Source organism: Chenopodium quinoa, unplaced genomic scaffold (genome assembly GCF_001683475.1).
Source record: "Chenopodium quinoa cultivar QQ74 unplaced genomic scaffold, ASM168347v1, whole genome shotgun sequence".
NCBI lineage: Eukaryota > Viridiplantae > Streptophyta > Magnoliopsida > Caryophyllales > Amaranthaceae > Chenopodium > Chenopodium quinoa.
Genome location: NW_018745566.1, coordinates 209,140 through 281,228, shown reverse-complemented (window position 1 = coordinate 281,228; position 72,089 = coordinate 209,140). Strand labels below are relative to the sequence as shown.

At 41.1% G+C, this 72,089-nt stretch overlaps 2 protein-coding genes across 3 annotated transcripts; one reads left to right on the top strand and one right to left on the bottom strand.

Annotated features, from left to right (window-relative positions):
• Positions 1-19,007: 19,007 nt before the first annotated feature.
• LOC110716209 (probable serine/threonine-protein kinase SIS8) lies at positions 19,008-50,617 on the bottom strand. Of its 2 annotated transcripts, none has more exons than XM_021894829.1 (13): positions 49,526-50,617; positions 43,299-43,736; positions 41,917-42,020; positions 39,377-40,698; positions 39,246-39,286; positions 37,533-37,601; positions 35,988-36,088; positions 34,947-35,025; positions 34,760-34,858; positions 34,589-34,657; positions 21,070-21,119; positions 20,614-20,790; positions 19,008-19,479 (listed from the first exon to the last, which is right to left on the bottom strand). In XM_021894829.1, exons 1-13 carry the CDS (start codon positions 50,042-50,044, stop codon positions 19,368-19,370), a joined length of 3,180 nt encoding a protein of 1,059 aa, XP_021750521.1. In that variant the 5' UTR covers positions 50,045-50,617; the 3' UTR covers positions 19,008-19,367. The 2 variants fall into 2 exon arrangements, with proteins under 2 accessions (XP_021750521.1, XP_021750522.1); XM_021894830.1 differs by having other exon boundaries at positions 19,194-19,479; positions 43,299-43,755; positions 49,526-49,604.
• A 4,414-nt stretch (positions 50,618-55,031) lies between these two features.
• Positions 55,032-55,877, top strand: LOC110716211. The gene has a single exon (XM_021894832.1). It carries the CDS (start codon positions 55,032-55,034, stop codon positions 55,875-55,877), a length of 846 nt encoding a protein of 281 aa, XP_021750524.1.
• Positions 55,878-72,089: the final 16,212 nt, after the last annotated feature.

Below are 72,089 nucleotides of genomic sequence, written 5' to 3'. Positions count from 1 at the left end.
AAATACTTCAAAAATAATGTTTTAAATTAATATATGTATAAAAATACAAGGTATTACAGTACTACTCCTAACTTAATATTTTTTTTAAAGTGAAATTCGATTGTCATTTGGGAAAAAGTCTTAAATTATATTGATTAATTATAAAAATAATATCAAATAAAATAAAATTTTAAAATATAGTTTTTGGTTTAAATAAATTTCAAACAAAATTCTTCCGCTACAATCATGACCCAGCCCGTGACTAACGCATCGATCCCGTTACCATGATACCGCGGTTGTTTCCGCGATCGCGACCTACGAACCTCGTATATAGGCCTCTATAAGAGCTAGATACATTGCCTTCTTCTTTTCCGACCTTTTTTAGGAGAAGCAATGTCATGAGCCTCTCGTACTCGGGCAAAGGGCGCACCTCCTTTAGCAACGCTATGCTTTGTTGCAACCACCTTTAAAAAAATATATCTTATTTTGAAAATAAGATTTTATTTTAGAATAATGAAGCAATTCTTAAAAAAATAAAATGGGACATTTTCGGATGTGTTGTCTTAATTAAGAATATTCTATATTTTAGTTTTAGGCGAGCATATTACGTGATTTATTTTTTGGCAATTTCAATAATATATGATGTTATAATATACGATCTGTGCATCGTGATATATTTTTGTAATCTAAATACGGTCTGCGTGCTGTCAAGTAAATATGTGTTTCCGAGTTTTTTAGAAGCACCTGAACAAGGGGTGTGTATTCCCTCGGGAAGGCTACAACTCTGAATATGCACTCGCTTGGTGTCATACCTACAAAACAACAAACCTTTGATTTCCCGGAGATTTGCCTCCGACGATCAAGTCAGTTTTTGAAAACGAAATTTTTTAGAGAGAAAGTAGAGAGAACTGAAAACATTTTTGGGCATTGTGCCTTGCATAATCATGAGAGAATATACTTCCTTTTCATCATAGGATTATCGGGGTATTTATAAAATTTGGGATGATCATACTCCTAGGGCTTCGCAACCTAGCTAGATAGGTGTGCCCTTATTGCATGGTTTCCCTATACGTGGTTGGCACATGTTAGGGTTGCCTCATTTATACAAAATTGTTTTGCCTTGATGGGATTTTGAGCCTCTTTTATCTGATATCTCTCTTTATGCCATGTGGTATGCTCAGATTGGCTATGTATAGATACCGCATGTTGTCTTTTGACTTGGTCACTTGTAGACTCGTTATTCGTCTACTAAATAGGCATAAAAATACATATAGACTTGTATGTCCATAATGGGGGGTTAAATATTCCAAAACATATGCCCCTCGAAAGGGGTGAATTCTTGTCACAAGAGGGATTACACCTTTCGAAAACGACTTGAAATTTGTAACCTTAGAACTTTTCCATGGTTGGTCGATATCATGTCTAGTTCAATTAAAAAGTTTGATTAACTTGGAAAATTTTACATACCTTACACGGTATGACATTTTCTAAGTTAATATCATAATAACGATTGTCCTTAATCTAGACTTGATGTCATATCTCATTCCATAAATCCCATTTTAAAATAGTCTTACGACTTAAAATGGATGATATCATACAGACAATAGAAGATATAAAAGCAAGACAAAACATTAAAATGACATATCATAAGTGCAGGGAATTAGGTATTATATTGCGGAATTTCACGAATCATATCCGTTCGCACCTAATCAGGATCTACATGCATAACACATAAATAATCAAATAAATCATACCTTTGCTTTGATGCGTGAATTCCACGAAAGATTGACTTTAATGAAAGGAGAATAAGAGCCCCAAGTGTTGCTCCTCTAATCAAACCATGGATTAGGATTGAACCTCCACTAATGCTAGTTAGTCGGGCACGAACCCTTCAAACCACCTTCTATGGAGAGGAGGAGGAAACTGGCCACCACACGTCACACGCTCACCAAGGGAGAGGAGAGAGGAGAGAGAGATATTATGGTTAGGGTTTTGGTTGCTTGGTAAGTTGATCAAATAATTAATTAACCTAGGCAACTCTAATTATATATCATATATATAAGTAGAGTCCAAAACCAAGCCCAAACCTCTCCTCTAAGCCTTATATGGTCGACCACCTATAGAAGGGTCCCAATTATTAATAGTTGGTCTCATGACCAGCCATTATAATGTATATGGTCTCGCTACAAAATGCATCGTTTTATAATAGTAAATGAAAACTCAGAAACAGACGATGACATCACCTGTCTACCCACTCCAGTATAAATACTGCATTTAAAACACTAATTTATTTATTTTATTCATTTTAAAAAATTCTTAATACCATTTTCTCTCTCTAAAACTCTCCTAGCTCTCTGTATTTTCTCCAAAAACCTCCATTATCAAAGCTTAAAAACTGCAAACAAAAAAAAGGATATCAGAGATGAAATTCAAGGTACACTCAAAGAATTTGAAACACAACCTCTATCAAAAAAGGTAATTTTACAATGGAAACGTTTTTCGTGAGTTCGGACTCACCGTGAGTCCAATATGTCTGACAATAATATTCGAATATCTGACAATGATATTCTAATATCTGACAATAATAATCTAATACCTATAATAATAATCTAATACCTTACAATAATATTCTAATATCTGACAATGATATTCTAATATCTGACAATAGTAATCTAATACCAAACAATAATAATATAATACTTGATCATCAAAAAAACATAACAAAAAATTTAAGAAAATAAAATAACGAAAAATCAACCATAAATCTGGAGAATTACAACAAATTAAAAAACCTTACTAGAATAACGATGAGGCCAATGAAGCTTCACTTCATCGGCAAGAACCGGATCTCCGAGGAATCTACAATCTAACTCCTCATTTTTAACCAATTTCCGGGAATTTTTCCAACCAGAGTTGGTCGGAGATTCAACAATCTCATCAACTCTTGCTTACACCTCTTCATCTACAGGAATGCTAATTAACCACAGAACTCTCAATTTTGACATTGTTAACGATGAAAAGTGGTTTCCAAACCCAAAAAGATACTTCAAATTCGCCGAAAAAACGACACTTCGCCGTATTAACCACCTCTGATGTCATGGTTGTTGCAACAGAAGACGATGATGTTTCAATCAGAGTCGGTTACAAAATTCTCCAAGTTTCACACTGGATCTGGTGGCAATGTAAAAGAAGAGAGGGAAAGAAGTGGAGTAGAAGGAGGCTTGAGCTTGAGAAGGATAACAATGGCGGAGCAGTAGTATTGTTGTTCCTCTGTTTTTTTTTCTATTCTTTGCCTCTTCCTGTATCTGGTATTTGTGTAGACGGACTTACGGTGAGTCCGTTCTATACAAATTTTTTCCTTTTACAATTTGTATATAAACCTCCTACTACTAGTGTAAATTTGTTCAAATACAAACAAGCTTGTATGTAGAAATTTTAATTGATCATATATTCCACTTTTTGCCAACTATATTTGCAATTTTGGTTGATTTATTTGAGATTTTGAACATATTCAACCTTGATTAAATTAATTGCAATTTTGTGCTACATTTTGTTAGAACAAAAATTTCAACATAAACGCCTAAATTAACGACAAGAAATGAAGAAGTTATACAACTGTAAGTAATTTATTACTTATTATTTTGTTTGATCCCAAAAAAGTTTGAAAACCTAACTTTTTTTGTTGAAGGATGCTCAATTCATGGATATCATTTGTTAAATGTTCATAATTCGTGCCATTGGTTGTTCATTTTCATTTAATAGGATGTTCATTCTGATAAATGTTCACTTCCATTTTGATTTTCATAATTATATTCACGTGTTTTAGGATAATCCTTCTTAGTAATTAAATGTTCATTTTCATTTGATAGGATGTCTATTATGATAAAGCTTCACTTTCATTCTAATTTTCATATATAAGTTTGCATGTTATAAGATGTTCATTCTCAAAAATTAAATATTCATTTTCATGCAATAGGATGTTTATTTCATGTAATAGGATGTTCATAACATTGGTTGTTCATGTTCATTTGATAGGATGTTCATTCTGATACATGTTCATTTTCATTTTGGCTTTTCGTATTTGTATTCATTTGTTATAGGATGTTCATTCTCAATAATAAAATGTTCATTTTCATGCTATAGGATGTTCATTCTCAATAATAAAATGTTCATTTTCATGCTATAGGATGTTCATTTTTGTAAAATTAAAATAAAAATTTATGCTTGTAAAAGTTCTTTATTCTTGGTTAACAACAAAATTGATGATGAAAATGTGCCTTTTGCCTTGAGATTTCTTGGAACATAAAACAAGCGGCAAAATTCGAGGCCCACAATAGATCTTAACCTTTTAGATGAAATCAAAAGAGGATATGACCCACTTAACAAGAAGTAAGTTACAATTCCATATTCACTAAATGTTCATTCTCATATAATTAAATGTTCATTTACAAAATAAGATAATATAATTTTCTTATAGGTTAGAATTTGTGAGTTTGCATTTTTGTTCATTTGGTAAATGAATAATGTTCATTTTTGTAAACATCATAAACAACATATCAATACAATCACCAAGTTATAATTATATAACCATTAGCATTCTCTACCAATAAATGTTCATTCTCATGATTTGGTGATCATTTACAAAATAAGCTAATATAATTTTGTTGTTGATTAGATTTTGTATGTGGATTTGCATTTTTGTTCATTTTGTAAATGAGTGATGTATTCTGATCCATAACATGTGTAAGCACCTTTAAATGGGAAATAAATAATCAAGTGTTTATTATTCATGATGTTAGGCGTTCATTTTTATTCGATTGGATAATCATTTTCATAAAATTAAATGTTCACTTTCATTTACCTCATCAAACTATCAGGTTTTCATATTCATGTTATAAGATTATGATTCTCAATATTTAAATGTTTATTTTCATTTTCAAGTAAATGAATTATTGTGTTTGTAAGGAATGTTCACTTTTGTGTTAAAAGATGTTCATTTTATCCACTTAAGTGAATATTTATTATTGTATACGTATGTTTTTTCTTAAGAGTATTGATTAGGGGATTTTTCCCCACCAATCACCATCTGACAAGTGGACCAATCAAGTTCCGCCATGTGTCCGTCACATGGGCCAATAGGAGCCTGCCACGTGTCAAGAAATGATCCGTCCACTATGGACCAATTACGACACGACACGTGTCCTTCCCATGACACCTGGGATAATCGGTCACCTAGGCCCAACTTCCGAGGGAAGCCCAATCAGCCCAAGGTTAACCTAAACCTAGATTGACACGTTTCCCGAGGTTATAAATACCTCCCTTAATCCTCATTAAGGGAGATTACACACAAAAAACGCAGATTACACACATTAAACACTCTCACCTAGAGAGACCCAATCACTTTAATTTCCGCATTAATTACTCCTTAATCAAGTACTAAATTGACCGTCGGAGGCGGATCTCCAATCATCCGGAGCATCCGTTTGTTTTGCAGGTACAGGCGTCCCGTTCCAGTCTCGGAATTGTAACTCTCCCGCAGGACATCAGAAAACCCCGAATTATCTTGGCGCCGTCTGTGGGGAGAGTACTTCTGAGATGGCATCCACGTTTGTACCGGCTCCTGAAGAGAGACGTCCCCTGGACGACCCTCTAGTTCAGTCGGACCACGATACCGAGAATGAATTTGAAGTTGAAGCTCACACAGCTTCAGACGGGACCCTAAGGGCCCGACGTACCCGTCATACCGAAAGGAGGGAACAGGAACATCTTCAAACTGGAAGCGAGCCAGCAGGCGCACCGCCTGTTCGGCAGCAGCCGACTGATGGGTCTGCTCCCATCACAAGGAACGAACTCATGACCTTCATGAGGGAATTCAAGGGAGAAATTCAAGAGTTGATCAACAAGAAGCCGCCTACTCTAGACAAGGAGCAGTCGGCTAAGAAACCCTCCACTTCACGGAAGAGGAAACCAGTTCAAGGGCGAGAGGCGACCCCTCATCCTAAATCTAGGAAGTGGGAGCCACCTGCCCTTGATTTCACAAAATACCGTTTTCCTACTCCAGGAAATAGGAAACCTGTTCGTCATATTCAGGCGGACGGGTCGAGGAAAACATACACAGACGCTCGGCTACTGCTAGAGCAGAAGAAGAGTGACCGATTGTCAGAGTCGGCCTCTACTTCAAACTTCCAAGACAGTCTGCGAAATACCTCGATGAGGCATACTCAGTCGTATCATGAGAGTCAGTCAGGCGGCACCTCCCGTCAGTCCGGCTTTCATAGCGACCAGGCGGTACCAAACTTACCGTTTGTACCGCAACAACAGTATTTTTTACAGCCACCTCCGTTTGGTGGACATGCAGCAAAAAATGTCCAACCTATGGACTGGCAGCTACGGTTGCTTAGACTTGGTGAACAGCCGTCGGCCTTCTCCAAGGAAATTACTGAAGCCGCTCATCCAGCCAAAGTGAAAAATGTATTGGTAGGCGCCTATGACGGCACTACTAACCCAGAAGACCATCTGATGGCATTCACCAACCTGATTTACCTTCAAGGGTTGGATGATCCCACTTGGTGCAAGTGTTTCCCAGCGACTCTCAAAGGAATCGCACAACAATGGTTCGGCAACCTGCCGACTGGTTGTGTAAATAACTTCAGGACGCTTGCTTACTTATTTGCCTCCAACTTCTCTATGAACATCCCTGCGAAGAAAACGACCCTTGATTTGGGAACAATTCAGCAGGGCGAGAAGGAGGGGCTTCGTTCTTACATCAGGCGGTTTAACCTGATGAGAATACAGATTCAAGGGTTACCGGATGAAGTAGCCTATACTGACTTTTTCAGAGGTCTCAAAGACGGGTCGACCTTCAAATTTGATTTGGTCCGAAAGAGGGTGGCGACTCTTCAAGAGGCCTTGATTGAAGCGGAAGCCTATATACAGGCGACTGATCTTTGTAGTACGGTAAAACAGTCAGACGGGAAAAGGTCCGACAAAAGAGAAGGACGACAGAAGCAGTCGTCAAACAAAGACGAGAAGAGAAAAGAGGTATGGGCAACTGATTCCTCTAAACAGCCGTCCCAGAAGAAGAAAAAAGAATTCAAACCATACTCCCCAAAGTATGTGTTTAACAAGGATAGCCAATTTATCCTAAAGGAAATCAAGGGACGGATCTCAATTGAGAAGCCGGTCCCCATGAAGGGTTCTGCAAACAATCGGAACCAAGAAAAATTCTGTGATTATCATGAAGATGTTGGTCATCACACCAATGAATGCATCAGTCTCATGCGGTATCTGGACCGCCTGGCTGAGCAAGGTGATCTTGACACTTATGTCAAGAAATCTACGGGGAACACTTCCTCAAAAAAGCAGTCGACCAAAAAGAATCAAAAGGTCGACAGCTCCGATACAGATGATGCAGTCGTCTACACCATTGCAGGCGGCTTCTCAGGAGGCGCCCCACTATTAGGGGCAACAAAGATAATATCAGACGGTTAGATGTAAATTCCGTTCACCAAGAACGGCCCTCCAAATATTCATTTCCTGAGATTGTCATCACTGAAGAAGATCTAGGAGGGGTAAGAGGGCCGCATGACGACCCTATCGTTATTGAATGTAAAGTGGCCAACCAGAGAGTTGGCCGAATCCTCATAGATACCGGAAGCTCCTCAGATCTCATCAGTAGCAAATGTCTGTCGAAACTAAAATATCAGACTGATTGCATACATCCGGCATCCCACCCTTTAGTAGGGTTTGGAGGAGGAGGAGTCCACCCAGTGGGACGAGTGGATTTACCCATCCTCCTGGGCAAAAAAGGGGAAGGACGACACATGGTAGTCCGGTTCCTGGTAGTAGAAGAACTCTTGGCCTACAACAGTATTCTGGGACAACCAACCCTGAATAATTCCAAGGCTGTTATAATCCCATCTCTTATGTTGCTCAAGTTTGAGAGGGATAATGGAACAGTCGGGTCCCTAAGGGGAGATCAGAGGATGGCCCGAGAGTGCTATCTCTCGGATGTCAAGCCCACTGTTATGGCCACTGGGTCGAGTGGTGGAAAAATAGACCTTGACAATGTCAAGGAGAGTGCGCCTGTTCAAGAAGCAGGCGGCAAGAAGAGAAAGGCATCCCAGACAGGGGCCGCAAGAAAAGACAGAAAATAGCAATCATTAGAAGAGGAGCGGTCGGATGAATTCCGCCCTCAGCCAGCTGGTGAGTATACGGACCTGATGTTAGATGACTCGCGTCCTGACAGAACAATCAAGGTTGGGACGACTTCTCTAAGGGACCTAGGTGACGACTTTCACAAACTATTGAAAGAATACAAGGACATCTTTGCATTCGAAGTCCATGAAATGCCAGGCATTAGTCCTGATCTGGCGGTACATAAACTGGCCGTGGATCCGAAAAAGAAGCCGGTACGGCAGAAGAAGCAGAACCATGGCGAAGAAAGAAGTCAGGCGGCAGCCGCCGAAGTTAAAAAATTACTTAATGCAGGGTTCATTCGGCAATGTTACTTCCCAGACTGGGTTTCAAATGTGGTGCTTGTTAAAAAGCCGAATGGCACCTGGCGAATGTGTGTAGACTACACAGACTTAAACAAGGCGTGCCCCAAAGACAGTTACCCTCTACCTAAAATTGATAACTTGGTCGACTCAACAGCCGGCCATGCTTTGATGAGCTTTATGGACGCCTACTCTGGTTTCCATCAAATTCCTTTATGGAAGAAAGATCAGGAGAAGACGGCCTTCGTCACTAATAAGGGGTTATACTGTTACACGGTCATGCCGTTTGGTCTTAAGAATGCCCCGGCCACTTTCCAGCGAATGATAAACACTGTGTTCTTTGATCAAATTGGGAGAAATGTCGAGGCATATATTGATGATATGATTGTCAAGTCTAAACTTCAGAAAGATCATCTGTCGGACCTCCGAGAAACTTTCGCCACACTCAGGCGGCACCATGTCATGCTCAATCCCAAGAAATGTGTCTTTGGAGTTGAGTTTGGGAAATTTCTCGGATTCCTTATCAATCAGAGAGGAATAGAGGCGAACCCGGAGGAGGTGCAGGCGGTCATTGACATGCAGTCGCCTCGTACCATCCGAGAGGTTCAGAAGTTAACAGGTTGTCTAGCGGCCTTGGGAAGATTTCTAAGCCGATCAGGCGACAAATGCCTATACTTTTTCCAGGCAATTAAGAAAAAGGCAAGGTTTGAATGGGGGCCGGATGCTGAGGCGGCCTTCCAGAAATTGAAAGTTCACTTGCATTCCTTGCCGAGGCTGGTCAGCCCTTTGCCCAAAGAAGTACTCTACATGTACCTGGCCGTCTCTGATCATGTGTTAAGCGTTGTTCTCCTTGCTGAAAGAGACGGCTGTCAGCTCCCGGTCTACTTTGTCAGTCATGTACTGAAAAATGCCGAGTTCAGGTATCCCTTAGTGGAGAAATTTGGTCTTGCACTCTTCATGGCTGTTAAAAAATTGAAGCCCTACTTTTGGCACATGCAGTCGTCGTGTATACAGACCAACCTATCAAGCGGCCACTGACCATCATGGAGTCATCAGGCCGAATGATCAAATGGGCCATAGAAATACAGAGCCTCGAAGTTACTTTCGAGCCTAGAAAAGCAGTGAAGGGGCAAGCCTTTGCTGACTTTATTGTTGAGATGACTCGTCCTCCGGACTCTCAAGTTACAGACCAAGTCTTGAAGGTATATGTGGATGGAAGCTCTACTTCAAATGGTTGTGGAGCAGGAGTCATATGTCAGTCGCCAGAGGGCGACAGGTACGAGTATGCTTTACGCTTCAGTTTTCGGGCCTCAAACAATGAGGCAGAATATGAAGCTTTACTAGCCGGAATCCGCATGTGCAAGGCGGCAGGAGCAAGAAAAATAGACGCCTGTTCCGATTCACAATTGATAGTGAGTCAGTACAATGGCGAATACGAAGCAACTCATCCGACCATGATCAAGTATTTACAGGCGGTCCGATAAGCAGTCGACTCCCTTGAGGATTTCCATCTGACCCAAGTGCCGAGATCAGAAAACAACCAGGCGGATGCTCTTTCAAAATTAGCATCATCCGCCTCCTGTGATACTCCTCGAACTGTTTTTTGGGAAGTAATGGAGAAGAGAAGCATTGAGGAAGAACCTATTGGAATCTTAGACAGAAGCTCAACCTGGATGGATCCAATCAGGGCATATCTGACAAATGGTACCCTGCCGGATGATCATCAACAGGCGGCAGCACTGAAAAAACGAGCAACCAGTTTTGAAATAATAAAGGGAGAACTTCACAAAAGGGTGTACCTTCAACCCTTCTTAAAGTGTGTTACTCCAGAAAAGGGGCAAGAGATACTGGACGATCTTCACTCTGGTTACTGTGCTTCCCATATAGGCGGTAGGACGCTTGCTCAACGGGCAAGGCGGCAGGGCTACTTTTGGCCTACTTTAGAAGCAGATGCGATGGTGATGGTGAAAAAATGTGACAAGTGCCAAAGGTTTGGCAAACTAATTCACCGTCCGGCTACTGACCTCACTACCATTCATAGCCCACTATCGTTTGCTAAGTGGGGCATGGATATTCTGGGTCCATATACGCCTGCTACAGGCGGAAGGAGGTACATACTTGTTGCCGTCGACTACTTCACTAAATGGGTAGAGGCGGAGGCTGTAAAAGGAATCAAGACGAAGGATGTAATTTCATTCATTTGGAAAAATGTCATCACTCGGTTCGGGGTTCCCATGTCTATGGTTTTTGATAATGGTCCCCAATTTGAGACGTCTGTTCTCAAAAGCTGGTTGGGTGACGAAGGAATTGCACACTACTTTGCATCTGTCGGCCGTCCACAAGCAAACGGCCAGGTAGAAGCCTTTAATAAAATCATCTCAGACGGTCTCAAGAAAAATATTGAACGAGCAGGCGGCCTATGGGCGGATGAATTACCACATGTTCTCTGGGCCATTAGGACGACTGAAAAAGGGGTGACTGGAGAAACTCCATTCCTCCTAACTTATGGTGCGGAAGCTGTTCTTCCAATAGAACACTACGAGCCGACTCTTCGAGTAATGCTATATGACGAAGAGGCAAACTGGGAAGCCATGCGCCTGACATTAGACTCACTTCCTGAAAGGAGGGGCAATGCTGTCTTGCGCCATGAAATTTACCGCCTGAGAATGACTAGATCATACAACAAAAAAGTACACAGGCGTCCACTCAAAGTGGGGGACTTTGTACTTAGAAAAATGGAAGCAGTTGGTAGGGCTAATGAGTCTGGCAAACTAACTCCCAACTGGGAAGGACCCTACCGAATCTGTGAAGAGGTCAGGGACGGTACCTACCGTCTGGGAACACCAGACGGACAACCGTTGCCTCGAACTTGGAATGTAGATAATCTTAAGAAATATGTCTTTTGAATGATGTAAATAGTCAAGGGCTACTTAATAAAAGTTTGCATACTTAATATTCAATTTTGTACTAAGAGGGGCATGCCTGCTGACAAACAGTCGGCTACTCTCCATGTTTAATTTTTATTCTTACGTAAGAGGGGCAGGCCGCCTATACATTTACAGTCGGCTACTCTCCATTGAGTATTTTACTCTCTTCAGAGGGGCATGCCGTCTGTACCTTTACAGTCGGCTACTCTCCATTGAGTATTTTACTCTATCTTCAGAGGGGCATGCCGCCTGTACCTTTACAGTCGGCTACTCTCCATTGAATATTTTACTCTATCACCATAGGGGCATGCCGTCTGGACATATAGTCGGCTACTCTCCATAGAAGAGGGCCGACTGGTTCCAAACACACAGCCACCCCCCTTATACTTAACTAAAAATGATCAGGGCCTGGCCGACCCTGTGCCTAAACAGGCGGCTACCCTCCTTTTACTTAGCACCTACGTTCACCAAGAACTAACCAAGGCCACAGGCCGAATGATCAGACCAGGCGCCAAGCCAACTGATCCAATCTTCAAAAATAATACGACGTGTCCCAACATCATAGCAGGCGTCCGGCGGCATCCCTCCGGATGAAATTCGTCGCAGAGAGCAGCTCCCTTTTGGGTGGAACATTGCTCTATAAACTAATTACACGGCACCTATACGACTGTACCCAAGGGCAACCACGTAGCCGTTTTTGAGACAAGGATAACTCTATCACTAACAAAACCAGTGGTAGCAGTTGACATCTGAGTCAGATGACCGCCTGTATTACTTGGGATAAATGCAGGGGGTACCTCTTGAGTTAATAGCCAACAAACATTAGCGAATCAAAAGGTTCAGCCGGCCTCCGCCGCCTGGTACCTTTACTACTCAAGCAGGAATGACGGCGACTGAGTAACACCAAAGTTAACTCATAGTCACTCTCTCAAACTTAGTATGGAGCCTAAAAGGTATGAGTCGTCCGCCTGTTTTTAGCAAACAGGGGCTCTCAACCACTACTCCTGCTAGGTTAACAACCTATGAGTTAAAAGCCAACAAACATTGGCGAATAAAGGGGAACAACCGGTACCCACCGCTTGATACCTCTACTACTCAGTTACTTGGCGACTAGGTAACAATCATGTTTACTTGGTCACTCCTTAAAAATTTAGTATGAAACTAAAAGGGTGTTCATACAGCACCGGCTCACACTAGATTAAATATGGCGGGGAACAGTCGGCCTAGACGGCCTAAAGTCTCTAGCCTAAAAACATGACAAGTAGGAAACCACTTTCCTACTTGGTTAATTTTATATGACAGAACCGCCTGCCTAAAGAAAATCCAGTCTTTAAAATGGTTCGAATACCGATTGGATAAATGGCCGACTGATCGTCTAGCCTGGAAACAGACGACCAGTCGTCCAGGGGCATAGGCGGCGTGACTAACTATCTGTACCTGTCTGCAACTATCGGCCATGTAAAATAGTCGGTATAGTGTACAATAGGATATCAGAATATTCAATACTTGAACAAGTTTGAAGCAAAACAAAAATATTCATTAAAAGGAAGCCGGTCATTAAAGACCGGCAAAATATTCAGAGCCCCGGCCCCCTGGCCGGGTAAATACAAACAAACGGCACGCAGGCCGTGGGAAGAAGACATAAAGCTTAAGAAGGGGGCAGATCTTCAATATCAGCAGCTGCCGCCTGGTCAGCACTCTTCTTGCTGGACTCGGCTTTAGCTGCATCCTTCTTTGATGCATTACCCCCAAGCGGCACAAGCGTCACTACCGGCTGCTCCTCCTCCTCCAACGCCTCTTCCTCAGCAGCCGCCAGGATCTCTTGATTATATCTATCAGAACACTGGCGGTATGTTTTTTCCCATGAGGCAAAGTCGGCATTGGGGAAGAGGCGGCCCCAAGTCATGCGCTGGATTTGAGCAGAGTCTTCCATCATCTCCTGGACCAGCTTTTTCTTTTCTTGCTCGGCCTTTTCCGAGAGCTCCTGAGTAAGACTCTTCTCCTGGGTCACCAGGCGTTCCTTTACGCTCGCCAAGGATTTCTCCAAGGTTTCGTATGAGGACATCTTTTGGCGAAGGGGTCTCAGCTCGGCCTTGAGGTTGTTGATGGTCGCCTCCAGCTCGCTATTCCTCTTCTGGGCCGCCTCTAACTGAGCCCGGATAGCGGCGGTAGCCTGCGCCTGATAATAAAGAATATCAATGGTCAGAACTTCATTTTGGGCAATTTGAAACATTGCCTTATCACAGTCAGAGGCGGCCATAGCTTTTGCAGCCTTTACCTCTTTGTTCTTCCGGTCAAGCGGCTTGCGAAGGCCGTTCACTCGGAGCAGGGCCTAAGTAAAAAGGGGAACAGGCGTCAGTTTCCAAACAAAAAGAAAACAGGCGTCCTGGAATTCAAATACTCAAAAATATGCTAAGTATACCTCAGCAAGGACCCCTGCAATCCCGTCTAGGTCAAGGGTGCCGACACCCCTGACCGCCTCCCTTTCAGCTGGAGGAACGGCCTTGATCATAGACTTGGCCACCTCGACCAAGTCAGGCTCCTGAGGGCCGGCTGCATCAAGCATAAACAAACGGATTAGACCTAGTAAAGAAGGGAGCAAGTCTAAAATTTACAAGGACAATTTCATACTTCTAGGTGGCCCAGCTGGAGTTTTAGAAGAAGTGGCCGGCTGTTTCTCAGCCGCCGCATGTTTCCTAACAGAACCAGGAGAGCTCGCAACAGTCGTCCTCCGGGCCTTGGGGTCCGGCTGTTGGGAAGAAGAAGCTCTTGGAGCGCCCGTCTAAAAAAGAAGAAAAGAGTCAGTATATGCATAAACACAACTCCAAAAAGAGAGTGAAAGGTTCGAAGCCCACCAAGGGTACCCCCTTGTTGGGGGAGTCGGTTGAAGACTGTTGCATGATGGAGGCCCGCAACATGGCCGCCGCAGTCTTGGAGGCGGTAATTTTGCTCATGGCGTCCGCTGCAAAAACAAATAGCAAAGTTAATAAAAGTCATAACAAGAAATGCACGGAACAGCAGAGTATTCGACAGGCCGGCTACCTCTTGAGCACCGACTGCTGAGGCCACAGGCGGCCAAAAAGTACTCGTCGTAGAGCCATTTGAAGCTCGGGACGCAGTGCAGGGGTACTTGCTCTCGTACCCTTGAAGTAGAGTTCACCTTCGACTCTACTTTGAAGAGTCCTTTATCTAGGATCTCTTTCTTAGCCTTGGGGGGAACAGGCGGCATGCTGCGGCCGCCTGCAAGAAGGGGCGGATTCCTGTTCCACCTGTTGAAGCGCTTGTTCAGCTCTGTGTCTGAACTCTCAATGATGAGGAAGGTGCTCCGCCAGTCCTTCCATTTGTTTGCTTTACCTCTCGTCATGAGGTAGCCCCTGTGGCTCGTCAATTGATACCAGCCGGTACCGCCTGCCTTAGGGGTCCGGCTGAGGTAGTTCATGTGGGCGAAAGCCTCGAAGCTCGGCTCCACCCCGTGCAGTTTGCACCCGGCCACATAGCCGAGTACGTTGACCCAGGAGTTCAGGGCTAACTGCCATAACCCCAACTCATACCCATCCAAGATCCGCTGAACAGCTGGATGTAGTGGGAAGCGCAGCCCAGCCTTGATGGCCGCCTCGTAGCAGTCAAAGCAGGCGCCATCATAACTAGTACCAGCCGGCCATACGACTGTGTCTTCTGGATCCGGCACGAACACTAAAAAGCCGGGGCCCATTGTGTGGTTTGCGATAAAGCTCTCCACTTTCTCTTGCATGGCCGTGATCCGGCCCCGAGGTACCGTGCAGTAGTAGGGGGTATTTTGCTCTCGGTGAGAGGCGGATGGCTCCGCCCAATCGTCCCCCTTCTCAACTGCGTGAGAAAGTCTCGCCTCTTGTAGGCGACTGTTTTTCTCTTCTGTGTCCAGGGAAGCATGGCCAGAAGAGCTAGACTCGGAATCGTCCTCTGACGAGTCCGAAGAGGACGACTCTTCCCCTCTCCCGGAGGGGCCCGCCTCCTCTCCTTTAAAAGGAGCAGGAGAGAATGTAGAATTGTCAACTGTAAAATGGGAAGGGGTCACTTTGACTCCTCCCTCAGAACTGCCGGCTTTCAAGCCGCTTTGTTTCACTTCCACATCTGGCGCCTGGTCAGATGTTTCACTAATCGGCACCCTGTGGGAGGAGCCGTCTGAGTTTGAGATCCTGGCAGTCTTTTTTGTTCTGGCCATCATGCTCTGCATAGACACAGATACAGTCGGACTTTGTATAAAGGGCAAAGATGGGTCCAGAAAAGGGCAGGCGGCACTCCTAGTCCTAGATTCAGCCGTCCCCGGTGACCGGCTGATCACTAACCTAGGTCGTGTCGTGTGCTTCTGTGGTGCCATTTCAAAAAAGAATAAAGTAAAGAGAAAATTAAGAGTAAGAGAACCGACGGTTACCTGAACGAGTGACGATTGATGAAGTTCTGAAAATCCTTTGCAGTCGGCTTGTCAGAGCAGGCGGTAGGCAGAAAGGGTCCAAAATGTCAGAGCAAGTTCAGGGGTCCGAATGTTCTCTCACAAAGTTTTCAAGTGTGAAAATGACCGAAGTCAACACTCCTTTATATAGGCGAAGTGAGAAGGCGAAGGGTCACTTCCAGAATTCAAAATTTTGGCGGGAGAATCTCTCGGCCTCTCGCCGAGTGACACCTGTAGCAGGTCGTCGCCTGTTACAGGGCGATACCTGTCACAGGTAACACCTGACCAGTCACGTGCCACCTGTGAGGGGCAAATGATTAGGGGATTTTTCCCCACCAATCACCATCTGACAAGTGGACCAATCAGGTTCCGCCATGTGTCCGTCACATGGGCCAATAGGAGCCTGCCACGTGTCAAGCAATGATCCGTCCACTATGGACCAATTACGACACGACACGTGTCCTTCCCATGACACCTGGGATAACCGGTCACCTACGCCCAACTTCCGAGGGAAGCCCAATCAGCCCAAGGTTAACCTAAACCTAGATTGACACGTTTCCCGAGGTTATAAATACCTCCCTTAATCCTCATTAAGGGAGATTCCACACAAAAAACGCAGATTACACACATTAAACACTCTCACCTAGAGAGACCCAATCACTTTAATTTCCGCATTAATTACTCCTTAATCAAGTACTAACTTGACCGTCGGAGGCGGATCTTCAATCATCCGGAGCATCCGTTTGTTTTGCAGGTACAGGCGTCCGGTTCCAGTCTCGGAATTGTAACTCTCCCGCAGGACATCAGAAAACCCCGAAACAAGTATTATGCTCATTATTATTTATACACTATTGCTCTTGTAACTACTGTTTAATGGTAATTTGTAGTTTATTTTAATTTATGTTCATAATTTGTAGGTCATATGTTCATTGTAGCTATATATATATATGTGTGTGTATTTTTAATTTTTTTTTCCTTTTTTTTTCTTTTGGGTACAAATCTTAGGTTCATAGCTTAAAGTTAAGATATTTCTCAAAAAACAAAAACTTTATGTTATGATATACTTCATATATAATGAGAACAATTAGTATGTACATGTTCATTATTTTCAATAAGTTGTATGTTCATTTTAGTTCTTTTTTCATATATGTTATTAATTTATAATATGATTTGATCATAAACTATGTATGTTTGTTTATAATAAATATTATGTTCATTATCACTAATATTACATTTACTAATTGTAGTATAATGCGGCTTGCAACAATCATGACGACATTGAATCCTTATACGTCAAATATTGTACTCGAATTAATATAGGAAAAGGAAGATTCAAGGTTGAAGATATAGACAACATGATAAAATGTAATTCACTTTAAATTTTACAAATGCAATGCCTACAAGGCTGTTCTATGTAGAAATATGTCAATTTTTCATTTGATAAATAATTATTGGGAAATTCTCAACGACGACTCCCAACAATTGCTACGTACCAACGGCAACCCCCTTTTTTTGGATTATACAAAATGACACTATTTTTCTTTTTTCTCCTAAAGATGACATTAATGAGGGTATTTTAACATAAAATAGTCAATTAAAATTAACTATGGTTAGTTTTTTTTTTTAAAAGAAAAAAAGAAAAAAAATGAAATCACCCTTTCCCCTTACCCTCCTCCTTCCTAGCTAGCACAGCCCCTTTACCGACAAAGAACCCAGCCCACACCCGCCTCCCACCACCTGCCGGCGGCCCCACTCTCACACACCAGCCCACACAACCACACAATCCCACCTCACCTTGCCACCATTTTGCAACCGCAAACCTCCACCACTCACTCGCTGTCATTCAACAAACGCACCACCTCACAAATCCACGCAGCCAATCACCTCTCTCCCCAAGCACTGCAACACCCTCAACTCACATCGTGGCAGCCGTAAAACAGAGCCACCAGCCCAACACACCCACCCAATCAACAACCACGAAACGTCACCGCGCGCCCAGCCCGACACACCCACGTACCCAGCAACCATGAACCCACAAACCCACTCAAATTTCGCACCATCACCAACCATTCATCATCACCGCTCGATCGTCACCATCACCAACTATTTCGCACCATCTAGGTATTGAATTGGAGCATCAATTGAAGTCCTTGCTGCGATTGGTGACCGAAATTGTAGTAATTGACGGTCGAATTGTGGTTGTTGATGGTAGATTGGAGCAATCGGTTGCTGGCCGAGTGAGGGAGAAATTAATGTTGCTGGCTTGCGGTTTGATTGATGTTGTTGCGGTGCTGCAGGGGCTGAATTGCTTGTTGGTTGCTCGCTGCTGCTTGCGTTGTGAAGAGAGGTTGCGGGCTTCAGTGGTGATGCGCAATTGTTGTGTGTTGTTGGTGAATTGAGAGAGAGCAGGGGAGGCGAGCAGAAGCTGCTAGTATCGGGCTGTTGTTGACAGAATTGGTGGTTGTAGCGGTGGAATGGTGGCTGTAGCGTGTGTGGGTGCGTGGCTGGTGCTATGTTGTTAGTGTGATGGGAGAATTCTCGGCCTTGATGTCGCCGGAGAAGGAGAAGTGGAGGTGGCGATGGGGAGGGGAAGGGGCTCTGATTTTTTTTCTTTTAATTATTAAATTTTTTTTTATAAATAAAATCTGTCAAATAAAAGGGGGCATTTCTGTCATTTCGCTATTTTGGTTAACCATGGTTTAATTTTATGTTAAAACAACATCATTAATGTCATCATTAGGAGAATCAAGATAACTAAGGTCATTTCGTATAATCCAAAAAAAAGGAGGTTACCGTAGGTGCGTAGCAATTGCTGGGGTCGCCGTTGAGAATTTCCCATTATTTATATTATGTAATAAAAATTTTTTTTTACTAATTCTTATTGAAAATAAAACAAATGATGTTAATGAGTTGATCAAAATATATTATTGGACAAATACCATTCGTATAAATAACATTTAGAATCATATATATGCAATATATTCATTTCTAAATATGTAAATGTTCATTTCTAAATCCATAAATGTTCATTTTCAAATCAGTTAATTGACAAAACTTCCTAAACAGGACAAAATGACATCGTTTTGTAGTGAAACCAGCCAGGACTCGGGTCTACCTAAAAATTTGCTATTTAATCTAGTATAGTAACTAAAAATTTATTTTAGGCCCACGAAAGTCATCCCAATTAGCAAATCATTAATATCAACCCTTGAAAATCAAAATCAATTCAATGATTACAATAATATTCAAGAACTTTTAACCGCCAGAGAGAGAGAGAGAGAGGCAGTGAGGAGAGTCACAACAGCAATCAGGATCACATGAGAAGACAACGTACAAAAAATCATATTTATCTAAAGTTTGGGGTATATATCATTCAGGATCTTGATCCAGTCTCATTTGTACAATTTTTTTTCCCAGATTGCTAGGAATTTCCCTCAAACTTTAGGCAACATGCTATTTTGCCACACTCTATTCCATCAGAAAGAGCAATTTCATGAGTGAAAAGCCATTGCTGATCCATGATCACTATTTCTCCTATTCACCACTTCTTGACAAACTTGGTCTTGGCAACTGTGGACCTATAGGCTTCTGAAGCGGCTTCAATGCAGCCATGATCTCAGTAAAAGTAGGTCGCAATTTTGGATCTCTGGAACATTGAGTTCACATAAAATTAGTTTGTATAGCAAAACGAATAAGAAACAAAATTTAATGGCATAACTGGAAGTGAATTTCAGACGCAGCCTGATTAGTGGTTCATGTTAAACCATTTCTTTCTTTTATAGAAGAGCTTCCACAGATCAACTTCAATCGTCATTATTAAGATAACACACTCAAGCGTATCCTAAGTACTGTAAATTATGTTTTTGTTCAAAAATATTTCCAGGGGAAATCTATACCATGAACAAAAAATTCCTTTATACCACTCTCCAACTTTACCAAGGCAGAAAAAGGACACAAAAAGTTTGTATATAACTAAAAAAGCTTCAAGGTGCATTTGACAAAGTATTAGAGCTGAAGCAAAAGCAATGAACCTTGAACATAGGAGAAGCGAATGAGAAATGATCACAAAAAAGATCAACCAAACAGGGTTCAACTCAGCTCATATCAATCCATGGTTGATCAACCAGCAATTTTTTTTTTTTTTTTTTTTTTTTTTTTTTTTTTTTTGCAGTCTTATCGGGTTTAGGGATGCAAAATCATATTCTAAGACACTAATATCAACCTCCTCCACTTCTATCCCAAAAAAAAAAGTGCATTTCTAAATATTATAGCTCCTACACACTCCTAGCCAGGGCCCTATCATTTCAAAAACATCAGAACTAATATCAGTACTACCACCATGTAAATAACTCTCTAGATTAAACATTTATAAAACACACAATATAGCTTTTAAACAACAAATCATGAATCGAAGTCCCTCACTTCATTGTGGAGCATCTATTTGAAGATTCAGTATTAAGTTTTTGTTTGAAAATGATTCCAGGGAGCTAGGGATGCAGTATTAGGTTTTTCAATAAACAAGAGAGGAAATTTAGTGCATCTTTTATCTATTTATTGAAATTCACTTAACATTTTGACACACGTAAGCAAATGAAAGACAGCTAATCAAGTAATCAAATGCAATCAGATAATAGTGGTAATTGGAGCTTTGGAATAACGCAACCAGAATAAGTAGCAAGTAAATCAAAGATAAGCAAAAAAATTATAACTAAATTATAAAACCTCCAAATAAATGAAGAATGCTTCAGTAAAAGCAAAATAATTGCAATCATATACTCACGTTTGCCAACATTTACGAATGATATCAGCAATTGCAGGATCAATATCATCTGGAATGTCCAAACGCCGATGCTGAAAGCCAACGGCACCAACCACCTGCATAGGATTCATGCCTCCCCATGGCTGCTGGAGAGTGCAAAGCTCCCAAAGTATAACTCCAAAGCTATATACATCGCACCTACGAGTATTAAGTCATTAGATGATGGATTAAATCTTATAAGTACTATACCTTCAAAAAATTTGTCAATGTGAAGAGGAAAAAGAAATAAATTAGGGAACATGAATTCTTAAAAATTACGCATATTATTTTCTCAAAAGGTCCAAGTGAGAAAAATTAATACAATTATAAACAGATTAGTAAAATTAAGAATTGAGACTGGGATAGATAAAAAACAATGTGCTAAACTAAAGGTGCATATTAAAGGTTTTCGAATTATTTTTAAGACACAGGACATACTTTTCATCAGACGGTTCATTTCGAAGCACTTCTGGAGCCATCCATTCAGCCTGCAGCAAGTAAATACATTTCAATTAACTCTTTGCATACCAAGTTCACAAGAAATGTGTGAGTGATGCAGCAAATGCATGTGATGAATAAAAGAATACCAAAACAGCAAACATATGAAAGAGAATGACCACGCTGAGAAATATTGAATGATAATATACATTGGCAGGTCCAAAAAACAAGGGTACTGGCCAGGACACATAGCCACACACAAATCATTTCACATGTGTTTTGTCCAAGAACAATGCAATTTCCAAAGAATATTAGGTACGGGCAAGTGCAGCACCTAGGAGGTAGGCCTAAAAACTAACATACACGATTACCTGAATGGAATCAGTCAGCCAACATCTGAACTATAACCAAAACCTGAATTGATACCAGAGGTCCGTGCCTGATTGATAAGCCTTCTTATCATGGGTTGAGAGAAGCATTTTAGGGTGTGTTTTGATGCTTTATATGTACTTTTGTTAGCTTTTGTGAGTTTTGGGCTGTGATCTCACTTATGTGCAAAAGGCGGGATTTATGAGTATAAGTGAGTGAGTGAGCTCGGGAACCAATGAAGAGTTATGTAAGAAGGATGGACCTTGGCTCGTGATTTGAGAGTTGTGATGGAGCATGGAAGAGCAAGGAAGAAAGCTTGAGGAAAAGGTGAAGCAAAGCAAGAAGAAGAAGCAAGGAAAGAAGGCGAAAACAGCAGGAACCGCTGCCAGGGCCGCTGGCAGCTGGCCAGAGCCGCTGGCAGCGGGTATACCAGAGTGAGGGGCTGCCAGAGCAGCTGCCAGCGGGTCCAGAGCAGCTGGCAGCGGCTCTGGCAGAAATTCGGGCTGTTTTGGTTAATTTTCAGCAATTTGGCTTTGTTTTGGCTCGTGTTTTGGATATTATTTTATTATTATTATTGTGTTATGTTATTAAAATATAGAAACATATAAATAGCTTAGTTTTAATTAAGTTTGAAGGGAGAAGAGAGGAGAATTAAGTTTGGAGAAAAAAAGCTTTCTAGGGTTTTCTTGGAATTTTCAGAATTCTTTGTTTTGGAATTAGAATCCATGGAAGCTTAATCTTCCGGATTCTTGGTTAAAGATTGAAGCTTTTAGCTACGAATTGTGAGATCTTTCTTCTCTTAATATCTATTGAATATATATTGTTCCTTGAATTAATTTCATGATTTGCTTTAATCAATTGCTAGGTTAGAATTATTGGATTCGCTTGCATCTAATTAATCTTTCCAAAGTAGCAACTTTAGGTTATTGATGCATGCTTTTGGTTGATAACTTGAAGAGGGAATAATATTATTGAAGAAATTAGACCGCTTGTGTTAATTTATTCAATCCTTGTTGATTTCTCCGTTTATTTTCTTCTTGTGGATAATTTAGAGCGCTTGTATTGAATTGTGCATTGGAAAGGGTTAGAAAGGAGCGCTTTGCTATTTCTAACTATTTATGAGAATTTAGAATCTAGGAATTCTACAACAAGGTGTTCAATAGAGCTTGATTGAGGAGACTTCTATGATCAATTTGTATGTTCATTAGTGGATTTCGCATAACCAAGACCGTTCTTCTCATTGATTACCTATTCATTACGTTCGTTGTTCTTACTTAGTTCATTTATCATCATTGCTCGTGAAAACCCCCCTCGTTACTTAGGTTACTACCATCCTAGAGTATTTCCACTTAGGTTTCCAGTTATTAGTCCCTTTTTCCCTGTGGATTCGAACTCGACTTCCCTAACTACGTTTATTTGCAGTTAGCTTAGTTGTGATATTTTTGGTTGCATACGACTGAGGCACACCAAATTTTGGCGCCGTTGCCGGGGACTTAGGCGTTACCGTTTAATTGTTTATCTTAGTAGAATTTATTTTAGGATTGTTCTTAGCTATTTTTTCTTTGTTTGTTCGCTAGGGTATGATAAGTACCCGTTCTGCTAACAAAGAAGTTTTGCAGTTTGATCCAGAAATTGAAAGAAATATTTCCAGGTTGCGAAGAGAGGCAAGAACAAACCCCAGTGAATCAACATACATCTTCAACATTCAAGAAGAGGAAGTGATGGCAGAAAATCGAACACTGAGAGAGCTAACAGCTCCTAACTTGAACCAACAGCCGTTGTGCATCGCATATCAGCAGTTGGAGGAAGGTGCTAATGTTGAGATCAAATCTGGTCTAATTCATCTATTGCCGGCATTCCATGGCATGAAGGGTGAAGATCCAAATAAACATCTGGCAGAATTTCATGTGGTATGTACTAGCATGAAACCGATTGGGATGACTGATGAGCAAATTCAGTTGAGAGCATTTCCTTTTTCTCTCAAAGATGCAGCGAAGGATTGGTTTTACTATCTTCCCCCAGGGAGCATAACAAATTGGGCAGGTTTGAAGAAGTGTTTCTTAGAGAAGTATTACCCAGCCACTATTTCTGCAAGCCTTAAGAAAGCTATCAGCAATGTGGATCAGAAGGAAGATGAGTCCTTGTATGAGTATTGGGAGAGATTCAAGAGATTGTGTGCTAGTTGTCCGTACCATGGGTATTCCGATCAAGACCTCATCCTATACTTCTATGGAGGTCTAACAGATGATGATTTGAGGATGGTGAATGCAGCAAGTGGTGGAGGGCTAGTGAATAAGACTCCAGGAGATGCAACTAGGCTGATTGCAGAGCTAGCAGAGAATTCTAGGCAGTTCAGTCAGAGAACTCCCACGCGCCGGGTGAATGCAGCAAATTCAAATACAACTGAGTTAGAGAGTCAAGTAGCTGATTTGACTTCTATGATGCGTGAGTTCATGGTGAACTCAAGGAATCCACAGCAACTGAATGCTTGTGGTTTATGCACCTCCACAGGACATCCCACTGATGCATGTCCTCAATTACAAGAGGAACAGAATGAGCAGGCCAATGCAATGGGTTTCCAAGGGCAAGGTCCTCAGAGAAGATATGATCCATATTCGAATACATACAATCCAGGATGGAGGGATCATCCAAATTTGAGATATGGGAATTCCCAGGGGAACCAACAACAACAGCAAAATGCTCAAGGCCAGCAGCAATATCAGCAATATAGGGCACCATTGGCCAAACCTCAAGGCCAAAGCTCAAATTCGAATGATATGTCAACTGATGAAATGATTAGATCACTAACTTCTAATGTTTCTACTATGCAGCAAAACATGGTGCAATTCCAGCAAGAGACCAAATCCAGTATTCAGAATTTGGAAAGTCAAGTGAGTCAAATTTCAAGTGCAGTGAGCAGACTTGAAGCTAAGGATTCGGGAAAACTTCCATCTCAAACGGAGTTGAATCCTAAGCAACAAGCCAACGCTATTACATTGAGAAATGGCAAGGAGCTGAAAGAGACTGAAATTGCAACTAAGAGGGCTGAAGAGTTGATTGGAGCTGAGGAGAAGGAAGTGGAACATGAAGCTGTAGCAAATCCTCCCACTTTTCCATCTTATGAACCCACACCACCTTTTCCCGAAGCTTTGAAAGAAACAAAGAGGTATGAGAAAGACAAAGACATCTATGAAACATTCAGCAAGTGTGAGGTAAACATTCCCCTTTTGAATTTAATAAAAAGTGTTCCTCGATTTGCTAAATTTTTGAAAGAACTGTGTACTATAAAGAGGAAGCACAGGTTAGGAGGGAAGGAAAAAGTGAAAGTGAGTGCTCATGTTTCTGCAGTTTTCCAAAAGAAACTTCCTGAAAAATGTAGTGATCCTGGTATGTTTACTGTTCCAGTTACAATAGGGGACACCACTTTTCATAGAGCTATGTTGGATTTGGGTGCATCAATTAATGTTATTCCATATTCCCTGTTTAAATCTTTAAAACTTGGACCTTTACATGGAACTGGGGTAGTGATTCAGTTAGCGGATAGGTCTAATGTGTATCCTAAGGGGGTGGTGGAAGATGTGTTGGTTAAGGTTGATGGTTTGATTTTTCCTGCTGACTTTTATGTGCTTGACATGGAACATGACAAACAAGCAGTCCCCATCTTGTTAGGAAGACCTTTCTTGAAGACTGCTAAAACAAAAATCGATGTGTCTACCGGTTCCTTGACTATGGAGGTTGATGGGAAAGCAATTGGGTATAACATTTATGATTCCATAAAGTATCCTGTCAACACTCATTCTTTATGTTCTCTTAATGTTGTCGATCCAATGGTGCATGATGTTCCTAACAATCATCGTGGGGATGAGTTCCTCACACCTATAACTAATGTTGTATCTGGTGATTTCTTGGATTTCTCTATGCCTACTAATGTGCAGGTGAAGGTGGGGGAATTGAATGAACATTCCAAGCTTCCACCTATACCACCAGGTTCAACAATCGGCCCGTCTGCAATTCCGGGCAAGAAATTGTCCCATTTATACCACAAAGCAAAGAATAGGTTGTGGCATGACAAGATGATTGCTAGGAAGAAGGTTAAAGTCGGTGAAAAAGTACTCCTATATCAATCCCGACTTAGATTATTTCCGGGAAAACTTCGGTCCCGTTGGGAGGGCCCTTTTCAAGTGGTGAATGTATATCCGCATGGAGCAGTTGAAATTCAAAGCCTCGAGACCGATAAGATTTTCAAAGTCAATGGCCAAAGGCTCAAACCCTACTTCGAGGGTTTCAAAACCGAGAACGTGGAGTGCATCGATCTCTACGAGCCATCAATGGAGTAGCGAAGTGGGATGAGCCGCGTCGAGCCAACGACGTAAAACAAAGGCGCTAATCGGGAGGCAACCCGATCGAAACCTTTTCCCCATTTCTTTTCGTAGTTTGTTTTTTATTTTTTTTATTTTTTTTTTTTTGGTGATGTGAAGTGTTTCTTTTTATTGTTTTTGTGTAGGGGAGGCCTCGGGAGCGATTGTTACGCGCGAAAAGCAGCAAAACCAGCTAAAAAAAACAGACAAAGGGGAGCAAGTGCTGCTGCAACCGCTGGCAGCTGCTCTGCAGCCGCTACCAGCGGCCCTCCCAGCACCCCAGAACCCCTCTGTCTGCCTTAGCCGCTGGCAGCTGCTCCCAAGCCGCTGCCAGCGGGCCCCCCCTCTACGTTTTGTTAATTTCAGCTAAAAAAAAAAAAAAAAAAAAAAAAAAAAAAAAAAAAAAAAAAAAACAAAAAAAAAAAAAAAAAAATCACCAAAATCTGCCAGAGCCGCTGGCAGCGGGCCTCAAGCCGCTACCAGCGGCTCCTACAGCTCTCCCCGATTTTTTTCCCCTTATTTCCCCCAATTTCCATCTTCTTCCTTCATTATTCCCCAATTCACATCAACCCTAAACATTTTCTCCTCCTTCTCTCTACTCTTTCACTCCCACACTCCAATTCCACATCTACCCTAGCAATTCTCCTTCCCCAAATCCTTACCTTCCATCAATTCCCTTCACAAATACAACCTAGGTTTTCCATTTGCTCTTGATTCCAAGGGTGACATTGAGTGGTTGTGAGGTTGTGCAACGTGAACTTCTTGTAATTGAAGGTGAGGGTGAAGATTCAAGCATACAACTAAAGTCATGGGAAGGGACAACAAGAGGTCTAAAGAATCATCTCCATCAAGACCCCCAAGGGGCAAGAAGCAAGGTGCTTCTTCTAGTCATGGTGAGGCACCTCCATTGCCTCGAGGGGATGGATTCATGGGTATGCGGTTGAATTCCAAGGAGAAGGGGATATGGACTAAGCTTCAACAACCACGACGAACGGTGCAATGCACCAAGTTTTTTGACTTAGAAGCTTTGCAAGAGCTAGGCATGGAGGAAGTAGTGCGGCTCTTGCTACGGAAAGTGGGTCTGGAGAATTTCATGACCAAATGCGCCCCCACCTATGTCAGGTATACCTATGAATTCCTTTCAACTCTTACTAAAGGACGTGATCAAATATCCTTTAATTTGAATAATAGGAATTATGTTGTGTCTTATGATGATATGCGAATGGCATTTGGTTGGGATGCACCCCCATTGGTGAACCATTGGGGTGATTATAGCACGTACTCGTCCCGAACATTTTGGAGGGCTATAACTGGTTGTGAAGTTGACCCTCATGGTGATCATAGCTTCAAGATCACTCACCCATGCCTTAGACTCGTTCATAGGTTTATTTCGTCCACCATACTATGTCAAGGAGAAGCTACTAAGGTTCCCAAGGCTACATTATCTTATTTGTGGGCGATGACCCCTGAGGGTGTCGGCACCCCCAATTGGGTCGATATTTTTGTAGATAGCTGTGTGAAAGTGCGGTCAAATTCAAGTGGCCACATTAGCATGGGTGGTATGGTCTCCCTGCTCGCTTGTTATTTAAATGTTCCACCCCCCGCGAATCTTGTGCCAGTAGATTCGACATACTTGACATATAACATCATGACTCTGGTCAAGATCGGTTTATTATCGCGTTCCCCCGTCGCCGGTAGTTATTTCTGGCGATACGGACCGCAGGGTTTGAACTATTTGAGACTTCCTCGTCCCGAGGGACGAGCATTACCTTTTGGCCCTACTGCTGCAGACTTTTTCCTTCCGCCCGACCCGGATGTTGCTCCTTATTTGGGAGATGCTGAAATCATAGTTGAGAACATGGGAGAGGAGAATCCCGATGTTCATATGGGCGGAGAGTTTGTTGATGAGGAAGGGGGTGAGGATGCTGCTGGAGTGCAGCACGATGATTGGCCTCGATGGAGGGCTGATGTGGATGATAGACTAGAGGAGGTGTGCGATGGGATGCACGAGCTGCTTGCATATCAAAGAAGCATGAGTCGGTTTTACACCACTCAGTATCCGCAGTATGAGCCTCCAACTGAGGCGTTCATGGATCATTTGGCATCCCGTGCTTTGCGTCGTTCCGAGAGGCGTGCTTCTCGGGGCGATGCCGGCTCTTCTGGCTCTGGAGGTCCCTCTCATTGAGATGGTAACGATTTTCTTCCTTTTCCCTTACTTTTGGTTTCATTGTAGTTGTTCTTGCATCGAGGACAATGCTTCATTCAAGTAGGGGGGGGAAGAAATTCTTGCATATATTCTTTGAATTTTGTATAGTTATCTCGATTTCATGTTTTGTATAACTATCTTAATTGTGGTTCAATGAAGCAAGCTTGAAAAAAAAAAAAAACAGAAAAAAGTATGAAAAAAAAAGAAAGAAAGAAAAAAGAAAAAGAAACCCGCTAAGTCGAAAACCTGAAAAGGCGGCTTAGGCAAAAATGGGGGCCCGGTTAGGTTGAAAACCCGAAAGGGCGACCTAAGCAAAAAAGTGGCTAATGAGTGGGTGAGAAAGTGAGATTTGGAAAAAGATGAGAGGCTAGGATGAAAACCCGAAAGGGCTCCTAGGCAAAATGAGAGAAAAAAGAGAGAAATGTTCATGAATTTGATTTTTCAAGGAAATTTCGCATCTATTTGCCGGAGTCGGTGTCATAAGGGGAGGAGATATAAGGAGGTGTCGGGGTAGGTTTCATCTTGGTGATTTTGGGAGATAGTTGAGATTTTGGGGGAATTTGTTGATCATCTTAGGAATTTGAGAGCATGAGTTGTTTGTTTTCACTCTTGAATGTGGAAGTGTTTTTATGAGATTTTTGGTTAAGTTGAGTTTTTGTTTGCCCAATTTTATCAAAAATTTCATTTCTTTAGGCGGTTGAGAATATTCATACTCATGGCTATGCGTTTATCGTTCCAAGTTGATTTTGGGGATGAATTGATAAATAAGAAAAAAGGGAGATTCAAAGTGTGAAGTATGGGGGAGTGTGATTGTGATTGGTTGATAAGTACTAGGATGTTTTGTTGAGTTTGAGTGCATAGAGCTAGTTTGATTCCACCATCTTCTGTTTTGAACCTTAGTGAGGAGGATGTGTTTTATTCTCTAAGTTTACTCGAGGGCGAGTAAAGGTTCAAGCATGGGGGAATTTGATAAGCCTTCTTATCATGGGTTGAGAGAAGCATTTTAGGGTGTGTTTTGATGCTTTATATGTACTTTTGTTAGCTTTTGTGAGTTTTGGGCTGTGATCTCACTTATGTGCAAAAGGCGGGATTTATGAGTATAAGTGAGTGAGTGAGCTCGGGAACCAATGAAGAGTTATGTAAGAAGGATGGACCTTGGCTCGTGATTTGAGAGTTGTGATGGAGCATGGAAGAGCAAGGAAGAAAGCTTGAGGAAAAGGTGAAGCAAAGCAAGAAGAAGAAGCAAGGAAAGAAGGCGAAAACAGCAGGAACCGCTGCCAGGGCCGCTGGCAGCTGGCCAGAGCCGCTGGCAGCGGGTATACCAGAGTGAGGGGCTGCCAGAGCAGCTGCCAGCGGGTCCAGAGCAGCTGGCAGCGGCTCTGGCAGAAATTCGGGCTGTTTTGGTTAATTTTCAGCAATTTGGCTTTGTTTTGGCTCGTGTTTTGGATATTATTTTATTATTATTATTGTGTTATGTTATTAAAATATAGAAACATATAAATAGCTTAGTTTTAATTAAGTTTGAAGGGAGAAGAGAGGAGAATTAAGTTTGGAGAAAAAAAGCTTTCTAGGGTTTTCTTGGAATTTTCAGAATTCTTTGTTTTGGAATTAGAATCCATGGAAGCTTAATCTTCCGGATTCTTGGTTAAAGATTGAAGCTTTTAGCTACGAATTGTGAGATCTTTCTTCTCTTAATATCTATTGAATATATATTGTTCCTTGAATTAATTTCATGATTTGCTTTAATCAATTGCTAGGTTAGAATTATTGGATTCGCTTGCATCTAATTAATCTTTCCAAAGTAGCAACTTTAGGTTATTGATGCATGCTTTTGGTTGATAACTTGAAGAGGGAATAATATTATTGAAGAAATTAGACCGCTTGTGTTAATTTATTCAATCCTTGTTGATTTCTCCGTTTATTTTCTTCTTGTGGATAATTTAGAGCGCTTGTATTGAATTGTGCATTGGAAAGGGTTAGAAAGGAGCGCTTTGCTATTTCTAACTATTTATGAGAATTTAGAATCTAGGAATTCTACAACAAGGTGTTCAATAGAGCTTGATTGAGGAGACTTCTATGATCAATTTGTATGTTCATTAGTGGATTTCGCATAACCAAGACCGTTCTTCTCATTGATTACCTATTCATTACGTTCGTTGTTCTTACTTAGTTCATTTATCATCATTGCTCGTGAAAACCCCCCTCGTTACTTAGGTTACTACCATCCTAGAGTATTTCCACTTAGGTTTCCAGTTATTAGTCCCTTTTTCCCTGTGGATTCGAACTCGACTTCCCTAACTACGTTTATTTGCAGTTAGCTTAGTTGTGATATTTTTGGTTGCATACGACTGAGGCACACCACTGATCAGGCAACCTGCCCGATGGGATTGCACCAATTGTGTTTGAAGTATTAATTGATTTCCCCTAGAATTGCATTCGTGCCAAATCAAGCAGACTTCGGGAGAAATTTCGAGAGCCTATTTTTCATAAACTCGCGACTTTTCCAATTTGCCTAAAATTAGGTTGCTTGCAATTTGCAAGGCAGGGTACTGTACCTAAGATTAATAGGTACCCATTTTGTCAAGGATTTGGTCACTATACTTTCCAATGCACTAATTCAACATATATTACTCAAATTCAATGGCTGCAATGGTTTAAAGAGGACATTAGCTACTCAAGGATCATAATAAGAATGTATGTGAATGACAGTTAGTAAATCGTTCTACAAAGATGGAGATTATCCTAGTTGTAATAATTCAACTATTTTGTCTTCAAAAAAAAAAAAAAAAAATTCACCTATTTTTGTACGAGATGCTTGCAATTAAGAAAACTTTGCTGTGGTTCAAGTTAGTGCGAATGCTCACGAGGAGGAAATCAAAGAGGAAAATTCATGTCTTCCTATAGTGGTATTAGATGTGGTGCAAATTGATCTACATGATTCAAATATTAAAACGGATTTAAGTAGTCAGTACACCTTGTCTAGGTCATCAAAAAACAGATGTTCGTCAATGATTTCGATACTATATTCGACCCTACACCTGATTAGTTGATCAATACTTTTGGGATTGACAACTTGACAAGAGTGATATTGTTACTGGGTGTGAAGGTAAAATTGTAATTTAAAATTGTAATGTTGAATCTCCAATTTTTAATCATTTTTGGGGGTTCGTGAATCCTGGTACAAAGTATTGAGGTTTTGATTGATTTTTGCTGTTGAGATTAGGTAAAATTCAAGCAGCAATTTCTTTCAAAGAAGGTGAGAATGATACAAAATCAAAGTGTGTATTAAAGATTAATTATTTAATTAATCTTAACAATTTATGGGCATGATTAATTTTATAAATTAAATTAAATTTGGTCTAACTTTATCCGTCAAACCTAAAATTCAGATACATAACTGCATCATGTTAAAGTGGTTCATCAATTAATTAATTTGCTCAAAGTCATAGTTTTTCCAGGTTTCTAGAACCAACTTGAGAGGGTTTTCAATTTCAGTTTCAGCTTCGTCGCTTGCTTATTTTGCTTATTCTTAATTACAAGAGTAGTTTAACACTATGATCATTTCTTATGGAGCGTTTGGTTCAGGGTATCCAGAGAAGGGTAGGCTGATGTTTCCTTTACCTTCCCCATTCCCCCAAAGTCTACTAGGTTGACTCCCCACCCCCCTCTAGGTACTTGAATTCCCTTTCTTTAGCCAATGCCATACATCTACCTCCATCCTCCAGATCCACCCTCACCATAACCGGCCTCACCAGCACCATCCCACCACCCAACTACATAACCCACCTAAACTCCACAAATCCACCAAACCACCACCATCAACCTCCACGAAATTTACCCAACCACCGCCCATAACCTCACAAAACCGCAATCCAACCCACTTGTAACCCTATTCCAACCCGCCTATAACCCCACGGAACTCTTTCCCTGCCCACTAGAAGACAAGATTTGAAGAAGAGTGAAAAGAAAGATATAAAAAGGGGGATGATGGTGGAAGTCATCTTATAGGTGGTCACCACCTCACCAAAAGGTGGGGTGATGGTGGCCGATGTTAGTTGTTGGTGACCCAAAAAGACTGGGATCAATGATTGTGTTTGAAGTCTTCTTGGTGTGGTAAAGATTGTAATATTGTGGATTGATTGTTGTATTTTTGTTTCCCATTCCCCTACTTAAATCTAAACAAACAACATTAAACAAGTAGGGCTTTTTCTTTCCTTTTCCCAAGTATACCTTTCTTTATCCCTTTCCCTTTCCCTCTAGACAACGAAACAGCCCCCCTTAGTGTCCGGGTATGCTAAGGGTTTAGTCTCAAATAATTAACGTCCAAGAGTGGGTTATTAAATAACGTCCAAGCAGTGGCGGATCTAGGATTTTTGAGATGGTGAGTCATCATCAATTATCGAAAATGAGGTTTCCGTTGCGATATCGGTAACGGTCATGAGTTACAATAACGGAAATGATGCGGTTATCGTAGAATGGGTTGCGGATGTTGTGTCTAAATTTTAATTAGTAATTTGATATTTTTTATATTTTTTAACCATTTTTGTAGTCTATTATTATACTCCCTCCGCCTTTTTTAAGTGCCCCATTGAACATTTTGGCACTATTCATTAAACATACTTTGACTAATGTTTGTGAATTATACATACATAGTAAGAAAAAATATAGTCTTGCGGGTATTTGTTGGAATCGTCTCAATGAGTAGATTATTAATATTCAATTGTTATATTTATCATTCTATATAATTAAAAATATATTTATTTGATCAAAGTTTTGCCTCAACATGTGTGTCATGTCACGATGGGATACTTTAAAAAACAGAAGGAGTATTAGGCAAAACCACCCAAACAGCTTACACGTACTAATTTCTAAGCCAAAAAGAGAAAAAAAAAAAAAAAAAAAAAAAAAAAAAAAAAAAAAAAAGAGGTGTATCGAAAATGTATTTAGTCTCTTAAATGTAAGGACTTTAAAAGCTATTGCCTAGTAAGAAATAACTTTAAATTCTTACTCTACTCCGTATTCGGTACTTTTTCCTATGCTTTCAAATACAGTAAAAAAGTTTTGCATTTTTTAAAGTTATAGTTATTTGAATTAAATATATAGAGGGTAGAGGTCATGGACCTATAAGTCCTAGACAGCTGTCCACCTGTCCTACACCTATTCTAAAACTCAAATATTGCATCATCTTCTACAGTTTTACCCCATACTTCATAGTTTGAAGATCTTAGCCATGGAGCCACTGCAAAAGAAAAAGAAAAATAAAGGGGAAAAAGGCTAAAATTTCATTTCATTTTTTGGGGCTGCAGGTGCACGTGCACCACCGTGCACACATGTAGCTTCGTCAATGCATCCAAGAGCGAGTTAATTATTTGGGGATTTGAATCATAAATTTAAGAGTACATCTGTGAGAAGTAATATCGGTTTGATTGATTCTAAACTTAAAGAAACTAAACTTGTGTTTTTCAAAAACATCATTAGAGGGGTTAGGTAGTACACATCTAGACTTAACACTAATATGTAGAGTTATCTAGTAAATTTTGAAAGCCTAGTAAATTTTTGGTCTAAATGTAACATTGAGCTGAGAAAGTTTTTAAATTCTAGATAGTATGATCATGATTATTGTTATTGATATGTATGTCCTACATTCATAGTGAACCTATGCCATAAGATTAAATTAATTGATTTACCTTTTGTATTTAATCACTTATTAGGTTGTTGCTATAGACATTCATATGGTAGGATCTTGGCTTCCCTATTTGCATAGTAAGTGGTTGCTGGGAATTTTTTATTAGGGGTTCAATTAGCCTTGCGGCATGGTAAAGGAAAGTGTAGGGCGGATGGCTAAATTGATTTATAATATAACATGAAAGGGAATAAGGCAGTTAATTGTGTTCCCCTTTCTTGAAATTCCAAAACAAGCCCCTATTTCAAGCTGTGTGGTTATAAAATTCTGACTTTTTGTGAATTTCAATTTTCTTAGTGAGGCCAAAATCTACATTCACCCTTTAATCTTGGTAATTCAGGAAAATTAATCTAAGTATTTGCGGGGGTGGAAGGGTAGTTTCCGGTCTTTAAATTACTCCCTCTATTTCAAAATGATCTTCTCACTTTGACTGTACACGATTGTCAACGCATTACTTTGACCATGAATATTTTTAATTGCATAATAGTAAAATATATAACAATTGACATTAATAAACTACTCATTGAGACAAATCAAACAATACCCAAAATGACTATGTTCATTTAATAGATTCTTTCATCTTATGAATAGTGTCAAGATTCCAAGTGAAAAAACTTTTTGAAACGGAGGGAGTATTATCTTTATGTGATAATATAGCTCCAAATCCCTTGAATTTAAACTTCACGCAATTTGGTCCTCCAAGATTCAATCATTTCTCAAAGACACATGAGTTATAGATAGTCTGCTTATGGGATTTAGATCAATATTCATATTTCGAAAGCATGACAGTTGATTTACTGAAAAACAAACGCATAAGATGGGTGAACTATCCAAATGAAAGTCAAATATTCTTATGCTGAATTAAATGCAAACTCGATGACAAAAAACTGAATAATAACTTACCGTTCCTGCAGTTGAACGAGAAGAAAGATACGTGCTGTGCTTCATACGAGATAAGCCAAAATCACAGACCTAACAAAAAAGGTGTTAAATAATCAGATAAAAATCCATACATGGAGAACCGAACTATAAGAACCCAATTCAAAATAAAAACACAAAAGAGGTGGACCCAACCTTTACCACCCAATTCTTATCAACAAGAAGATTTGGAGATTTCAAATCACGATGAACAATAACAGGTGAACATGTATGAAGATAATTCATACCCCTCGCCTGAAATGGAACTTCAAATACTGTAATTGAGTGTATTACAATTGGCTGATTAAATTGTACAAACACTAGACGAAGGAAAGACACTTACAGCGTCAAACGCCATCCTTAAACGCCGCCTTTCATCTAATTGATTGTTAGGTCGGTGAAGTAATCTGTACAAACTACCCCTGCAAAAAAGAAAAAGCTGTTATACCATGTATACAGCCACATCTCTGGAATTTGAATTTTTATTTATTAAAAGGTAGTCCTGTCCAAAAATAAAGATCCTTACTACTATAGAGACATCCTAAAATGAAGGTACTTTTTTTCAACTTAAAGGCTTAAACATACATTCATTTTTCTCCCCCCATCACCTTAAACCTTTCTTGTAAATGATACATAAACATATTAGGAAACCAAGTAGGTGTCACTCAGGTCTTATGACAAAACATGGGGGAAAAAAAAAAGAAAAAAAAAAAAAAAAAAAAAAAAAAAAAAAAAACCAAGCCCTACAACTATCATGTAGCAATTCATCCACAATATATAGAAAATTCAAGTGTCTTTCATAGCCTAGTACTGGCTTGCAACCATATAATAATCTCTGAAAAACAAGATCATTTAAGACGTTGATGAGGGAGCCTCCATTACCAGAGTCGGGGGGAAAATAGTTATTCCTTGGAAAAAGTAATTAAAATAAAAAAGCAAAAAATAAAGCTGACCAATAAAACCTGCCATGTGGCATTTAAATCTTTTTATCCGGTTAGGGACTGATTTGGGTAGATACCCTAGTATTTGGGATCTTATCCTACCCCGCTACAAAAAACGAAGACCAAGTGAATATGAATGATATCAGAAAAGTCATGCATCACAAAGATGTCGAAGATGATGCTGAAGCAGATCAAGTAAACAATAGGCTGCAATAGGTAAGTTTTCTACCTAAACCAAAGCATGAAATTCTTCACCATAATGTGCAATTTAATGAAATTTCATTGCTAACAGTTTCAAGTGTTTTATTAGGAAGTACAAATCACGTGTCATATTGAAGTGATACGCTCAAGAACCCCAAGCTTGTACATGCATGCCAAAATTTGGTTCGTGCAGAGTTGAAAAAAGTTACACTTTTAAAGGTCACAATAGAAAGAGAGCATACCTATGAAGGAACTCTGTAACAATGGATAGATTTGGTGGACGAGTAATAGCTCCCATGAACAGAACAACATTTGGATGTCTTAGTCTTTTCATGATACGAACCTAGTCATGAGAAGGTGTATATTATCCACTGACAATGTAGACCCAATAAAAAAAATCATTAAATGACCCTACGTCAGAGGCATTACCCTTGACAGTTTGAACAATTCATCATATAAGGTAGGGTATATCTTAAATGTACGCAGCATTATCCTTGACAGTTTGAACAATTCATAATATATGTTAAACAATACGAATCTATAAAGAGTGTAAAGTTCTCATCTTAAAGGACATGTATAACAGAATCTTAATTTGCAGCCTGAATTTCATCAAATATGATTTGTTAGATCTAGTGAGAAATGCAATAATATTCAAGCTTGATTAAAATTCAACTGCTATTCCAAATATAGCACACTTAGCAGAATTATTGTTCTATTAGGTTCTCTAGGATACTTGGGTCATTTGTTTTGATTAACAGTAAAAAAATGAGATCATGAAATTCAATACTTCCTCCGTTTCTTTTTAGTTGACACGTTTCTTTAGTCACGTTTGCCAATGCACCGTTAATATCTTTAATTACCAATAAGCAAATATTGTAAATAGTTGATATTTAGAAAATATAACTCGTGACGAATCTAACAACACCCACATGACTATTTTTCATTACGTATAAATCACTAAACACAGTCAAAGGGAAGTGTGTGAATAGTGCTAAAGTCAAAACATGTCAACTTACAAAAAAAATGGAGGTAGTATAAATTATGGCATTCGGAAAATACTTGAAACAATTCCACAACGAGAGAAGTTAATGTCAGTATTACTCTGTTATGAAAATTGACAACATTGACCCCTTCTTTTGATCTGATTTTAACCAATAACAAGTAAAAGCAAACAACAGCTATCTTGTCTTAGCATTTTGAATTTTGACCATTCAGAATTTAGCATTTCAAAGTGCCCTCAAGCCTCAAGGATTAGGTCCCAAAATGTGTTATTTATTCAAAGACGAATGTGACCTCATTGATAAGAAAGAAAAATGGGATATCAAAAATATAAGGTAAGACGAAAATGGAACTGAAGAAAAGAAGGAAAAAGAATTGAATGGTGAATTCAGCTGCTCAGTTTATTTTCACCTTCCCAAATCTGACCCATAACCCATTTCTGCACCCCAGTCTTGTTTGTTGACACAGGTGTAGCTGGGTAAATTAGTGTGCCCAATACAGGTTATAAGATTTCAATTTCATCTGAAAAATCTTAAAATTTCTGTTTATCAGCAAACTAGCTTAAGACTATAAGACCCGTATTGATCATGTAAATCTAGCATAACATTTGAATGAGAATCACAGTAACCTGCAATAATGACACAAAATAGTGCTAAAATGTAATACAAAGCCAAAACTTGACAGTACCAAGAGTAGAGATACATTGTTAGGAGAAATATTAGAGTTTTGTAAGATACTGTGATTGCTCTGCCAAGTGCACTTAAAACGTGAGAGGGGTGGATATTTACCTCACTTTTAAATTCTTCAAGAGACTCTCCGTAAATGTCTTGGTCTAAAAACCTCTTAACAGCTACTTCCTGACATTGAAAATTGAAAAAAATATTTCAAAAGATTACGACGCATTAAGATGGAAAAATATAAATTCCAAATAAAACATGCAGAGAAAACATAAAGAAAATAAAATAGCTTGAAAGAGATAAGATAAAAGCCACAGCAAGAAGAGCAAACAAACTTTACAACAATTTTCCTTCAACTCATTACAGCTTTCTTTATCAGAATGACATTCAACACTGATGCTTAGACCAAAACCAAAATCGATGAATTCAGACATAAGATATATCCTCCAATTTGACCCAACAATTGAACTTGTTTCCAAAACTTTATGGGGCTGTTTGGTACGGAGATGTCAGGAAAGGGAAAGGTAATTAACGCACTTATTTCACTAAGATGTTGTTTGTAGGACTACAGCTGCTCATCAAGTAACTGATCAAATAAACATGAGACAAATCCACATGTTAAAACCACACTTTTAAGATTGTGGTAAAACCATATAGTTCCTAAGAAAGCTATACAGATAAGTAACAAGCCCATAAGTTGTCCATGACCTAAGTCATGCAGGATACAAACGCAAATTTTCAATGGGAGCCTAGACTAAAGCCAAAAATAAAATGTCCATGGGTTCATTACTTCACATCCGGGTACAAATCAGCCACTGTACTGAGATGTACCTTTGCTGACTTTGTAGCTCTATCATTTCAAACTGCTTCATTTTTATTTCAATCAGTTACATGCTTCACTGTTCCAATTGCCACTTCAATTCTCATCTTGTTTCTCCATAATATTAAGGATTATACTTTTAGCATTAAAGGTATGGTAATTAATTTCAAAGGATAAATAATAACTAAAACTTGACGTTTCCAATCGCAGACTCGGTCTTCAATTTTCCAATGTGCTTCCTTATCACGAGATAAGCATGTACTTTATTTTTTTCCAATACATAAACCTTTTATCAAAAGGAATGTAAAGTAGTAGTTATTACAATATAATGCCATGCCAACCATACAAAGCATCATCGGGGGAAACCTAACAAAATTTTCCCTAAAGTGGCACCAAGGAAACCCCGATAAAAATACTCTACCCCAAAAAACTCACACCCTGTACATTATTAAGAAAAATCTGTATATGCTGCAGTAGTCTTAAAAACCCAAAAAATATTATGGGCAGGCTTACCTCCAAAGAAACTTCCTCATCTTATTCCCTCCAAAACATACGCATGAAACATTAAAATGCACTATATAATAAGTGAAAAGATCCACCCTAAAGAGGACCACGACACTGTACTGTAGTTCATCTTTATTTCAGAAAAGATCTTTATTCTTCCGTGCCATTGTCAATTCTGTAATTTGAAACCCCAATCTTTTTTTATTATCACATATTTTAGAGGGGAAATAGTAATCAGAAAGTACTTTCCCAAACCCAGCTTTTCAATTATCCTGAAGCACCACCATGGGCACCATCCTTTACAATAACAATTACTTTTAACACCTTTTGTAGGCTTTAGATGTTGGTTATCTGGTCAAATGTTGAAGGAATCTACTTCAACCAATTATAAACAAAAACCAAAGGGAAAATGAACTCCTGGAGACAAAAGTATGTAATGTGATTCCTTGATACACAAGTATAGATGCAATCAGATGTCCAAGTCAGCATATATTACTTACAGTTCCACGCCAATCTCCGCGATAAACTTCTCCATATGACCCTACAAGTGCAAAGAAAAGAAGAGAATATGAATTTAACTTAAAGTAGGTGAATACACAATTCCTGAATAACAAAGTGTAATGTCTAGTACCAAGTCCGATACGCTCACCCAAGGTGATTTCCTCCCACGAGATCTCACAATCTGACACATCATCTGGCATTTCAGATCTTACACTGCTTGCACTATCTCCCCCTGCTGACCTATCAGATGTTCTGTCCTCTGAATTTGCTCCAGAAGTGTTTTGCTCCTTGCTAGAACCACGCAGATCCTCACTAGCATCATCCCCTTCCCCAATCCTTGAGCCAACCATTTCATTGAAGAAACCAATATCTCCATACGGTGAGCGAGGAGAAGCATCCATATGTTCATACTGCTTACCAACAGCAGCGGTTGTTGCTACCACAGCAGCAGTTGTAGCAGTTGCAGCAGCTGCAGCAGGGAATTCAAACTTTGGATCAGGGCTCGATTTGGCCACAGCAACTACCATGGATGAGGCAATAACAGCAGCTGCTGCTGCTGCAGCTGCTGAAACAGGAACATTTTTCCCATATTTTACTGGAGTCACATCAGATTGCATTACAAAAGGATTTGTGCTACGTTTTCCAGCATCTACTACTACGTTGTCAATCCCGGAATCTTGTACGGGCTTTAAACTTTCCAATTGCAAGCTAGGAGAAGCCCTTGGTGGCTCTTTATAGAGAGGCAAAGGAGGCAAGAATTTTGGTTGAGCAGAATCATCCAGATTATTAGGCTTTCTGCTTTCCAGCCTCTTTTTATTTTCTTGCCTTCTTTCTCCTTCAGTCTTAGTAAAAGTGACTGATACATCTGAATGATCTGAATAGACTTCAGTGAACAAATTGGGAGGAGCGACAACTCCACTTTCGAGCAACACATCATGGAGTTTCTGAGCTAATTGGGGATTTTCTTTGGCAGCATCAATCATGTATTGTGAAACATCCTTCACCTTCATTTTTCGAGCCGCTGGTGAACTAACTCCTTCTGTCCAGGAAGGGGATCTTGCATGCAAAATAGGATATTGACTTCTAGACGGAACCGCTTCTGTTGGTAGCTTTTTGACTTCACTAGGACTGAACTTAGTAGATGTATGCACTTCGTCATCACTAAATCCTGGTCTGAGAAGGTTAGCAGAAGCTGTGGAAGCAAGTCTGTCACTGGGATCTTCTATCCTAACAGGCTGCTTTTTTAAGTATATCTTCTCATCTAGTGTACCACAATCTGATGGCTCATCAAATGAACTCACCGCCTCACTGCTACCAGTGCCCATATTTGACTCAATGTCCCGGGACAAAGGACTAGTAGAAGAAAGAGAATCCGCATAGTCAACATGGATAACTGCCATATCGGATGGAATCAGTGTTCCTGGATCAGACATTAGATCAACAATAAATTCCCTGAAATAAAAATCAAAGGTTAGACTACTAAAAGTTTTGTGAACCTTTAAGTAGCGGGATTACAGAGGATGAAATTTTCGGAAGAAAAGTAATATTACCAAAAGCTTTGTAGCTTCACTTCTCTATTCTTTTTTTTTTTTTTAAATAAAATAAATAAATCTACACTCGAGGAATTAACTTGCTTTGAATTAACCATTGGACACAAGTGACTAGCCAAAGTCTCATCAACATTCCATCCCAATGCATGGAAAATAGAGAAAATTGGCAAAGCTTTTGTAGTGTAACCATATGCAACATAGAGCATTTAGATGCCAAACAAAATGATCAACCTAGATATTTTCAAAAATGAAAAGTAGGACTTCATAAAACTGGACAAGACTCCAAAGTAATAAGCAAATGATCAACTACAAACTTATCCCCAAAGACTTGTAAAAATCCAGAACACCTCAATCCCTTCATCAATTACAAATAAAAATAAAATGTCCAGCTTAGATGCTACATTTGGTTCACCAGAGCATGTAAACCATACATCCTAAAAAGCCCAAACTTCTCTACTTTGATCCACCTCACCCCCGCCCTTAAGGGATTTTTGTTCCCCCATTTTCAGATTTCGCAATAATAGAAAATTAAAAACCAACTACCAGAATACTCATTATGAAATCATTTGAGGTACGAGAATGTGCACCAAATAAGACACATAAGAAAAAATAGAAGATAAGAGTAACAAAAATATATAATAAAATAATACACTAAATAATTTATTCAATTACAACCTCCAAAGTAGTCCGAAACAAATCCTATTTCATCCCAATAATAATCCAAAGTTCTGCAAGTTAATTATAAAACCTATATTTTAGAAAGTTAATCACCAAATGTCAAGAGTTATAGAGTAGTACATTTCTTTAAGCCTTTAAATCACCTCCATAAAGTAGTGAAAACAAAAATGATAATATTCCTAGAAACTGACAATTGCAATCACAAATCACAAGCATGAAGTTTGCTTTGAGTTAGCCACAGCAAAAGAGCCAAATCCCACACTAGAGGATGATATGCCATTTATAAATTCTGATTAAACAACTATGCAGACTTCAAATAGGAAAGCATCACCTCCATTAAGTTTTCAATACTTCTTTATTGGACTATAGAGAACAAACAAAAGCCACAAAGCAAGCTTTCTGAAAACTTTCATTGTACAAAAAAATTACACAGTGTCCTTACCTTCCATCATCAATCCTTACAAAGCTCACTGCAACATCGTCAAAGCCTGTATATAACTGGCCTTTCACTAAACGACATGGAATATCCACACTGTCAGCTAAAACCTTCACAAATAGATTAAACGAAAAGACATGTCAAAGATATAAGAATGAGGAATTGCAACACAAAATAAACAATAATTAATAAATTAAGAAGAAAAAAAATCTCTTTGACTCAAGCTCAGGAAGTAGAGTTAATTTACTTTAGACTGTCTTCCTAATGGTATCGACTTAGGCAGCAATCACAAGATCGTAACCATTAACAGTTCCCTAAGATTCTCTATGACGGCTAAAAATAGATTCTCTATGAGACTATGACTGCTAAGTTTTGGCAGTAAAGTGTATAGGATCTAAATATCATTCAACTTCAAATTTTGGCCATCTTCCTAATGCCTCTAGCTTTTATTCAACAGCTACAAGATTCTGAAAGCATTAATGATTCCCTACAAATTAATTTTGCAAGTTGTCAAACACCAGATGATGCTAGAAATTACTATCTAATCAGGTATTTAATTTGTATTATTGATTTTTTCTACATTGTTTAAGTAGAAATGAAGCAAGAAAAAATTATTGTATTAGCTTAATCAGTGTAATTGAACCAATAACAACCTTCCCACTTTTGAGAGGTGGAAATACTCTCCCAACTTTGGTGCCAGTACAAATTTCTCAATACTTCTCATTCTATAAGCTTGCCAATTCATTGCAACTCTGCATAACTGAAGTCCCCTATCTTAGTTGACATATTCTTCTTGCTGCCATCATAGCTAGCTTTTCTGTGGGTTTATTAGCCTGCAATTATGATTCTTCCTGTTTATGTGACCAGATAAGGAGAGTTGAGTCGGTTCCTTGCAGATGAATAAGAGCCCCAGACAACCAGACTAAAGCTTTCAATGGATTCTCTAAGAGAATATTTACAAACGCAGCTTAAAATTAACTCCCCAAGAATTTTTAATTCTTTTGCACTGGCACGCTCTAACAGACAAGCATGACTATCACCAAAAAAAAAATTGAGACAGGGAGAGACTGCAGAACTTCGTATGCAGTAATTCACATCAAAAAATACATAAGACCTTTTGACATTGTATGTTCAATATTCTCAGATAAATGAAGAGCGTCCAGTTCAACAGCAAGATAGAAGAAAGATCAACACTAGATAACTATGAAGATATTCATGTTACTCCAAGATAAGGCCGTAATTGTTGATGTAGAAGTTTTGTAGAATATTGGATTACAATCGCCATAATTAAGTTTTTAATTAATGCTTCAATTGCATGTATAAATCTAGACTTAGGCTTAATTTTGGGGCAAATTTGAATTAAATAGGGCCAGGATTAAAGTAAGTACCTTGAATAGTAAAGCACGATGACGAGCCAGTCCAATAGTTAAAGAACCTAGCGGCAACACCATGCTCCTAAGAGTTGACTTCAAACTATAACTAAGGCTTTTCCATGCTCTTAACATGTTTTCCGGTTCCCTAACGGGTCCACCCATGTAGTCAGATACCATAGTCGCAAGTTGTCGCACTAGTGCAGAATCACCTAGAAGAAGAGGTTCTGACCTTGCCTTGACAGCAAGAATAAGGGCCTTCTGTTCAAGCTTAAGAAGATTAGCATCATCAGCCCTGTTGACCAAAATTGCTTCCCAACTAATACCTTCAGATACTGGTGTTGCTTGAAGGTCAACAAGGGTAGGCATCCTCAATGACTCACAGCCAGTGATCACACCGTAAAAGTCATAGAAACCATCCAAGATCTTGTCATTATAGCTAAGAGCATTGTAATTCTGTCAGGCATGGACAAATCTAAGATATGAGACAGGTTAGAAAGGAATACAAGAAGACACATCAACCTCATAACAGTATAGCAAGTTGTTCTAGTAAAAGATTGAGTTATTTGCTATAATGACAGTACATATACCAAAATTTATTTTGGTAATACACTTATACGCATAATAACGAAAAATGGCCAACCACAAAATGTTAAATGAATCCAAATTTAAATTGTAATCCTGGCATTAAATTAGTGGTCACTGTCTTGTATTCTTTCAAGAATTTTCTTCACCCCATAGCATCGAATTTTCTTCACCCCATAGCATCCGGATCTATTAACACTATTAAGTGTCTTTTTGTTCTTTTTCTTTGAGTTTAAAGGGTTGTTGGTTCCTAGCCTTCTGTTTGTAACAGAATAACACCCACTTGATGTCTTCTTAATAAATGTCTTTATTGCTTGTCTTCAAAATTATGAAACCATGACAACCCTTTGCAACTGATGAAATTTAATACCAAAATCCCTTCTAGAAATAATATTAATAAGCATGCATGACCACTTTTCAGGAAATTTATTTCCATTTAGTTAGCTGCTATGAAATCTACAGAGATAGGTAGGAATGAAGCTGGATGTATCGTGTTATTCTATCCTTTTTATTAGACTTTAAAAGGTGGTTATCTATTACTAGCTCTCCCTTATGAAAATGAGTAACACTCCCTTCGCCCCTTGATGCCTTTTATATGCATGCCATTATTGCTTGTGATAACAAAACTATGAAACCAAGATAGCTCAATTTGACTGATGAAATTCTAGTCCAACATCCCTTCCACAAATAAAGTTAATAAGCATGCATGAACACTTTCCAAGGAATTCATTTCCATGTAGTTGCTAAAGAAAAAAAAAAATACTTATGTATTGGACAGATTTCATCAACATTTAAAATTCAATCATAACGTATTAAATCACTGTTGTGTGATAAAATTGTCACAGTACGAGCAATCCGCACTCCATAGTGATCTTTCAGACATCCAACTGAAATTAGAAAAACCAATAACTACATTACAATGATCACTTAACAATAAACATAACCATACAAAACCATCAGCCATGGTGCAAGAATACGGCCACAACCTTTCAGTTAGGCCATATTGTACAGGATTTTTATTGACCAAACCAAAAATCATCCAATTCAGTATAGGGGTTTAAAACCCAAAATCATTTCACATACCTACTCTACATCATCCGGCTTTGAATGTTACATCCCATGTATCACTCAAAAAGTTATTTGCTATTAAAAGATATAGTTAAAGATTCCCCATGTCTCCCGCAATAATGGTTGTAAGCCTCTAATAATCTACTCTAACTATTCTAATAGCGTTAAATCAAGATAAATTCCTAATACTTTAAAATCAAATTCGTACCACAAACAAGGTAGGGTCCACGATCAACACATCAATTCCATTTCCGCAACCCATGCCATTAGCCAAGTACCATTTACAAGGCTCTCTCATACTATCATAAAATGGGGTAAGGTGGTTCATATCTAGACTCACCCAGGCACAAGGGAGAGTGTACAGAATTTTTTGCTGTATACGCTCAATCCCTTTCAGTTGAACAGATACCAAAGTGTTCCAATTTTGTAAAGGATTTGTAAAGTGTACAAAAATTACCATATGGCATGGTCCTTTGGTCTATTATCATAAGATTTGCGACTTGATGGCGCTGGCCTTTCAATTAAAAAATTTCCAAACAATTTTTAATTCATAAAATATTTGCAAAATGTAAAAACTAATACCATAGTGGTCTATAGTCTTCTATTATAAGATTTGTTGGTATTAAAACCCCTTGTCCACATTTGAGTTGTCCCACATTGGTGAAGAGGATATATATCAACCTCCTTGTAAGCTTGATGAGTAATACTTCCATCACCAATAGATTGTGGGATGAAACCTCCTTTAGACCCACAAATGTTCCAAACTGTTCTCCTTGGCAGACACTCATTTCAGTTTCTTCAAAAAATTTACAGGTGGACTGATGTTGCATAATGTTTATTGTTTCCACTCTAATATTCTTGAAGCCAAACAGAAAATTGTTTAAAATAATTTTCCCTTACAAAGTTTTCTATAGAATTATTGAATTCTTCATAAGAAATAAGTATTCATCTAATCCAAGTATTGCAGAATTAGGTAGTTAAATTAAGAGGAAACCTATAATTGTGGGGTGATCCTCACTGCGTGAAGAATACATCTCATCATTCTTTGAATGAATTCTTGTGTAGTAGTTGGGTTATGATGAAAGGGAAATTTTCAATTTTATAAAATTTACACAAAAATGGCTTTCTAAGAAAATTAACCTAACCTAGTGTTTTCAAATCAATTGTGGGTCAGATTTACTAAGGCTCGAAGTAGAGATTTTCAAATTTTCTGCCCTTGGTTTGAATGAAAGGTTATGAAAGTTTTTTATGGCAAGTGGTGATAACTGTTTTTCCAGGTGTGATCCTCGTGCCACCAGATCTAGTACTTTTCATCCTTTATTTTCAAACTAGAGCTTTAGGGTGAGAAGCACCAACGAAAATCATACTTGTTCTATAACTGATGAATTTTCTATTCCACAAAAAGTCGTGATACCATATGTTTATACTCCCTCCATCCCCAAAAGATTGCCCTATTGCCTTTTTTAGGGTCAATTCTTAATAACATTGACCATCAATTCTCAACAATTTACAAGAAATAATATAGTCATGTGGGATCCTATCGCAGTCGTTACAATTAATATTATTTAATATCAATATTTTACAATTCTTACACGTATGGAAATGGAGAGATTTACATTTTAAAACATGCTTTGGAGACCGTGAAAAGTCACATGGAGCAAACTTTAAGCGACGAAGAGGGTATATCAGACCAAATACATTAGTTACATAGACCACTACGCAACCTAAATGACTTCTATTCCATTATTAGACCTCTAAGGTGTATTAATGTATTCACATACTTTACAAGTAAAAGGTTTAAACCACTTTTCTCGATTAAATAAGAACTAATGGCTCTAAATTATTTTCAACTACAATCTCAAAAATATGTTCAAAAACTCATGGAAAGAAATAGTGAACTGGTGACGAGGAAGGGAAGGAAATTATATTCCCTTATTACTTTTATAAAAGGGGTATCTATAAGGGGAGTGCCATGAGGCAAAAGCTAAATGTGAAGTAGACAAAATGTGGTTGTCTAAGTTTAGTATTTAAAGCGGTAGATGGAAGGACTAGGGGATTTACATGAAGGCGTTTGTATTATCATCAATGATAGACTATTAACAGACAAAATTGAGGTATATAGAAAGAGTAATTGACTGATAAGAGTAAAGTGAGTAAAGAGATCGTGACTATTGTAAGTGCCTATGCGCCCGAAGATGGTAAGGTAGCCTTGAAACATTAGTCTTGCGAGGCGGTACATGATATTTCACATTCAAAGACACTATTTATCGGTGGATATCATAATGGTAATATGTGGGTAAGATATAATAGTTTCAAAAGTGTCCATAGAGGGTTTGATTATAAAGGAAGTGATGAAGGAGAGAACATTTTGGATTTTAGCCTAATCATATGACTTGTCTAGTTAACATAAGGTTTGCAAACCAAGATTCTCATTTAATGACTTTTCAAAGTGGAGCAAACGAAATCAAGACTTTTTCCTTGTATGAATACTGATGTAAGGTTATTTCTAGGAGTGTTGCTGATGTAAGGTTAAATCTAGGAGTGTTGCTACTCAAGATAAAATCTTAGTCTTGGGTTTCCATATCAACACAAGTTTAAGGTGGAGGAAAATTCAAGGTGAATCAACAATAAGATGGTGTAGCTTAATAAAAGGTAAAGGTGGACCAGACTTAGTTGAAGGTGAAGAGAAGTTAATTTAGAGTGGTTGATGTTCTAGGAGAGGTAAAGAGGAAAACATTGGTGCTGATGAAATGAGAACTTAAAAGTAGCGGTTAAGAAAAAAATGAGATAGTTATTTGGCTTAAGGCAAATGTAAGAATGACATGTACATTGTAATATAAGGATACTAAATTACTAACATTAGAGAAGTGCTTCAACAAGCAAATGGAAGGGTGTGATGGTGGGTGAGAGGTTTACAACAAAGTAGATTCAAATTTTGGCTATTTATAGGATAGACAAATGTTTAATAAGGACCTTTGTAAGTGAAGTGGAACAAGAATAAAGATCATAGGATTCAAAGGGATACTTTGATGAATTTTCCAATGGAAAGCATGACAAGAGTCATCCCAATTGAAGACCATGAAGTAAACTGCGAATATATACGAACAACTAAAGTAGAAGCATAGAAGGCATTGAGATGAATGAAACTAAAAAAAATAGTTTGTTGACGTGGTAATCCTATTAAAGATTCTGACTTTGGAGATGAACAGGAAAGGACTAATAAATATTGTTTCATGGGAATTTAGAAGTCAATGGAGATTGAAGACGACTTAGATGGAAGGAGTTCAAAATGATATGAAGAATTGGGTTCCTGAGTGCATAAAAGAAAATGTGGGAGAGAATCTCCATGATAGGATACGATGAAGTGATAATGCTCGATTGGTTCAAAATTGTACAATACATATCATTCTCATTAAAGTTCGGTCTAGGCGGTGAGGGCATGGTACAAACTACAAAAAAAAGGTTGCATCGTTTCAATGGGCCGCATTTTAAAAGAATTTCAATTGATCGAAATGAAAATATGAAATCATCCATATTGACAAGGGGTGTTTCATAAACCCAAAATCTCGTCTGATAAAACTTTCCAACCCTGCATTGAAAATTACATCTAGTGTTTAACTAAATAGTTGCTGAAATGCCACCCTACTAATTGCTCCACAAGTCAACTATGTTACTATAATTTTGCTAACACCATGCCACTACTATGAAAATCCTAAAAGTACTTTGAAATCTAATTTACAACACAAAATATGTGACAGGGTCCCAAAATCAACGAATCATGTTCGTGCTCGCGATCACAGCTGAAATCGTATTTTCTAACCATGGATCATGGTTTTGAGCCACAAGGGAATTATGTCAAGTCATATCTTTGTTTTACCTTATTCACTGAAGTGGTTGAAGCCCTTAAGGCCATAAGTGAGAGAAGAAAATACAAAGATAACAATAACACTACACTTGTGATAAGAAGACCATCTTTTAGGATGAGATAAGAGATGTAAGCCTACAGACCATCAGTGAACTTCTAGTTTTTCTTGCTTCGATGTGTTAAGGTTCAACGACAGTGTTTCCAGATAGGTTCATCTAATTTTTAGGATGATACATGCACTGTTCTGCTTAGGTTGTTCTTTAGGACTCCTCCCGAATGATATTGTAGTGTACCATCATTATTTACAAATAAAATTTTCTAAATAGTCCATAATAGCTTAAACGCCAGCCAATGTAATGACCCTTTCAATTAAGCTTCTAGACAAGAAATCTGCTAGTTCAGCATAAAGACAATACGAAATCAATCAAACAGCATGATGCACAAAAATAGTTTGTAGACATAAAGAAAAAAATTAAAAATCCGTTAAAATCATTAAAACAAATCATCACATAATCAAACAGTGCTAAAATCATGCAAGGAGCAAACACAATATACCACATTTCATCAGGGATTAACACAGCATCACTTCCGATAACAAATTTGTCATTTCATCAAGGAGCAAATAATCTTTTTTATAAAGGCAAACACGAAGCCTCATCATACACACACTCAATAAGAGAATCAGTGAGTCGTAGTTCAAAATAATCACAGAAGCCTGGAAACTTACCCAGTACCTATATGCAACAACTTCTGCAGGAGTATTCTCTGGTGTAAAAGAGCCTAAACTAATTTGCTTCACCGCTTCAATCTGAACAGCCTCAGGATCTTCCCTAGCACTCATTTCCATAGCTAATTGGATTTGATACTCTTCCTCAATGTCAGGATCCTTTGCATTACTAGACTCCGAGTCGCGCTTTGCAACGACATCAGAGCCAATACTCAAACCACAACTGCTGGCAGATTCTAAGTGTTGTTGCTCCATTATATTATCATGTGGCTTAGCATTCGACGAAGACGGGGAACTAGCACCCTTCCTATTAGTAACTGTATGAAACCATCCAGCCAAAGTAGTAAAGGGTTTATTATGCTCAAATAGTTGATGTGCCTGTGAATGAGGAGATGGTCCAGCATTCAACTTACTCGATTTCGACGAATTACTACTATTGCTAGCACTATTATTGTTAGACCCTTCTATGTCTTCACTTTGATTTGGCACAATATTCAGCTTCTTCAACAGATTCTTCATAGTATTTACTAGAGCAGCAATAACTATTGCTAAAGATATAGAAATCTGGCCATATACACCTCCATTGTCTTTGACCAAGCATCAACAATTCCCCAGAAAATACACTGATTTTAACTCTATATAAAGATTAAGAAGATACACACAATAATCACTCGAAAATACCGCGAAAATAAGGAAAAACTATATACCGCTCCATGAATCTAAGAGCTCTATTATTTCTTCCTCAAAAATTAACAATTTTCAGATGCCAAAATCTTGATTCAATCAAACCCTTTTCCTCACAAATTACAAAACCCACAACAGTAAGCAAATTTGTTGACTTCAAATTCAGCAAGTAAATATAAAATTACTCTGAAACTTGTTATTGGAGTACCCTTTATTTTACCTTTCTATGAAATCGGCTTCAAGTTTATTGAAATTTATACTCAAGCAATTTGGATTTTCCTTTATAATTTGAGAATTTCGAGATGAGAAAGATGAAGAACGATACTCAAATGAAAAGAGAAAAACAAAAAAGGGAAAAAAAATAATTTGAAGGACAAGTCTTTGATAAGGGCCAAAGGAGAAGGTGACATAAGTTCAAGACGAACAAGTGGGATGGAAGGGACCCACTAGCGTTGAAGGCACACCAAGTGCAAAGGATTATTATAAATGTTTTATTTTATTAATATAAATTATTATTTTTAATTTTCAGTGACCCATAAAATTAATTAATGTGAGAAAATGAAAAGGCGGTTAAATAAGGTGGGAGAAGTTTTTAATTGGTTGATTCTGCCTACCAAAACTCAGCAGAAAAGTAATTAAAAAGAAAAGTTTAATTGGGTGAGCTTTTGTACTTTACTTTTATTTTATTTATTATTAAAAATATGAATTTATGGACTGGAAATTGGCAAACTTCCAAGGATAGTGGTATGAGGTGGGGGGGCCATTAAAAGGAATATATAATCATCAACTTGCAATATTTTTTGGTTTTAGCTGCTGAGTAGGTGAGCTTTGCTTGTAGTCTCACCGTTCACTTTGGTTTGATTTGTAAGAGTAAATTCACTTTATTAAGTTTTGAGAGAATTAACATTCATAAGTATAGGAGATAATACATGTACAAAACAAAACAATTGGGTAAGTCAGGAAACTAACCTCTTTAGTAAAAGCACAATAAGTTTTAGAACTCGCCTTATGAACTGTAAGGCAAGAGGGAGCATCTCTAATGGTTTATTTGAAGGACTTGCTTGCAAATTTAGAAAGTATTAAAGCAGTAGCTTGACCATCAATAACATAATACTAAAAACGAATCTAACATGACACTTGTCATGTTCTGATTAAAAAAATTCCCGCCACTTTTACTTTCCTTTTTATTTTTATTTTAATTACAAATCTTCATGAGTATTAATTTATATATATCTCATATTATTTAACTTTCAATTTGGCAACTAATTTGGGTATTTTTACCCCGCCATGTGGACCAACCAGAGCGTGACACGTGTCACTCTAGGGAGAGCCCAAAGTCGACCTAACAGGGCTAGACACGTGGCAGGCAGATACTCCATATGGAATTGGCGGCCTTCAAGGCCCAATTCCCTAGACTGCCCAAAAACGGCACAGCCTGTTAGTCTTAGGTTTCTGTAACCTAGGACAGAGGCACAAATCTCAATGACCCTAAGTAGGGAGATTTACCCCACTTTGGGAAAAGGATGGATTCAATTATTGAAAACACTGAATTCTCTTACCTTAGAGAAAACACCTGATCTCGGAATCTGAGAAGATCTCACTTTACTTTTCGCACCTTTTTACATTTTCCGTACACGTTTTAACTTGATCGTCGGAGGTAGAACTCCACCCAACCGGAGTCTTCGTTGTTTTGCAGGTGACCCGAAATCCAGACTTAGTGACGTAATTCTCCTGAGGGACACAGGAAACCCCGAAACATTTGGCGCCGTATGTGGGGAGAGTACCTCTAGTATGGCTTCACAACAGTCTGTACCGCCTCCTAATGAGAAATGGCCTACGGCCAAAGCTGAGGTCTATTCGAACCATGACAGTAATGACGACTTTGAAGTCGAAACGTATGTGGCTGCTGATGGGTCACTCAGAACCAGACGCACCCGTCCCAAGGAAAGAAGAGAACGAGGCGATAATCAAGCTGGTCCAAGTAAGTCATCCGGACAGCCGTCTGGACAACACCAGGCGGCGGAAGGTATAGCCCCCGTCACTCGAGACGAACTCATGAAATTCATGACAAGTTTCAAGGGGGAGATAAAGGACCTGATCAACAAAAGGACGGTTGGCTCCAACAGGGGTCAGTTGGCCAAGAAGCCTTCTCTCTCTAAGAAGAACAAGCGAGTTAGGGACCGAGAGCCCACTTCGCATCCTAAATCAAAGGAGGGGAAGCGGCCCTTGATTGATCTTTCCAAGATCCGATTCCCTGAGACAGGAAAGAGGAAGGCCATCCGGCATGTCCAATGATATGTTCATTTTATATAGTGTTTTACCCCCGTCCCTTGGTCATATTTGAGAGTATTCTTGGCTCTTTAAAGCCACTCTTACTACTAATATGTGTTTTCTAGTGTTTTCGTAGTCTTGGTATTATTTTATAGGAAATTGCGGATTTAGAGCATTTTCCCGGACTTATTGGAGCCACTACGAGCATCGGAGCAGGAGCGCATTCATATGACCATTTTCCGTAGCCCAAGACCGGTTAGAGTTATCAAACCGATGATTAAGGGCTCGGTGAAAAAGAAGAATTCGAGGCAATGGACCGAGCTTCAAGGCCCCAAAGAGGAAATCCGAATTGGGCCAAGAGAGTGGCCCAATCGAAGAAACTCCCTTGCCCGAGAGCTCGCCCGACCGGGGATTGCCCTCGCCCTGAGGCGTGCCCGGCCAGGCGAGGTAGAAGGAAGAAACGCGCCCTTCGCCCTGTCTCGCGCCTGACCAGGCGCGAGTGAAGATCCAATAGTTAAAAAGGTGCGCCCAACCGGGCGAAGCTCCACCCCACCGGACACGTGTTTCCGAGGGTGATTTCGACGATTTTTAATTTGTTTTTATTTAGGATTTTTGTGCTTAAGTATAAATACGTTTTGTTAAGCAAGTGACGAGGACGTCTTTTTCATTAGTTAATTCTCAGTTATTAGTTTTAGGCTTTTAGTTAATACTCTTATTTTCTCTCTCTACACTTTGAGTTTTATGCAATCCATTATTTCCGTTTATTTTGGTAACGATTTCTTCCCCTTTTATTTTCAGTAACTTAATTGCTTTGATTAATTATGCTTTGCTTAATTTATTTGCTTAGTTTAGTTTTAATTATGTACGAGTAGTTTAATTCTAGGGTTTTGGGGATCCATAGATAATATGAAGGGGTAATTTGTTATTGTTGATTGTTAATGCTTTGGTTGATTTTCTATTGATTAATTTACTGCTATGCAATTAGATTTGGCCAGATTTAATCGTATGAGTTATGCAATATTAATTTGAGATTCGAGAGATGAGAATTGATGTTTAGGCTTTGTTTCAATAGGCAGGTTAATTTATAAATGGTTAAGTTAAGATTCGAGAGATGCGATTTAATATCGGTAGATTAATTATGTGATTATAATACGTAGCGAAAGCCCTTTATGATCTGGTCAATTTATGCATTAATGATTTATTATTGTGTTTTACCCTGGAATATTATTTATTGGTGAACCTATACCCTAGGCTTTGATTTATCGATTTCTCCCTTATTTAATTTGCTTTACTTTAATTATTTTTCCCTAGTTTAATTTTCACATAACAACAATTTGGTTACTTGATAGTTTAGATTATTTTAATTATTTAGGAGTAGAAAGACTTGTTTCCCTGTGGATTCGACCCTACTTCCCTATCTACTTTAGTTAGAGGACTTAGGTAATTCTTTTGATTAGGTGATACGACTTTAGCCTGTCAAAATTTGGAGTCGTTGCCGGGGAAACAGTTTTATTTTTTATAATTGAGCAGAAGAGAAACCAGCAACTTTCTCAATCGGCTTCAACGTTGAGTTACCCAGACAGCTTCCAGAATACCCTAATGAGGAATTCTCAATATGTACGAGAGAGTCAGTCAGTCGGCCTGTCCATTTACACTAGCCCTCAGATGATCCATTCGGTCCCGTATGTGCCTCAGCAGCCATACATGCCGTATGGACAACCCTACATGCAATCGACCCTCTTTGGGGCTCAGGCGGCACAAAACGTCCAACCTTTGGACTGGCACCTCCGTCTGCAAAAACTTGGGGAACAACCTTCTGCCTTCTCCAAGGGGATAACCGAGGCGGCACAGCCGGCCAAGGTTAAGAATGTCATGGTGGGTACTTATGATGGTACCACCAACCTGAAGACCACCTCATGGCCTACACCAACCTCATGTACTTGCAGGGGTTGGATGACGCCACCTGGTGCTGATGCTTCCCGGCTACATTGAAGGGCATCTCCCAATAATGGTTCGGCAACTTGCCAGCCGGCTGCATCAATAGCTTCAAGACGCTGGCGTTCTTGTTTGCTTTTAACTTCTCTATGAATATCCCTGCCAAGAAAACAAGTCTTGACTTGGGTGCAGTGCAACGGGGGGATAGAGAAGGGCTACGGTCATACGTCAGGTGGTTCAATCTGGTGAGAATCCAGCTTCAAGGGCTGTCTGACGATGTGGCTTATACAGACTTCTTCAAGGGTCTGAAGGACGGGTTGACCTTTAAGTTTGACCTTATTAGAAAGAGGGTTACCACCCTCCAAGAAGTGATGATGGAGGCGGAAGCCTATTACAGGCGATCGAGCTCTACTCCATCAACAAGCAGTCGGACTCCAAGAAGTCAGACAAAAAAGAGAGTAAGCAAGCTCAGCCGGTTAAGAAACCTAAACAGAGCAAGAAGAGAAAAGAGATATGGGCGGTTAACGACTCTAATCAGTCGTCCTAGAAGAAAAAGAAAGAGTTTAAACCGTACGTCCCAAAAATCGAGTTTAACACAGACTGCTACTCCATCCTCATGGAGATAAAGGACCGGGTGACCATAGAGAAGCCCGCTGCTATGAAAAGTTCCGCCAAAAGCCGAAACAAAAACAAGTACTGCCATTTTCATGAGGATATTGGCCACGACTCAAACGACTGCTATAGTCTCAAGCGACTGTTGGACCGTGTGGCTGATAAGGGGGTGCTGAAGTCTTACATCCTTAAGTCTAAGGTGACCCTGAAGACAAACCCCATACAGTCGTCCAAGAAGGATGCCCAACCTGCTAGTAGTTCGGACACTGACAAAGAACTGATCTACACAATAGCAGGCGGCTTTGCTGAAGGGGGCCCAACCATTAGAGGCACCAAGGACCATGTCAGACGGCTGGATATCAGTTCAGTTGATGAGGGCCAAGCGTCTATTGACACTTTCCCTAAGGTCGTCATCACTAAAAAGGATAGGGGCAAGGTCCGCCGACCTCATGATGACCCCATTGTCATGGAGTACAAAGTGGCCAACCAGAATAAGGTCGGCCAGATCCTCATTGACACCGAAAGCTCGTCTGACATCATCAGCTACAAGTGCTTGTCAAAGCTGAAGTACAAGCCCGACAGCATTCACAAGGTGTCTCACACCTTGGTTGGTTTTGGGGGTGGGGTTGTGCACCCGGTCGGACTGATTGACCTACCCATTCGGCTGGGGGAGAAAGGAGATGGACGCCACATGGTTGTCCAGTTCTCGGTCGTAGAGGAGCTGATTGCCTATAATCTAATATTGGGTCGTCCGACTCTGAACGAATCCAAGGCCGTCATTATTCCATCCCTCATGCTGCTGAAATTTGAGAAGGATGATGGGTTTATTGGCTCCCTGAACGGGGATTAGAAGACGGCTAGAGAGCGCTACCTCTTAGACGTTAAGCCCACAATGGCCGCAGCCGGCCAGGATGAGGAGCCAATAGACCTTGACGATGTCAAGGAAGCCGAGCCTGCTCCAACTGTAGCCGGCAAGAAGAGAAAGGCCGACCAGCTGGTGGCCTTGAAGAAGGAAAGGCAATAGCAATCATTGACCAGGGAACGGTCAGATGAACTCTGTCCCCAGCAGGCTGGTGAATACATTAATATTGCTCTGGACGACACAGGTTTGGAGCGTACTGTTAAGGTGGGGATGGTTGCTTTTGCGAAATTGGGTGCAGACTTGCACAATTTGTTGAAGGAACTCAAAGACATCTTCGCCTTTGAAGTGGAAAAGATTTCAGGCATCAGCCCTGATCTGGCTGTCCACAAGCTCGCTGTGGATCCCAAAAAGAAGTCGGTTAGGCAAAAGAAAAGAAACCACGCGAGGAGAGAAGTCGGGCGGCAGCCGCCAAAGTAAAAAAGCTGATGCCTGACATGCTTTGATGAGCTTTATGGATGCCTATTCAGGCTTTCACCAGATACCCTTGTGGAAAAAAAGATCAAGAGAAGACAGCATTCGTCACTGATCATGGGTTATTCTGCTATATTGTGATGCCGTTTGGCTTGAAAAATGCGCCTGCTACTTTCAACCGAATGATTAATACAGTCTTCATTAATCAAATTGGGAGGAATGTAGAAGCGTACATCGATGACATGATAGTCAAATCTAAGCTATAGGCGGATCACCTTGCTGACCTCCGAGAAACCTTCACCACACTCAAGCGACACAAGGTCATGCTCAATCCCAAGAAGTGTGTCTTTGGTGTTGAGTTTGGGATGTTTTTCGGACTTTTAATTGATCAAAGGGGAATAGAGGCCAACCCAGAGAAGATACAGGCGGTCATTGACATGAAGTCACCCCGCACTGTCAAAGAAGTTCAAAAGTTAACAGGTTATCTGGCGACATTGGGGAGATTCCTTAGCCGGTCAGGTGACAAGTGCCTCTATTTTTTCCAAGCTATCAAAAAGAAGACTAGGTTTGAATGGGGGAATGATGCTGAGGCGGCCTTTCAGAAATTGAAAGAACACTTACACTCTTTTTCGAGGCTTGTTAGCCCTCTTCCAACAGAGGCGCTTTACATGTACTTAGCCGTCTCAGATAATGCTCTTAGTGTTGTTCTCCTTGCTGAGAGAAACGACATCCAGCTCTCGGTCTATTTCATCAGCCATGTTTTTCGAAATGCTGAACTACGGTACCCAATGGTTGAAAATTTTGGCCTGGCTCTTTTCATGGAAGTTAAGAAGTTGAAGCCTTACTTCTTGGCACATCCGGTTGTGGTCTACACAGACCAACCCCTCAAGCGGCCAATGACAACCTTAGAGTCATCCGGTAGGATGCTCAAATAGGCTATTGAAATGCAAAGTCTTGAAATCTCTTTCGAACCAAGGAAGGCAGTGAAGGGTCAGGCGTTTGCCAACTTCATTGTCGAAATACAAGGCCGGCTGAGCCGGAGAATCTTGACCAGGTTTGGAAAGCGTATGAAGACGGGAGCTCTACTATGAAATGCTGTGGTGCAGGAATTATATGCCAGTCTCCTGAAGGGGACAAGTACGAATATGCACTACGGTTCAAGTTTCAAGCCTCAAATAATGAGGCGGAATATGAAGCCCTGCTGGCTGGCATCCGCATGTGTAAGAAAGATTGACGCCTGCTCTGATTCACAACTGATTGTCAGCCAATACCATGGTGACTATGAGCCACCCATCCGGCTATGATCAAATATCTGCAGGCGGTTAATGCTGAAGTTGTGACACTTGATGAATTTAATCTAAGTCAGGTGCCCAAGTCAGAGAACAATCAGGCGGATGCTCTTTCTAAGCTGACATCATCCGCCTCCTGTGATACGCCTCGGTTAGTCTTCTGGGAAGTAATGGAAAAGCGAAGTATTGAAAAAGATCCCATTGAAATACTAGACCGGAGTTCAACCTGGATGGATGGCATCCGGGCCTACCTGCTAGACGACACTTTGCCGGATACATATCCAAAAATGGCTGCAATAAAAAGACGTGCGGCCAACTTTGAGATTCATAATGGAGAGCTTTTCAAGAAGGGTTTTCTGCAACTTCTTTTGAAATGCATCACCCCAAAAAGGGGGCAAGAAATTCTGGAGGAATTGCATTCGGGCTATTACGCCTCTTACATAGGCGGCAGGGCACTAGCGGGTAGGGCCAGGCGGCAAGGCTACTTTTGGCCCACTCTTGAGGCAGACGCCATGGAAATGGTAAAGAAGTGTAACAAGTGTCAAAGATTCGGCAGACTCATACACCGTCCGGCCACTGATGTGACAACCATCCATAGCCCAATACCATTCGCCAAATGGGGAATGGACATTCTGGGTCCATATACGCCTGCACCAGGCGGACGGCGCTATATTCTAGTCGCCGTTGACTACTTCACTAATGGGTAGAAGCAGAGGCGTTCAAGGGCATTAAGACAACGGATGTCATCTCTTTTATCTAGAAGAATATCATCACCCGGTTTGGGGTTCCTATGTCTATGGTCTTTGACAATGGCCCTCAGTTTGAGACGCCTACCCTCAAGAATTGGTTGGGAGACCAAGGGATCTCTCATTGCTTTAATTTGCATCAGTCGGCCATCCCTAAGAAAACGACCAGGTTGAAGCCTTCAACAAGCTAATCTTAGACAACATTAAAAAGAAAATTGAAAGAGCAGGCGGTCTATGGGCAGATGAGTTGCCTCATGTCCTTAGGGCCATCTGAACAACAGCAAAGGGGCAACCGATGAAACCCCATTTCTCATGGCATACGGCGCAGAAGCCGTCTTGCCCATTGAACACTATGAGCCGACTCTTCGAGTCATGCTGTATGACGATGAGACTAACTGGGAGGCCATGCGGCTAGCATTGGACTCACTCCCGGAGCTCAGGGGCAATGCCGCCTTGCGTCATGAGATTTACCGTCTGAGAATGACGAGAACCTACAACAAAATAGTACATAAGCGGCCCTTGAAAGTAGGGGACTTTGTGTTATGGAAAATGGAGGCAACCGTTAGGACCAATGAGCAAGAAAAGTTGACTCCCAATTGGGAAGGCCCATACCGGATCTATGAAGAAATGAGAGGTGGCACATACTGTTTCAGGGTTTTTTGATGTCATGCGGGAAAGTTACAATTGCGGGATTGGTATCCTTGCGCCTGTACCTGCAAAACAACGGAGACTCCTTGTGGTGGGACTTCCGCCTCCGACGATCAAGTTAGAACGTGTATGAGAAGTGAATAGTGCGAAAAAGTAAAGGTTGGGAGATCTGGTTCCTCTAGGTGAGGAGTGATCTAGGTGTTTAGGTGAGTGTAATTAATGTTCTTAACCCCCATTAATGAGGATTAATGAAGGTATTTATATGCCTTGGGATGCGTGCCAGTCCTAGGTTTAGGTTAACCTAGGGCTGATTGGGCTTCCACAAGACTTTGGGCCTAGGTGGCCGGTTTTCCCATTTGGCATGGGGGAGGCCACGTGTTGTAGCATAAGAGGTCCAAGGTGGACTGATCAACACTTGACACGTGGCAGGCTCCAATTGGTCCATGTGGCGGACACTTGGCAGAGCCTGAATGGTCCACTTGTTAGGTGATGATTGGTAGGGAAAAATCCCCTAATCATTTGCCCCTCACAGGTGGCACGTGACTGTTCACATGTCACCTGTGACAGGTGTCGGCCTGTAACAGGCGACGGCCTGCTACAGGTGTCACCCTATGACGGGCCGAGCATTTTTCCCGCTCGTTTTTTGAATTTGGAGGCGACCCTTCGCATTCTCCTTTTGCCTAATATAAGGGCATATTGACTAAGTCTTTTGTTCACATTTGCGAACTTTTCAAGAGAACTCTTGGACCCCTGAACTTGAGCTCTGACACTTTGCAACTTTTGACCTGTCGATTTTTTCTGACAGGCCGACTGCTTTTGTTAGGCGTCTGTCCGATCAAGCTCTCCTTTAGAACTTAAGCTTCATGTAACCGTCTGTTCCTTTATTCTTTTTGCTTTTGCACTTTTTCTTTCTTTTTTGAAAATGAGACCTCAAAAGCATCCGGCACGACCTAGGTTAGCAATCAGCTGGTCACCGGGGACGGCTGAGTCTAGGACTAGGGGTGCCGACTGCCCTGCGGTACTTCAAACTTTGCGCAAGTCCCGGAATCCAAATGTCTTTGTATCTATGCAGGACAGTATGACAAGAACAAAAAAGACAAAGAGGATTGAAAACTCTGATGGCTCCTCTTTCCGGGTTCAGATTAGTGAGCTGTCGGACCAGCCGCATGATACCGCAGGGACCCAAGGTGGCCCTTCTACCTAGAGCTCTAAGGAGGGAGCTAAGGTAGCCCCTTCCCACTTCATTGTTGACCTGGCCAGTCAGCAGACGACCCCTGAAGAAGAAGAGGGGTCGGCCCCCTCAGGGAGAGGGGAGGAGTCGGACTCTTCTGATAGTGAGTCTGACTCTAGTTCTTCAAGCCGCCTCTCTATAAACTCAGAGGAAAGGCACTCTCGTTTGCATGAGTCGAGACTTTCTCATACTGCTGAAAAGGGGGACGGCTGGTCGGAACCATCTGCCTCTCATAGGGAGTTGAATACTCCTTATTACTATCATGTTCCAAAGGGCCGAATCAAGGCCATGAAGGAACGAATAGACTCTTTTCTACCGGACCATGTGATGGGTCCTGATTTTCATGTATTTGTGCCGGATGGTGAGGATACAGTCGTCTGGCCCGCGGGAACAAGCTACAGTGACGCCTATTTTGGCTGCTACGAGGCGGCCATTAAGGCTGAGCTTTGATTTCCCTTGCATCCGGTCGTTCAACAAATCCTCGATGGATACGAGGTGGGGCTATGGCAGTTAGCCCCGAATTCCTGGTTCAACATCCTTGGCTATGTAGCCGGAAGTGAAATGCATGGGGTGGAGCCAAATTTTGAGGTGTTCACCCATATGAACTATCTTAGCCGGACCCCCAAAGCAAGCGGTACCGGCTGGTACAAAATAACTAGCCACAAAGGTTATCTGATGACGAAGGGCAAAGAAAATAAATGGAAGGATTGGAGAAACACCTTCCTTATCATTGCCAGCCCTGACAAGCTGCTGAACAAGCGCTACAATAGGTGGAACAAAGATCCGCCTCTTCTAGCAGGCGGTTGCAGCATGCCGCTTGTTCCCCTCAAGGCCAGGGAAGAGATCCTGGACCGAGGGCTTTTCAAAGTAGAGATTAGGGCAAACTCTACTACTGGGGTACGAGAGCAAGTGCCCCTAAATTGCGTCCCAGAGTTTTAATGGCTCTATGACGAGTACTTTCTGGCCGCCTGCGGCCTTAGCAGTCGGACCTCTAGAGGTAGCCGACCACTTGAGCATGTATACGTCTTTTGCTTTATTTTCAAATTTTTTCTAACTCTTTGTGGTTCTTATTTGTAGCTGAAGCTATGGACCATATTTCTGCATCTAAGAAGGTGGCCGCCTTGCTGCGGACCACCATCATGCATCAGAAGCGGACCTCTTCTAATTCTCCTGCCAAGGAGACGCCCATAGTGAGTTTCTAATCTTTCAAACTTTGCCTTGAAAGCCTGCTATTATTAGTATTGACCATTTCATATATTTCGCACGCGGGCACGTCCAAACCCTCCTCTTCCCAGCAGGCAGATACGAAGGCTCACAAACTGGCGATTGGGAGCTCTCCTAGCTCTGCCAGGAAGCAGTCGGCTGACAAGCAGCCGATCACCCCACAAAGTGTGGGGAAACCATCACAAGTCCTTAGGGACAATCGGCCGCCAAGAAGTATAAACTGCTCTGCTAGACTTAACTTATTTCTTCATCGCTTTCTTCATGTTTGTGATGTTTCTCTTTTTTTGATGCAGGCGGCCCCCAAGAACTGGACTTGGTCCAAATGGCCAAGTCTATGATTAAGGTCGTCCCTCAAGAGGAGAGGGATGCGGTCAAGGGAGTCGGCACCCTTGACCTAGACGACATCATGGGTCTCCTTTCCGAGGTAGACTTAGAATATTTTTAAAGTGTTGACTTTGCGTGCCGCCTGTTATTCTCAAATCTGACGCTTGTTTTTCCTTTTTCCAGACCATGCTGAGAGTACACGACCTCCGAAGGCCGATCAGCGCCAAGAACAAAGAGGTAAAGGCTGCTAAAGCTATGGCCGCCTCTGACGTTGATAAGGCAATGTTTCAAATTGCCCAAAATGAAATTTTGACAACTGATATTCTTTATTATCAGGCACAGGCCACTTCCACTATCCGCACCGAGTTGGAGGCGACCAAAAAGAAGAATAATGAGCTGGAGGCGACGGTCAAGGGTCTCCGAGATGAGCTGAAGCCGCTTAGGCAGAAGATGACCCAATTTGAGGCCATGGAAAAATCTTTGGCGGCTGTCAAAGACCGCCTGCAAAAGCAAGAGAAGAGCCTCACTGACGAGCTTTCGGCCAAGGCCGAGAAAGAAAAAATGGAATTAGTCCAGGCCATGATGGACGACTCGGTTCTGATCATGAAGATGACTTGGACGACCCTCTTCCCAAAAGCTCACTATGTCGCTTGGAAGAAAAAGTTCAACGCTTGTACTGAATCGTACAACCAACATATCATGAGGTAGGCGGCTGAGGAAGACGAGGCGGTTGACTCTAGCTCAGAGGAGGAAGAGGAGGTGGTGGCCTTGCAGCCAATTGAGGTGGATGTGCATAAAGCTCCTGCCCCTGAAGGTGAGTCGTCAAAAGAGGGGGCCTTGAAGAATCAAGCGCCCATCGTTGAGCTCGATCAGGCGGCAGCTAAAACCGAAGCCCCTCCCAATTCTTAAATTTTTATTATTTTTTCTGTTCTCCGGCCTGCGTGCCGTGAGCTCTTATATCTCTTTACCCGGCCAGGGGGCCGGGGTTTTTTGAATATTTTGCCGGTCTTTGTGGCCGGCTATTTATATGAATGTGGAGACCATCTTTCGGTCGTCTTTGCTCACTGAATATTGTTTATGCTTTGTTTTTTGCTAAGTGTAGAGGATCCTTACTACCTGCTTGCATGTCATACTGACTGTTTCGGCTAAAAATGTTTTAAAATTTGTAACTTATCGTAAGCCAAAGATTGCGAACAGGTACTAGGTACCGACCGCCTATGCCCCTAGACAACTGGTTGTCTTGTTTCCAGATTAGGCGATCAGTCGGCCATTTACCTAGTCGGACCCCCAACGTATTTTAGGAAATACGTTAGGTTTGCTTAACTTTTTCAAGTAAGAAAGGAACAGGCCGCTTATAACCAGCCCGCCTATTTGTTAAAATAGGATCAATTCTTGAGTCCCTGTTTGCCAAAAAGTAGTCGACCTACGAACCAAATTTTCAAACATGTTTGGTTTGAAAAGAAATCATCTTAGTAGGGGTCGTGGTATGAGAGCTCTGGTTCGCCTTTAGACAGGCGGACTCGTCATACCTTTTTGGATCCTTACTAAGTATGAGAGAGTGACTTACTCGTCAGCTTTTATGCTTGAGTAGTAGAGGTACCAGGCGGCGGAGGCCGGCTGATCCCCTTGATTCACCAATTTTTGTTGGCTATTTACTCAAGAGGTACCAGTTGTACTTATCCCAAGTAATACAGACGGTCATTCGACGCGGACGTTAACTGCTAACACTTGTTTGGTTTAGTGTTAGAGTTATCCTTGTCTCAAAAATGGCTACGTGGTTGTCCTTAGGGACAGTCGTCTGGGTGCCGTGTAATTAGTTTATAGAACAGTGTTCCACCCAAAAGAGAGCTGCTCTCTGTGACGAATTTCATCCGAAGAGATGCCGCCGGACGCCTGCTATGATGTTGGGACAGGTCGTATTAGTTTAAAGATTGGATCAGTTGGCTGGGCGCCTGGTCTGATCATTCGGCCATAGGCCTTAGGTAGTTCATGGCGAACTAAGTATAGTAGAGTAGCTGACTGTATAGCTACAGGCGACGTGCCCCTCTTAATTGAATGCATATGTGAGTGAAATGGAGAGTAGCCGACTGTTTCACCAGTTGACATGCCCCTCAATTGATGAGAAGATGGAGAGTAGCCAGCTGCTAATGGAGCAGGCGGCATGCCCCTCATAATACAAAATAGATGAAGCAAAATAGCAAACTTTTATTAGTAGCTCTTGGCTATTTACATCATTCAAAAATAATACTTCTTTAGATTATCTACATTCCAGGTTCGAGGCAAGGGTTGGCCGTCTGGTGTTTCCAGGCGGTAGGTGCCGTCCCGGACCTCTTCATAGATTCGGTAGGGTCCTTCCCAATTGGGAGTTAATTTTCCTGACTCATTAGCCCTACCGACTGCTTCCATTTTTCTTAGTATAAAGTCCCCTTCTTTGAGTGGACGCCTGTGCACTCTTTTGTTATATGACCTTGTCATTCTCAGGCGGTAGATTTCATGGCGCAGGGCTGCATTGCCCCTTCGTTCTGGAAGTGAGTCCAATGTCAGGCGCATGGACTCCCAGTTCGCCTCTTCGTCAAACAACATTATTCGAAGAGTCGGCTTGTAGTGTTCAATTGGAAGAACAACTTCTGCACCATAAGTTAGGAGGAATGGAGTTTCTCCAGTCGACCCTTTTTCAGTCGTCCTAATGGCCTAGAGAACATGTGGTAGTTCGTCTGCCCATAGGCCGCCTGCTCGTTCAACCTTCTTCTTAAGACCGTCTGAGATGATCTTATTAAAAGCTTCTACTTGGTCGTTTGCTTGAGGACGGTCGACTGATGCAAAGTAGTGTGAGATGCCTTGGTCTCCCAGCCAATTTTTGAGAACAGGCGTCTCAAATTGGGGACCATTATCAAAAAACCATAGACATGGGAACCCCGAACCGAGTGATGACATTTTTCCAGATGAATGAGATCACATCCTTCGTCTCGATTCCCTTAACAGCCTCAGTCTCAACCCATTTGGTGAAGTAGTTGACTGCAACAAGTATGTACTTCCTGCCGCCTGTAGCAGGCGTATAGGGACCTAGGATATCCATGCCCTACTTAGCAAACTGTAGTGGGCTATGGATGGTAGTGAGATCAGTAGCCAGACGGTGAATTAACTTGCCAAACCTTTGGCACTTGTCACTTTTTTTCACCATCTCCATGGCGTCTGCTTCTAAGGTAGGCCAAAAGTAACCTTGCCGCCTTGCTCGTTGAGCAAGCAACCTGCCGCCTACATGAGAAGCGCAGTATCCAGAGTGTAGATCTTCTAAGACCTCTCGTCCTTTTTCTTGGGTAACACATTTCAAGAGGGGTTGAAGGTACCCTTTCTTAAAGAGTTCCCCCTTTCGCATCTCAAAACTGGACGCTCGCTTTTTCAGTAAGGCCGCTTGGTGATGATCATCCGGCAAGGTACCGTCTGTTAAATATGCCCTGATTGGGTCCATCCAGGTTGAACTTCAATCTAGAATTCCGATAAGATCTTCTTCAATACTCCTCTTTTCCATAACTTCCCAGAAAACGGTTCTTGGAGTGTCACAGGAGGCCGAGGATGCCAATTTTGAAAGAGCATCCGCCTGATTATTTTCAGACCTGGGTACTTGAGTTAGATGAAACTCTTCAAGTGACCCGACCGCTTGTCGTACCGCCTGCAAATATTTAATCATGGCCGGATAGGTTGCTTTGTATTCGCATTATACTGACTCACTATCAATTGTGAGTCAAAGCAGGCGTCTATCCTTCTTGCCCCAGCCGCCTTACACATGCGGATACCGGCCAATAAAGCTTCATATTCCGCCTCGTTGTTCGAGGCTTGGAAGTTAAAACGTAGAGCATACTCGTACTTGTCGCCTTCTGGCGACTGACATATGACGCCTGGCCCACACTCATTCGAAGTGGAGCTCCCGTCCACGTAAACCTTCCAGACTTGGTCTGGAATTTGAGAATTAGAGGGCCGAGTCATCTCTACAATAAAATCAGCAAATGCTTGCCCCTTTACTGCTTTTCTTGGCTCGAATGTGATTTCAAGGCTCTGAATCTCTATCGCCCATTTGATCATTCGGCCTGACGACTCCATGGTTGTCAGTGGCCGTTTGATTGGCTGATCTGTGTATACGACGACTGAATGTGCCAAGAAGTAAGGCTTCAATTTTCTAACTGCCATGAAGAGAGCAAGACTAAAATTTTCCACTAGGGGGTACCTCAACTCGGCATTTTTCAATACATGACTGACAAAGTAGACCGGGAGCTGGCAGCCGTCTCTTTCAGCAAGGAGGACGACACTTAGAGCATGGTCAGACACTGCGAGATACATGTAGAGCACTTCTTTGGGCAGGGGACTGACGAGCCTTGGTAAGGAATTTAGATGGACTTTCAGTTTTTGAAAGCCCACCTCAGCATCCGATCCCCATTCAAACCTTGCTTTCTTCTTTATTGCCTGAAAAAAGTAAAGGCACTTGTCGCCTAACCGGCTGAGAAATCTTCCCAGGGCCGCCAGACAACCTGTTAACTTCTGAACCTCTCGGACTGTGCGAGGCGACTGCATGTCTATGACCGCCTGCACTTTCTCAGGGTTCACCTCTATACCTCTCTGATTGATGAGAAATCCGAGAAACTTCCCAGACTCAACCCCAAAACACATTTCTTGGGATTGAGCATGACATGGTGCCGCCTAAGTGTGGTGAATGTTTCTTGGAGGTCGGCCAGATGATCCGTCTGAAGTTTGGACTTCATAATCATATCATCTATGTATGCCTCGACATTCCTTCTAATTTGGTCAAAGAAGACCGTGTTTATCATTCTTTGGAAGGTGGCCGGGGCATTCTTCAAACCAAACGACATGACCGTGTAGCAATACAACCCTTGATCAATGACGAAATCCTTTTCTCCTGATCTTTCTTCCACAAAGGAATTTGATGGAAGCCAGAGTAGGCGTCCATGAAGCTCATTAAAGCGTGGCCGGCTGTTGAGTCGACCAGGCTGTCAATCTTAGGCAATGGATAGCTATCCTTGGGGCACGCCTTGTTTAAATCACTGTAGTCCACACACATTCGCCAGGTACCATTCGGCTTTTTTACTAACACAACGTTTGCAACCCAGTCTGGGAAATAACATTTCCGAATGAACCCTGCATGAAGCAACTTCTTAACCACGGAGGCGGCCACCTGGCTTCTTTCTTCACCATGGTTCCGTTTCTTTTGCCGGACCGACTTCTTTTTCGGATCCACGGCTAGTTTATGCACTGCCAAGTCTGGACTGATACCTGGCATCTCATGTACCTCAAATGCAAAGATATCCTTGAATTCCTTCAAGAGTTGGTGAAGATCTTCACCCGGTACCGCAAGAGCAGTCGTCCCAACTTTGACTGTTCGGCCAGGACGTGAGTCGTCCAGGACAACATCCGTATGCTCACCAACCGGCTGAGGGCGGAATTCATCTGACCGCTCCTCTGCCAGTGATTGCTGTCTTTTTTCTTTTCTCTCGGCCCCCATTTGGGTGGCCTTTCTTTTCTTGGCGCCTGCTGCTTGGGCAGGCGCATTTTCCTTGATTTGTGCAAGGTCATTGTTCTCACCACTTGGGCAAGCAGCGGCTACAGTGGGTTTAATATTAGTGAGATAACACTCTCGTGCCATCTTCTGATCTCCCCTTAAGGAGCCGACTGTTCCATCATCCTTATCAAACTTGAGCAGCGTAAGAGAGGGAATGATGACAGCTTTTGAGTTGTTCAGGGTGGGTCGCCCTAAAATTATGTTATAGGCCGAGAGTTATTTAACAACTAAGAACCAAACCACCATGTGGCGGCCCTCCCCTTTCTCACCCAGACGGATGGGTAGATCCACTCGTCCCACTAGGTATACAACACTTCCTCCAAACCCTACTAAAGGGTGAGATACCGAGTGTATGCAATCAGATTTGTACTTAGCACTTGTTAATGATGAGATCAGAGGAACTGCCGGTATCTATGAGGATCCGACCAACTCTTTGGTTGGCCACTTTACATTCAATGACAATGGGGTCGTCATGCGGCCCCCTAACACCTCCCAGATCCTCTTCTGTGATGACAATTTCTGGGAATGAACTCTTGGCGGTCCGTCCTTGGTGAACGAAATTAACATCTAACCGCCTGATGTTGTCTTTGTTACCACTGATAGTGGGGCCGCCTCCTGAGAAGCCGCCTGCTATAGTGTAGACGATTGCGTCGTCAGTATCTGAACTGTCGGTCGGTCGATGATTCTTCGTGGCCGACTGATTTTGTTTTGGGGGAGCCTTCCCCTTGGACTTCTTGACATAAGAGTCAAGATCACCTTTTTCATCCAGGCGGTCCAGGTAGCGCATGAGGCTAATACACTCATTGGTTTCATGACCAATGTCCTCATGGAAATTAAAGAATTTCTTTTGGTTCCGATTACTCGCAGAACCTTTCATGGGGGCCGGCTTCTCAATGGTCATCCGGCCTTGGATTTCTTTGAGGATAGCTTGGCTATCCTTATTGAACTCATACTTCGGGGAGTATGGTTTAAACTCTTTTTTCTTTTTCTGGGACGGCTGATCAGAGGATTCGGCCACCCAGACTTCTTTTCTCTTCTTCTCATCTTTATTGTCCGACTGCTTTGGTCGGCTCTCTTTTTTATCGAACCTTCTTCCATCCGATTGCTTCCCAGTATTACACAGGTTAGTCGCCTGTATGTAGGCTTCCGCCTCAATTAATGCTTCTTGGAAAGTAGCGACTCTCTTTCGGACCAGGTCAAACTTGAAGGTAGACCCATCCTTTAGACCTCTGAAGAAGTCAGTGTAGACTACCTCATCCGGCAACCCTTGTATCTAGATTCTCATCAGGTTAAACTGCCTGATGTAAGAACGAAGTCCCTCCTTTTCTCCCTGCTGTGTAGTCCTTAGGTTAAGGGTCGTCTTCTTAGCAGGAATATTCATGGCGAAGTTGGAGGTGAACAAGTAGGCGAGGGTCTTGAAACTATTCACAACCAGTCGGCAGGTTGCCGAACCACTGTTGTGCAATGCCCTTCAAAGTAGCTGGGAAGCACTTGCACCATGTGGGATCATCCAACCCTTGGAGGTACATAAGGTTGGTGAACGCCATTAGATGGTCCTCTGGGTTAGTAGTGCCATCATAGGCGCCTACTAAGACATTCTTCACTTTGGCCGGCTGGGCGGCCTCTATAATTTCCTTGGAGAAGGCGAACGGTTGTTCCCCAAGTCTTAGCAACCGTAGTTGCCAGTCCAAAGGTTGGACGTTTCTTGCCGCCTGCCCTCCAAACAGAGGAGGCTGCAAGAAGTATTGTTGTTGCGGCACGTATGGCTGGTGTGGCACATGCAAAGCCGACTGGTCTTTATGGGATCCAGATCGACGGGAGGTGCCGCCTGTCTGGCTCTCATAATTTGATTGTGAATACCTCATGGAGGTATTGTGCAGACTGTCTGAAAATCGGAAGTAGAGGCCGACTCTGACAGTCGGTCACTCTTCTTCTGCTCTAGCAACAATCGCCCATTAGAGTACATTTTCTTCATCCCATCCGCTTGAATATGGCGGATAGGCTTCCTCTTCCCAGGTGACGGGAAGCGGAATTTCGTCCAATCAACTACTGGTTGTCGACTAGTCCCAAGCTTTCGGTGAGGGGTCGCCGCACGTCCAGTAACAAACTTCATCCTTCCAGAGTGGGAGGACTTTCTAGCCGACTGTTCCTTTGCAGGAACAGGTGTTCTCTTCTTAATCAGTTCTTGGATCTCTCCTTTGAATCCCCTCATGAAGGTCATGAGTTCGTTCCTTGTAATGGGAGCAGATCCCTCAGCCGCCTGCTGTTGCTCATGCGGTGGGCCGGCTGGATTGCTTTTGGACCAGCTTGGATATCTACCCGCTCCGTCATGTCGGTGGGACGGGTGCGTCGAGCCCTTAGGGTCCCGTCTAAGGCTGTGTGTGTTTCTACCTCGACCTCATTATCAGTATCTTTGTCTGAATAGACCTGAGGGCTGTCCACTAGACGCCTCTCTTCTGGATTCGGTACAGATTGTGATTCCATCTTGAAAGTACTCTCCCCACAGACGGCGCCAAAATGTTTCGGGGTTTTTTGATGTCCTGTGGGAGAGTTACAATTCCGGGACTGGTATCCTTGCGCCTGTACCTGCAAAACAACGGAGACTCCTTGTGGTGGGAGTTCCGCCTCCGACGATCAAGTTAGAACGTGTATGAGGAGTGAATAGTGCGGAAAAGTAAAGGTTGGGAGATCTGGTTCCTCTAGGTGAGGAGTGATCTAGGTGTTTAGGTGAGTGTAATTACTGTTCTTAACCCCCATTAATGAGGATTAATGAAGGTATTTATATGCCTTGGGATACGTGCCAGTCCTAGGTTTAGGTTAACCTAGGGCTGATTGGGCTTCCACAAGACTTTGGGCCTAGGTGGCCGGTTTTCCCATTTGGCATGGGGGAGGCCACGTGTTGTAGCATAAGAGGTCCAAGGTGGACTGATCAACACTTGACACGTGGCAAGATCCAATTGGTCCATGTGGCGGACACTTGGCAGAGCCTGAATGGTCCACTTGTCAGGTGATGATTGGTAGGGAAAAATCCCCTAATCACCTACCGTCTAGAAACTCCAGACGGCAGACAACTAGCCAGAACTTGGAATGAAGATTACTTAAAAAAGTACTACTTCTAAGACTTGTAAAGTTTTTGTAAATAAGAAGCCCATCAATGAAAAGTTGCTTTTTATGATATTTATTACTTTAACTATAAACACCTCCCAATGGGAATAATGTCTGTGCAATGTGTAGACGGCCTTATTAAAACCCAGCGCCTGCTCCAACATGAGTAGACATCCGGCATTGATACCTGGGAGCTCAACCTCCAAGTCCTTAGGACTTCTGTCTTTGCGTCCGCCTGCGACAGGCCCGCCTGTTGCTGCTGAGCCGACAGCAGCTGTGAGTGGCTTGCCACTTTTCGACGCCTGAGGGGCGTCCGGTTTTTTAAGGGCTCCGAGAGAAGCAGGCGACTTGCCGGTAGTAGAGGGGTGAAAGTCATCCCTAGTCTTGGTAGTAGATGGATTTTTCTACACCACATATTTCCTCGATTTAGAGGGCATCCGGTCCTCTTTAGCAAGCAGACACTTCAGTGGCTTGTCGCCGAAGGCAGGCAGCATCGTTGATCCCTTCTGAAAATCAAGGTAATTCGTCAAATTCAAGACAATAAGGTCCGCCTAACTGTGACAATTGTAGAATACTTACATGCTCCAACTGATATTTTTTGAAGATCTGGTTTTTCTGCCGGATCATTTGGCGATAGGCGGCAGCAGAGCTCGCAAGTTTCTTCCTCGGAGATAGCTGCGACATTGCTTCTTTTGCAAAAAGGCCGGATGAGCGTCAGTAAGAATTAACAAAATGAATTAAGTATATATATATATATATTGCTAGGCGGTGTCATCCGACCAACTACCTTTTGTTTTTTTTGTGCTAAGACCACAGGCGGCTAAATAAAAAGGGTCCCTTAGCCACTAAAACCTAAGGATGTAACTATGGGGAATTATCTCCCTTTCGTTCCCTCCCTATAAGGTTTTGGTGGAAACCTTATGATAATTGCATAATATACCATATTTTTAGTCCCTAATATTAGTCTTATTATTGCCGTTTATTTATTATTTTTAGTAATTTATTTACTTTTATTATTTTAGTAGTGTATATCTTAGATTTATTCTTTTACTGAGTTTCTTATATTATAGTACTTAATATGTTTATCATTATTTTGATTAGGAAATGGAGGGAAACTACTTCTCATTAGCTCACAAGTCACATGAAGAGCACCCAAATCAAAGAAAATAAAAAGAAATAAAAACAAAAGTCAAGGAAAGAAGTGTGAGGAATCTAAGTTTAGTAGTGTGAGTTGTTTTCTAATTGCATGAGGTTGATTTTACATATAGTCCTTGCTATATCTTGTCTATTTTACTCCCCGTTTGCCTATTTGCCTTGGTTGAGTGGATCTCATTCCCTAGTATCTTTAATTTATTGATTTAGAACCATAGTTTGTTTGTCTTCTTGACGAACCCCAATTCACCAATTGACTTCGAGTTAGCTTAAGTGTAAAGATCTTTGGCAATCATATCCCGTTCCTTGTGGACTGAACTCTTACTTGTCATTATGCTTGGTTTGTAAGGTGTTTGTTAATAAATGTGTTTGATTGAGTGTGAAATGTACGACCGTTCTAACGCCCATCAAAATGGCGCCGTTGCCGGGGAACGGTGTTGT

Excerpts from the sequence above, each read along its gene's own strand:
- LOC110716211 (XM_021894832.1), top strand. The coding sequence starts at position 55,032 with ATGGAGATAAAGGACCGGGTGACCATAGAGAAGCCCGCTGCTATGAAA.
- LOC110716209 (XM_021894829.1), bottom strand. The coding sequence starts at position 50,044 with ATGAAGAATCTGTTGAAGAAGCTGAATATTGTGCCAAATCAAAGTGAA. Across the intron at positions 43,737-49,525 it reads TTGTTGCATATAGGTACTGG|AATTACAATGCTCTTAGCTA; the intron begins GTAAGTTTCCAG and ends CATGCCTGACAG. Across the intron at positions 34,658-34,759 it reads ATAAGAATTGGGTGGTAAAG|GTCTGTGATTTTGGCTTATC; the intron begins GTTGGGTCCACC and ends CTTTTTTGTTAG.